The sequence below is a fragment of the Hippoglossus stenolepis genome, chromosome 1, assembly GCF_022539355.2.
Source record: "Hippoglossus stenolepis isolate QCI-W04-F060 chromosome 1, HSTE1.2, whole genome shotgun sequence".
Lineage (NCBI taxonomy): Eukaryota > Metazoa > Chordata > Actinopteri > Pleuronectiformes > Pleuronectidae > Hippoglossus > Hippoglossus stenolepis.
Genome location: NC_061483.1, coordinates 23,455,156 through 23,527,244, shown reverse-complemented (window position 1 = coordinate 23,527,244; position 72,089 = coordinate 23,455,156). Strand labels below are relative to the sequence as shown.

At 40.7% G+C, this 72,089-nt stretch overlaps 1 protein-coding gene across 1 annotated transcript; it reads right to left on the bottom strand.

The window, feature by feature from the left end:
* Positions 1-15,522: 15,522 nt before the first annotated feature.
* tox3 (TOX high mobility group box family member 3) lies at positions 15,523-56,573 on the bottom strand. Its single transcript, XM_035164802.2, has 7 exons — positions 56,341-56,573; positions 32,793-32,858; positions 25,575-25,826; positions 18,749-19,012; positions 18,438-18,668; positions 18,187-18,267; positions 15,523-17,943 (listed from the first exon to the last, which is right to left on the bottom strand). Exons 1-7 carry the CDS (start codon positions 56,440-56,442, stop codon positions 17,113-17,115), a joined length of 1,827 nt encoding a protein of 608 aa, XP_035020693.1. The 5' UTR covers positions 56,443-56,573; the 3' UTR covers positions 15,523-17,112.
* Between the last annotated feature and the right edge of the window lie 15,516 nt (positions 56,574-72,089).

The following is a 72,089-nucleotide window of genomic DNA, read 5'->3' as shown; positions in this document are numbered from 1 at the left end:
TGTTTTCCTCATTCGATGTCAAGTGCCAGAGTTGTGTCCATTATCATGGTGAACTGACCGTCCCCTGTAGCCTCCCAGCCCAGGTCCCTGTAACCGGAGAGCCAGGTGTAATTGGTTATGTGACTGGCGTAGTTTATCTGTGGTCGGACTGTGATGGATGCAACAGTGAAAGATGAGGCATAAAATTACACAGTGTATACTCAGGCAGCCAGCCAGCTCTGGGTTTCGTACAAAAGGTTGGAAAATGTCATGAGCTGCGTCTTGGTGTAGCAATAACAGGCAGTAGCATAGCACAAACAGAAGCATGAATAATGTATTTACATGTGCACACCACCCCCGCCCTGCACAAGCACACACGTGCATGCGCACACAAACACGCACGCAAAACAAATCACGTCAAATAAATGCTTGATTATAATGTATGAAATGTTTCTGATCAGTCAGCTGAAAAACTAATTTCATTTTCTCATTAGAGGTCTCTGCCTGAGGCTCATTCTCATGTCAGTGTTTATTACTCTGAAAACAGAAAATTAAAATCATCAGCTTGGTCAGAATCAGCGCCGTGAATCACTATTTACGACTGAGAGGGAGAAAGAGGGAGAGACAGAGAGACAGAGAGAGGGAGAAAAAAAATATTAAAGACTGGACAACAATTGAAGGAATATATCTCATTTTACTGCGGTGGGGGATTTATAGCCCACATGACCTTTCCCTCTCCAGAGATTTGTTGCTATGCAGTCATCCATCATGTTTCTAATTTGGCATAAGGTACAGTAGGTTAGTGAACAGTTTCCATTAGGTTAGTGAGTAGGTTTTGGCAGGTTAATGAATGGGTTTCAGTGGAGAAGTGATCATATAATATGGAGGATCAGAGTTTTCATTTTATGGCTTGAAATGATGTTGAAAATGTAATTAAATATGTTTAAATCTGTTCATTATAACATAATAATCATAATACATACAGAGTTTAACTTCAGTCATTGCCAATGTAACCAAACCATCTCTGTGTCAGTGTAACATGTTGCTGTTATCATACCATTTCAAATATTCTATATTTATCACAAAGTAAGAGCAACACACACTAGATGCATATAAACAAATATTTTACTTACTAATTTTATTAAATCACATAATCAGTGAGAATTCAATTTGTGTGTTGTATAAGATTTACATATATATATAGCTACTCCAATCAATCTATTGATTTTAATACTGTAACAAAGGATTACATGTTAAGTAACAGACAAACCAACATATGGCAGCCGGGCACACATCCACCCACAGTCCCTTAAATTCAGTAAAGCTGCACTACACATGTCACACTCTCGTATCAGCTCCCTAAATGTGCCTGATCCTATTTATCAAGAATCACTTATTATTTTTATGGAAAAACTGGGAAAATATTGAAAAAACGCTCCAAAGAGGGGGGTGAAAACTTAATCTTGTTTAAGGACGTAATTATCACCTGACTCTGCACCTCTCAGCTCGATGTTGCGTTTTAGCATTGTTCAGCTCAATGATTTGGTTTTGTAGCCAACAACTCTGGTTCAATTTCACTGCTGAGCTGTTTCCAGCAAGATAGATCCAGATATTTCCTGAGGGAAACACAGTTGTGAGTTGGTTGAGTCCGAACAGAGCTAAAAGAAGAGAGAGTATTGAATTTAGATTTGCCAGGTGGATGGAAACACGACTTCAGATCAATGCTAATGTTGGTCCATGCTTGATGGATACGTTATATCCCCATAGCATAGAGTATGTCAGTGTTGTGATTACAACTTGTTGTACCGCCTCCAATGGGCAAAAAGTAATCAAGTAATGCAGGTTTAAATTAGCTGCTATACTTTATATTATGCAGTTAATCACTGTGTAAAAATGGTCACTATTCCAGATTTATTCACAGATTCACCGAAGCTAACAAACCTTGGCTGGTGTTTTCCTTCCTTCACTACTACTGGAGCTCACATTTCTCTTTGTGCCTCACAGTGTGCCACAGTGATGCACACTGCTCAAAAAAATTAAGGGAACACTTTATCACAATAAAACACCAAGTCAGTTAAACGTCAGGGATATCAATCTGTCCATTTAGGGAGCACAAGTATTTGTGAATCAATTTCACCTGCTTTGGTGCAAATGAAAGTGACAACAGGTGCAATGGAGAGAGACAACCTCCAAAAATGGAACGGTTTTGCTTCTGGTGGCCCCAGACAATTTCTCTCTCCTTATCTGTCCTGACTGATTCTCCTCTAGTCTTGTGTTCTGCTACTGTCCTTGTCACTACTGGTAACATGAGACAGTACCTGCAGCCTAATCAGGTTGCACAGGTAGTCCAGGTTCTCCAGGATGGCACATCCATACGTGCGGTCACAAGAAGGTTTGCTGTGTCTCCCAGGACAGTGTGGTAGAGTAACCAAGAGGCCGGTTGTTACAGAAGGAGATTTGGAGAGGGCCATAGACGGGCATCAACCCAGCAGCAGGACCGGTATCTGCTCCTTTGTGTGAGGAGGAACAGGAGGAGCACTGCCAGAGCCCTACAAAATGACCTCCAGCAGGTTACTGGTGTGCATGTTTCTGACCAAACTGTCAGAAACAGACTCCATGAGGGTGGCATGAGGGCCCGACGTCATCTAGTGGGACCTGTGCTCACAGCCCGGCACCGTGCAGCTCGATTGGCATTTGCCGGAGAACTGTAGAATTGACAGGTCCGCCATTGGCGCCCTGTTCTCTTCAAAATGAGAGCAGGTTCACACTGAGCACATGTGACAGGCGTGAAAGAGTCTGGAGAAGCTGTGGTGAACGTTATGCTGCTTGTAACATCAACCAGCATGACCGGTTTGGTGGTGGGTCAGTGATGGTTAACACAGACCTCCATGTCATAGCCAACAGTACCTTGACTGCTGTTAGGTACCGGGATGAAATTGCCAGACCTTACACTGCAGTGGGCCCCGGGTTCCTCCTGGTGCAGGACAATGCCCAGGACAAAGGAGTGTGTAGGCAGATCCTTGATGATGAAGGCATTGATGCCATTTAATGGCCCTCTCGTTCCCCTGACCTAAATCCAATGGAGCACCTATGGGACGTTATCTATCGGTGCATCCGACGCTGCCAAGTACCGCCACACAGACTGCAGGAGCTCTCTGATGCTCTGATCCAGGTCTGAGAGGAGATCCCCCAGGACACCACCGACTCATCAGGAGCATGCCCAGATTTTGTTGGGAGAGCATACAGGCACACGGAGGCCATACACACGTGATGAAATTCATGCAAGTTGGATCAGTCTGTGATTTTATTTTTTTACTTGGATTTTCGGTGTGGTTTTGAATCCAGCCTTCAATGGGTTGATGATTTTAGATTCCATTGACCGTTGTTACGTCATTTTGTTCGCAACAAATTATCAGTAAAGATTTTCAACTTGAAAAATGTATCCATCAAGATCTGATGTGTGATTTAAGTGTTATCTTAATTTCTTTAGCAGTGTACATAACAGCAACAGTTACAACATAGACCCACATCTGACAGGCACATGGCTCCTTCTTTCTGGATCTTTTTTTGTACAGTTAATGCAAATCCCCTTCAGTGAGAAATGGTTTCTGATATGATTAAATAAAGATCAAACCGTTTGCTTCTCTCTTGAGGGTTAGGCCATACTCACTATTTGTTTTTAATAAGGTTCACCTGACCTCACACACCTAAGGCACACAGCTTACCTGTGTATCATGACTATTTTATAGTCTAGGATGAAAATATTTTGCTGCATTATCATTTGGTGAGAAACTGAATATTATGGAGCTAATACTGTGTTAGAGAATTTAAGAAATACACCAGCACATTTAAACAACACTGTTATTTATTTTGCTCTGTGGTGATTTAGCCTTGACTGCCAGGCTGCAAAATTGACATTTATAAATAAATGAATCAAATGAGCCGCTTCTAAATCAGTTGAGTTTGAATCTAAAAGAATCCTGCTTCTCTGTACTGAGGGATGCATCTGCACTGTGCTACCCAGAATACACTGGGGGCCTGATGTACAATCATTACTGATAGCTTGGTTTCTTTATGTGAATTCAGAAAATCAAACTCATTGCTGTCTAACACTTCTGCTGAACGTATGTTGAACAGTGCTCGAGATAATGGTGTTATTATTGGAAAAATATAATTATAAAATATTTCACGTGAGAACACGTTACATATGAAATAAACTATTAATCAAATTTATACTGTATATGTCTGGATTTTAACATGTGGTAGAAAAAGAAACAAATTCCTTTAATTGTACGATTTGTACCTTTAGCCACTAGGGGTCTCCCAATCAAAACAATAACATAAGGCCTAGTTTGTTGACGTTGTGAAGCAGCGTGGGATCATGGGAGTTGTTGTCTTCTGTAAATCTAACGCGACTCAGGTGCAAATCATGATCAAGTATTAATGTTTCATTCATATTATGCAGCAAACGGCAATGAACCATCATGATTCATTACGAGCGACCAAAACAAACAGTAGAAGGAAAAAAAACAAGCGACTGGCTAACTGGCTAGCAGTGTGTTTTTACTTCGTCATGCATTGTTTGTCCCGTAAGGTAAAGCAGAGACAGACAAAACCACAGGTAAAGAGGATATGACGCAATTAAAAGGCGACCAAAATTAAATGTCCTGCTACCTTGAATAAAAGTGGGGATTTCTCTGGGTTTGAGGATTGTCGGAAACATTTTGGATAATGTAAGTACATAAGTCAACACAATATATAACATAGGTCATGTTGTTTTCAGCCATTTTAAGGACGAATTATTACATATTTATTTAACGTGATCTTAGCATCTCTTTATTTCACTGCCTCATAACTTGGTGAGTTTTGCAGCCTCCTCTACAAAGACACAATCTTCATTGCCACATTACGTTCCCTCTTTATAGCAGCAGAGTTCAACTCTGATTAGGCCAACATCTGGTCGGAGCACATCTGCTCTAACTGTTGTCTGCAGGGATACATCCAAAAAAATGTCCTCATCTCATAAACTAAAAAAACTAATGGGAAGGGAAATTTAAACACTCACAGGTATAAACAAGTGCAATGTCACAGTCTTCCTGCCAACGCTGATTATTATGAATCCATTGATGTTGGTAAAATAAAGACAAGACTTAAAATACCTCTCTTATGCAAGTCAAGGGTTTTAGCTTTAACTTGTCAACCACAGGATGTTTTACAAATTCCTCCGACGTGATCATTACAACACACGCAGAAAGTATTTCACTGAGACTCAATAAGCCTGTGATTTGTAAGGGGCTTTTTGTATGGAGGTGCAGTCAGCCAGACCTGGCTATAAACAGACTTTATTCCACATCACAGAAACATGTGTCCTGACCTTTCCGCCAAGACCTTTCATTTATTTTCTAATACACTTCCCCTTGTGAGTTACTCTGTTCTCATAGTCATAGAAAAGGTCAAAGCAAGAACTCATGTCTGATGTCTGCCTGCTGAATTAGCTGTGTCACCTTTAATTTCTCCAGAATCAGATCTCACCACATTGCCAAACCTCATTTGATTGTACTATGTGTTCAGTGGCCATGTTGTATTAGGTATAGTGATTGTGCTGTATATATGAATATGAAATTAGGAGGGTAATAATAAATGTGCATTCATTTTCTATTTACAGGTCTCCATATCTTGTAAATGCAACTGTAGGATTCTCCTGTATAAGTGGTATTTTATTTTGAGCATTAAGAGTGTTCACCGTGATAAATTAGTAAAACCTCACAAATATTATTAATATAATGTATGATATTTAATAGACTTTATAGCTGTATCATTGCAATAAGAAGGCACTAAAAATTGTGTGTGTATCAGTCTCCATGTCTTTCAGTGTGTAAAACACAAAAGAACTGCCGAGTGGTGCATCTTTCCTGCAGACCCCATTCATCCAAACACACAGACGTTCCTTTAATAACCAAAAAAGAATGAGGGGACGTGATTACCCATTAATCAACAGTGTCACAGCACCCTCGTTTATATTGTTACGGAGTGAAATTCTGAATTTAGGACATTGTGAAGAAATGACCCCCTTATGCATGTGAGCAGCCTCTGAGAGGGGAGGCGGTGGGCGGAGCACGTCACGGCGATGTTGATCGATGATGCTGCCTTGGATTATGAACACAGAATTAGCACATTAGTACTTGTATGATGAATAGACCAACCTCCGGCCAGTCCCCAAATCACCTCAAAGAGCGGTGAGACAAATTGACTGAACCCACAAGCTTAAGCTAAATTTCAGCTGGCCGGCGATGTGTGTGCTCAGCTCGTCCTGGTTACCCAACCGTCCACAGCGTCTAGTTAAGCAGTAACAGGGCCTAAACGTGAGGATTGATCTAACTACATACAACAGCAGTTAAATCAGCAACTAAAACAATTCATTTTGCCCTAAATGGATTGGGTCATGAAAAGTAAATTCACACAATTTTTTTCCATGTCTGGTTCAACTTTGGTAAAATGTGACCTATCATTTCACTGTTGACCAACAAGTCACCTTGAGATCTTAAGGAATGGATTTAAAATGTTTGAAGCTTCCACAGCTTATTAGCTGCATGTGTTGCAATGGTCACTTTTGTTAAACCCCCTCCCTAATGCAGAATAAACAGCTCTACTGAAGAGAACTGGCTTGTGAAAGTTTGTGTGCGTCTGTTAGTGTGGTGTGGGAGGATTAATAAGTAAGTTCTCACCAGGAAAAACTCTCGTCAGAACAACAACTTAGGGAATTGTCATAAATGTTGGTCCACAACTTGCCAAGTTGCCCACGTCATCTTTACATCTTTTACAATCAGCTCTAAATTGTAGCTTTTAATGTCAATTTGTCAAATGTTTCACTTCCTCATCTCTCAAAGGCAGCTAAGGATATCTTACGTTGGCATTTTCCCAATGGGAGTTCTGCATTGTATGCTAAGTGCTAGGTTAGCGCTACAAAGACTGATAGTGTGCTATTAAATTTCAACCAGTGGTACTCACCGCTGAGTGTAGCAACTCCGAACCAGTATCAGGAAACGTAGAGTGAAGGAGAACATGGAGTGCTCTGCTCCACACCAACTAGCCAGAGAGAAGAAAGAGGAAGTGCCCTGCTTGACCCGGATGTTTATACTGTGATGGTGATCAGGGATTGGATAGAAAATGATCACTATCAGTATCTGTTGTATTAGCTTCTCACCTTTGTTATAGGGCCTACACTTATGTAGATGTGCTGTAAACAAAAACATGTGATTTCCGCAGCTGAATTTACACAATATGATTTACCCAGGCACCACTCACCTGAACGCTGCTGACTATTTCTTGTTGTGAATGTCTCACCGTGAAAAAGGGGAACTGTAAAAATGTAGATAAGGACATGATGCGTCCTCTGTGGTCGCTCCACAGAGGATGTTTTATTTTCAGAAAAGGTTCCTTCAAGACTGTAAAATTGTAAAAATGTAAAATTTCAGATCTAGTTCCCTTCTGTGAATATCCTATTTCCCACTCTTTTTTAAACAGGTAGAGTCAAAAAATTTACATTTCAAAACAAATATGAATTGTAAATAACTAAGATATTGTATTAAAACTTTGTCTCTTCACATTACCTGTTATCATGAGCTGAAATGAACACATATATGCATTAATAACTTATCACACACAAACATAGTAAAAGTATAATACCTTATGTGTGTATGTGTGTCTCTTACTGGGATAAACAGATCAAAATACACACACGTGTTGCAGTCATGGTAACCTCATGTCGTTCTGTACTAGCCGCTGAGTTTTAGCAAGCTAGCTAGCTAACAATATACCAATCAACATATTACAAAGCAAAATACTGCTTCAAAACTCACTCAACATCCAGTCAGTGTATTAACAAAACACAGATAAAAGGACAAAATGAACATTTTCAAAAGTTCAAGAGCTGACATGCTCTTAACGTAGCGCCCCCTTCTGGACTCTGCAGACATCACTGATCAATCACGAGCAAAGGCTGAACAAATAAATCACATATTATACGTGATTATAGGGAACAGGTATTGTTTTTTTTCTATTTTTTATTTTAACCCTGATAATCCATTTCTAACAATTTGGCATTGTATCATTTTTATAAGAGATTTTACTTTCACATAATTCATCACCTGTTTATGATGAATTGCATTTCCTCCCAATGACTGTTTCTAATAACTGTTAACAATAAAATCAATCTGTCTCACGGACATTTTTTTATCCAGACAATCTCCAGCTGCGTTCTTCACATGTGAAAGGCAAACTCTGTCCAGACCCAATTTTCCAGGGTTCATGTCTGAAACCAGCTTTAGTCTGAAACCTGACTGCAATAGACGATGTAGGATGATTTATTTACTTTCCAACATTTTACATGTATATTTTATACAGACAGGTGAGTCTATTTTTTTAAACTCCTCCATATTCTTTAGCCAGGGAGAAAAAAAACACAGATAGCTGTTCTTCATTCTCTTACCTGCCTGGACACTCACAGAGTTTATGTATAGAAATATCTGACCTGTAGCGTGTCTATGTTACACAACACTGGTGCACATCATAAACATTTGGCTGTGCTGCCTCTTTAGGACTAAAAGGGCCGTAGGTGAGAATGTGCAGAGGGTAAGTGCAGACCCCTTGCACCCGGCGAGACCCCGGCCCAGCTCCTTCCCTCCCCTTTAGCTGGCCCCTTCACTCTCTGCAGGCGAGCGAACAAAGAGAGGACCCAAACAATGGATCACTCTGAGAACTGAATGGCTTTGCGGGTCAAGCACTAACCCCCCTCACCCCCCAGCTCTTTGACAGAAACACAACCCACACTTGTTCTGCTGAAGAGAGGCTGACCCTCCCGGCTAAGAAATAATGAACGCTGCCTGGGCATTAAACTGATAAAACTACTGGGACTGGAATCAGTTTGGCAGACAAATCACCTATAATGGCGCGAGGCTGGAGCCTGTCTTCTGTCCTGTCTGTCTCTCTACCCCTGCTTCATTACATGTCCACTGTACACTGTCCAGGCATCCACGCCACCGCATTCAGCATCTCAGTGGAGGCCGCAGCTCAGGACGTGACGTAGAGGGAGCAGCTGTCTAGGCAACGCTCATCTATAACTTCAATTTATGTTTGTTTTATGTGCGAGGCTTCTCGAAATCCCGTTGCCAACACAGAGGCCACGGATGAACAGCCAACTGAAAACATGTTGGAGAGTAATTTGTTAGGCAAATTGACTCATCAACTGCCACAGAAGCTTCTGTTTATAAATAAAACCAGTATACACCTCACACAGCATCAGGGTCAGCCCCAAAGATTTGCATGTTTCACAGTCAAATTGCTTTGACAAATCATCTGCATCATTCATTATCCTCCTCATTCCTCTAATGTACCAGCATCTGGAACATCAGATAATGCAACTTATAAGTCACATCATTCAAGAGATGAATGTAATCGGGATTCCTGTAGTTGTCTGAAACTTCTTGTGCTCGTTCGCTCGTTTTACGGCAGAGAAAACACACCCGACCATCTGGCAGTTTGAGGTTAAGGAATTATTTTAATGTTATGAATTATGTGAAAATGCAATTAGATCCAGGTCTGTTTGTAGTCAGCATAAGGAACGATAAGATAAAACTTAATTATCCCCATGGGGACAGTGCAGGGTAAAATCATCATCATTTACTAGTCCCTCCCTCCTCTGCCTCCTCTTCTTCCTCTTCTTTAACTTTGCTCCCTCTCAGGCCGTCGTTTAACCGTCACGTTGTTGTATCAGGTGCGTTCCAGTCAGTTTTGTATATATGGCTGCCGTGACATAGCTCAAACGGTGGTTTTTATGGCTCGCTGTCTGCATGGGCAGCTGAAGTCTGGAGGCATGCAAGCTGTTCGGTCTTTCACCTTCGCTCGCCGACCCTCCCCCAGGTCAGCAGCCATACATTAGATCAAGCTAGGCCTCACGGGGTCGAGGACCGGTGCCAATCACGGCACAATGCAGCATAAAGCAGGGGAGGGTGAAAACGATAAACCCTGCTGACGCAAGAAAACATTTATTCTTTTATCCCTTATATTCCAGTTCATGTTTGTCTGTGTTTTTAAACTGGCTGTAGGTTGGCATAAAGAATTGTGTAGCTGTCGTAACGAGTCCGTTCATTGATGTTTTTAGTCACATTTACTTAAGTAATGTACATAACTACTTGTTTTTTACTTGAACATTTATATTTCTTAATTCTTAATTCTTAATATTACTTAATTTATTTGACTGATACTTTGTAAATCAATATTCTACATTCATAAAACATGGTACTTTTTATTCTTACTTTTCCTAATGTAAATGTTGTGAATGTAAATACATCAATAATAATGCTAAAGTGTCATGTTTGATTATGTTTTGGCAAAACAAGCAATAAGTCATACATTTCTCACTATTTTCTGCATCTGCATGAACAAACGTAAACTTCAAACTTGAAAACTTAATCTAGAAATGAATCCTCAGGTTAATAATGAAAATTCTGATTAGTTACAGCATCAACATAATAATATTTTGATGCCAACAGGTATTTACAGTAACAGTATATAGTCCCTGGATGACCTGTGTGTGTATTACCTGCAGCAGCCAAACACTGTGAACAGACTCTATGGCTCCATTTTTCTGTACAAAGAGTATTTATTCCCTCAGAGTTCACTTTGCTAGTAACATTGTATTATTTCACGAGTTTGTTTGAAGTATGATATTACCAGATGTCCTACTTGAGTAAATGTACTCAGTACTTCTACCTCTGTATGTAAATTAATTTGTTTTGGGTAAAACATGCAATTCCAACAAGTGTGATGGGCATTTTTTCCCCACTCTTTTTCTACACATGACAATCCAGAAATCAATCCTCAGGTTGATAATGATGATACCAACAGGTATTTACAGTATATAGCACAGTACCAGTATATAGTCTGTGGATGACCTGTGTATTACCTGCAGCAGCTGAACAGACTGTATGGCTCATATACTGGTGCCTCTGAGAAGTGACTGTGTAAAAGAATCATCCTCAGCTTGAATCTATTATCACCTGATCCTGCACTAGTTTCTCGTCTGCCAGCCCCACACACCCATCGCCTCACGTTTAACCCTTTCCTCCTCACCTCTAGAGTAAATGTTTTCCTTCGCCCCCACTCAAATGAGTAATTTTCGGTGTGGAACTTGTCTCTAACCTTTTCCTACTCCCTTTTGTTTGGCTTTTGTTTGGCAACAGCTGTTATCATGGATTTCTTTCTTTCTTTCTTTTTTTTTTTTTTGGTCAGCTGTGATTGCTCCGGGCAAAACAGGAGCAGATGGTGTTTTGCTATGCATGAATGGAGCGTTAGAGGAGTTGGACTGAATAGGCCAAGTTTTGAATGGTGTCTACACAGCACCTGCCTCTTGTAGCAGCAGGGACATCCTAGTGGCATGATCTGTCTTGGCTTCGCTGGCATCGTCGGGGATGAAAGAAAGAAACGGAGGGGGGACCTCGTTGGGTTCCGTCCATATTTATTGATTTTCCTGCAAGTCGTGGCATAATGTGGTGTACAGTCAGTTTGAGTTAATTGGATGTGACACAGCGTGCACGTGTAATCTATCACTCTGGTCTCCCGGTACACTTTATCAGTTTTGTTGCCATAGAAACATGTTGGCTCTGTAATAGCCTATATTAACAGGCTAAGTAAGTTGCAATAAAAGACAATTTCGGAGTCGGGATCCTCTGCCGAACACAAAGCCTATAAAATAAATCGGAAAGTGGCGGCGGGGGGGAAGAGCGAGCTGCGGTTTACACTCTCAAACCAAACAAAGTCCTAAATAAAAAGAAACTGCTTTCGTTTCCATGCAACGCAGCGACATCTGTCAACCTCTGGGGCATGATGATCTGTCACAATAAAGAAAGCTTGCACAAATCACTGACAGCTTTTTTCCCTTCAAATCGACTGTATAACTCATCAGAGAGTAAATGCTCCAGATGCATTTGTTCCGCTAAACACTGACAATGCACAATAGCAGACTGAGCTAACCGCAACAATCTGAAACAAACCAGCGCCTCATATGCTCCCTGATGTTATTGTGATGGTGATAAACAGTTTTTCTTTGGGCTTTAGATGTTTATGCCACAACCTTTATGGCGCTGACAGCAGAATTATGGGGGTTTGCTTATTATCCCTCAGTTTAGCCTGTGCTCGACTGTCTTTTACATAATACATTCAAGAAAATCTGTGCTATTAGCATGAATCTAATGATCCATCAAAGTAAGGGTTGGTAAGTTGTTTCTGAAAAGCTTTTTAAATCTTATTTGTTAAACTTAAACACTGGTTTTAGGCATTATTATTTTATATTCTTTTACTTTTAAGGGCTCAGATTTTACTATGTCTTTCGTACTCTACGATGTATTTGGATTGTGTGTGTGTGTGTGTGTGTGTGTGTATTTTCTTCTAGTCCATGTTTGGGTGAGCTCGCCAAGACAAATTCTAATTAACTAGTAATGTTGACAAGACTATAAAGTATTAAGTTAATTTAAGTCAAGTTGAAATCCTCTTCAAGTCCCGATAGCCATTAATAAATAGAGTTTGAAAAGAAAAGAGAAAAGCTGCTGTCTGGGCCCTCGCAGGACTGTAATAAACATCATTGGCTGGCTGAGGCAGAGACGACAGTCAGAAGTTAGAGAGCGAGTCACGGCTTCTAGCAGTTGTCAGTCAGTGCACGTTCATTTTTTTTGTGGGCGTAGCTTTGAGAGGGCTGATGGGAGGGGGTGGGATGTATCGGTTGCAAGTGTAGCCTACTCTTGCTAATTTTTCCAGGATTACCAACCCGAGCTTTAAGCACCTTTAAAATCATTCAAATGCTGGTACCTCAATGTGACATCATCAACTCTGCAGCAGTTTCTTCTGAAGGTGTTGTGAGATTCAAACGTGGATCTTTAACGTGAGGGAACAGCAGATCTTTGTTCGTTTCTATACTGATTATGAGAACATATTATTATTCATTGTCATAAACATCTGCCTGCACCTTTCCGTCTGGCTGTATTTACTACGTGTATGTGGCGAATATATGAGAAGAAGGTTGTATCAGAGTTGATTTAGCCGAGTGGTGCACAGGTCAAAAGACAGACCCGACTCACCATATAACAGCATTCAACAAGAGGGGGATAAGCCAAAGGGCTGAATCAGTGTCACCAAGGCAACCTCACTGGGTATCCAAGGTAAAGGCCAACGAGACGGAGAGGAAACATGTGATTATTTACACTGGAGCTCATCATTTCTGTAGAAAAGCATTATCATTGGTATATTTTCCTGGTAATTCAGCAGCCTCTTTAATTAAGAGCCATTGTAACGTCCCAACTCACAGATTTAGATAAGATTATCAGAGCACGAAAGGGTATAATAATATTTATACTAGTCGCCTGAATGTACCATTGACTTTTGCTCAGAGGCACCGTCTGTGGCACCGCTTTAGTCTGGTGGGTCAAAAGTTCTCTAAACAAGCGTTACCATTGGTCAGGGATGTCAACAGTCCAACCAGCCCTACAGCCCCCAAACAAAGTTCACCATTCATCTCAGAGGTCAATAGTTCCCCCTCATGAAGCTCATCATGGCAAGGTCAGGAATTCCTTAAAAACGCATTTGACTAGAGGCCTGTAAACAAGGCTTGGCATTGGACTTGTAGGTTCAGCTGTCTCTGCCCTGGACCAGGTCTTATCAGAGAAAAAAGGCCTGTTGTGGATTTTTTTTTTCTTTCTCTCTTAAGGGAGACAGAGTTTAGTGTCGGAGCAGAGTGGCAGCTCCTGCATCTGTGAGCTGAGAGTCCAGACTGTGAGATTGGCCGCGGCGTGGGTCTGATGGTCAGATGGTCAGTGTCAGCAGGGCCTTTGTTAGGCTCACATTGTATCTGTGCACCGAACGGGAAAACAACAAAAGAGCCAAATAAATCATTAAAAAAAAAAAAAAAGTAGCGAATCCCCCATAGCCTCCACATCTGACTCCTTAGTCATCGTTGGCACGGCGCCGAGTGACTGACCTCAGTTGGGAGGAGGGAGGACAATTAGGTCACCTCATGATTGCATTACTCAAATGACATATTAATGTCATAGTGCCCTTCATGCATTTCATCAGCACTGCTTAATGATGAGGACAGAGAGAAAGAAAGACGAGCATGGCTCATATTGATTGCTTCATGCCTCTATGATCATATTGCACTGTGGAAAAAAAATATTTATCTTGCAGATACAAGTGTACAGCACCAAGCAGGTGAGATTTATTTACTCACCTATTCAAATTAAACTTCACTCCATTATAGACGCTGCAGTGTATTATCTTAGTAAATTGTGTGTGTGTGTGTACAGCAATGTTTTGAAAATACCCGTAACCTTTTTATTGCGGAGTCCCATAACTCCAACCCTGGCTGTGAGATATTTGTACACACAGTGACCGCAGTACTGAGGGGTTATGGAATAACAAGGAGCTCCATGCATTATTAATGGGCTCTGCTGTGAATCTGTTCAGAATAATAACAGCCATTTCCCAGAGCCTCATTACTGTGTGTTTTTAAAGCATGTGTTTGGTATCCATGGACACCCCGCTCTCACATTCTCCTCTTCTCCCCTCGTATTGAGATTCAGGTCATGCGCGGCACTTGCTGTTTTTAATTTTCATTTCATCATAAGCACTTTAAGACTGTTGCCAGCACTTATTTGCAGTTTTTCCTGCAGACCTCTTCACTCGGGCTACTGACAGGACAGATGCTGCAATTAATCAAGGCAGAGAAATGGGCATGGTTTCCACACTCCGAGCTGATGAGCCAATCGCAGCAGCGGCGTCGGCATCAGGCCTGGGCCCTGAGTTACCAAATGCTTATTTGAAAAATGGACTAATTGAAAACAAACCGAAATTTAAAAATTCTATCAAGCTGCTATCACAGAAGCGCAGGAGCAGATTCTCGCTGCTAATTTGTAACTAACATTAACTCATGTCTCAGCTGCATGGGGAAAAGGGGAAAAGAGAAACTAAGGCCCTTCTTTGGCCAGTGGATTCACAGCCTATTGTGAAGATATGATAATTATTGTTTGCCTGCCTTCCCTCCCCCGCTCACCATATTATTCAAGGGAGCTCAGCAAACCCCTGGGGACGTCTTGGAAATGAAGCGATTTTGAAGGGAGTAAGAAAGAAGCAGAATCCAGTGCACTGGTGTGTGAGAAGGGGACTGTTATTGAGACAAGTACCAGTTACATGCTGACCTTGTCCAGTATCAACACTGTTTCTTTTGCTTACACACAAGTTACAATGGACTTCCATTCAAATCACTGATAAACAGCACACACGAGAATAATGCCAACATTAATGCTCATATGTCCCTGCAAAGTATTTCCTTCTACGCTCGTAGATTTACTCCAATAAAAACATACAAATTTTATTTTGAATATGTCTGAAAGAACTGAGTGCTATGAATATTTATCAGTTTTATTTTCAATAGCTAAACAAGGAGATGTCGAAACCTTTAAAAAAAATATGGCTTAAATAACTTTTGAAATAAACCGATTCCTTCAAATAAATATTTGTGATTGATAGTTTAATTTTGAACAGCGACACAAAGAAATATATACTTCATACAAAATTATGGCTACTATCATATTAGAGATGGAACGTCTCTGGATTCCACTTCATGGCCCAGCAAAAAATAAAAACCCTAAACATTTAGTGAATTTTTCCCCGACGTTAGCGGAAAACAAATTTTCTAGAGCTCTGTACCAATAAGCATTTATTCTATGGACATTTTCCAGAAGCAGTTGGGTTTGTAAGCAAAAGTACAAAGAAAATGAATCGCTGCTATTGTAACTCATAAAAAAGTATAAAAGAGCAGAAATGCACTATGTGATATAGCAATCCACAGGTCGTTTAACAATGTTTTAATTAAAGCCTCACATATTAAAACTTTACAACAGGTGATATGAAAAATGTACAACATTTTCAGTTTTTTTTCAGGGACTTCTGTACAGCTGGCAAAAATACCTCCGATGCCTCTTTAGTTGGCTTTGGCAGTGCAACAAACTGGCTCTGCTAGTTTTTTCTTTTTTAAACAATGACAGTATCAAGGAGCAGAGTAAAAATACATCAATCCCCAAACCATCTTCCTTGATCCAGAAATTTGTATTTACCATAAAATATCCCCTTTGTTACACAAAATAAAAACATAATTTAATTGTTAAACATCTGAAGTAAAAACAAATAGATTAAAGATGTTTTTTTTTTTTTATGGGGGGGTGCCAGTTATATGCTTTTGGGCAAATCACCTGCAGGGTAGATTACTGGATAAAGGAGGTCTCGTCTCTCCCCACTCTACAAAACATGTACAGCAGATTACAGCTACAGTTTGATGATGTGATTACATAAATGATTTATGGCAGTCTCTGACTCAGTCTGTTCAGTCCTTCATATTTTCAGTTCCCCTTTTTCTTCACGACACCGTCTGCGTGTGCGACATGGGTCTGAATGTGTTCAAACACCACCGGGCCTCCGACGCCTGACTATTTTGATGATTTCCTCTATGCTGTTGTTGCTCAGTTACGTCTGCAAGAGTTGATTGTTAAGAGAGGAAGGTTGGAGTGAAGAAAGTGTCATTATATACTGGCCAGTGTGGGAACAAAGACGTGATGTGTGGGTTCACTGGTTTCCACCTGTGAGTCACTAAGTCCAGGCGACAGCTGATAAAAATCCTTTTGTGTAAACGCATGCAAAATGTACTTTTGCTGCGATGAGCTGACGACTCTGGCCTCATAAATAAAGCTTTATTGTTAAATAAAACAGCGAAAGACGCACGTCTTCCAACATATTGTGTGCCCAGTCAGTTTAAATTGACAACTGAAAGACCTCACAAACAAACAAATAAACAATCGCTGGGCGCTCGCCCCAAACAGGCTTCTGTCACAGCTCAGCCTATTTTATAGACAAAACCCCAGCTAACATGTTTTACTTCCTGTACACGCATGTGCATATCCGTCTATAACAATGGACAAGTTCTTTGTATAACATTCTAAATCTTACACACTTCTTAAGTGCAACTTAGAAAAGCAACGTGGAATGATGCTTTTATTTTTATTCCTGTTCTTTGAGATAGGATTTCCATTTGGCTCAGTAAATGCTGACCTGGGACAGGGCCTGAGCATGGGCCTGGATTTGGGAGGGGTGTGGTTGCTGCTGTGGGGCGGGCTGGGGGCTGCCGAGTGACGCAGACCCTGCCACTGAATGTGGTGTGCCAGGGGAATGCTGGGGTGGGGAACACTGGGACTGGTGCTGTTGTTGCTGATGCTGCTGGATATGTTGAATCTGCTGCTGATGCATTTGATGCTGCAACTGCATATGCTGCATCTGCATCTGCTGCTGCTGCTGCTGCTGCTGTTGTTGCTGCTGCTGTTGCTGCTGCTGCTGCTGTTGCTGCTGCTGCTGAATGTGGTGCTGCTGCAGCTGCTGCTGGAGGTGGTGTTGGAAATGCTGATGCTGCATCTGTTGCTGGATTTGCTGGTGATGCATCTGCTGCTGCTGCATCTGATGGTGCTGAAGGTGCTGCTGCATCTGCTGCTGCTGTTGCTGCTGCTGGAGGTGCTGCATCGCATGCTGCTGCACCGGTTGCATGGGTGGGCTCATCTGAGCTGTGGACTGGGCACCCGCCACCATGCCCCCTCCGGCACCCATCTGGCCAAGCAGCTGCGGTGACATCCCGGAGGACATGTTTGGGTGGGAAACTGTTACGGAGGTCACGATCTGACTTCCTCCCAGTCTCATCTGCAGAGGCTTTGGGGCTATGGCCCTTGGAAGTGCTTGTTGGAGGGCCTGGGATACTGCTGACATGGAGGGGTGCTGGTTGAGGGGTGAAGGCATCACCAGGCCTGGAGACAGGCTGGTGGAGGCCAGGGTCTGCTGCACAGAGCGGATCGTCTGAGCCTCCGCTGATTCTGCTGCGGCCTGGATGAAGAAAGAAATATATTTAGACATAGACAATATTTACAAAGTCAAAACTTTCACATCTGAAGAATGCAAATCCATATATACTGTAACGACACACTGCTTTTTGTAGACCTCAGATTGCATCTGTCATTACCAAAGAACTTTCTACAAATGCATATACAATAAAGACTCTTGAAATTCAATTCACTGCACTGTCTAATTTACACATTTTTCAGGGGGAAAAAAGCAGCAGTTTCTCACCTTGGAAACCAGGCTAGCACGATACGCTGCGAGGGCCTTTAAATATTCTTTCTTGGCAGCTTCTGTTTTGCTTTTGTAAACCTGTAATGACAAAAAGATACGTGTGAATAGACAAATACAGGTTCTTGCCTATTTACTAAGACAACATACGTTTCACACAGTATATAGTTATATAGTGTGCATAAACATAAATACACAGTTGTATTTTGTATCACTGTTCAACTGGTCTGAAGAACAAAAATGTATAATACCTGCTTCTGCTCCTCTCCCAGACCGTCCCACATGGACGCCACGATCTTGGAAACTTCTCCGAAGGTGGCGTTGGGATTCTGTCCCTTGATGGCGGCCTGGGTGTCTCTGAAGAACAGGGCATAAGCCGACACCGGCTTCTGAGGCTCATTGGGATCCTTCTTCTTCTTCTTCTTAGGAGTCTTGGGCTTCTTTACGGGATCTATGGGAGCTGGCCGTTTCTCACCAATGACCTGCAATAATAGACATTTTTTAGATAAGAAATCTTTTAAAATCTTGGTTCATTACCATACAGCTAAGTCCTCTTCCTCACCCTGTTGCCGTCGTCCTGGTCATCTTCGTTTATGGAGCTGGAGGGCGACGGCGTGGCAGACTTGCTGGCCGGCGGAGACGGGGAGGTGTGGGTGATGTTGGGTCCCCCCATGTTTAGGCTCAACTGTGCGTTAAGTTGGGATTGGTTGATGGTGGTCAGCTGATTCCGTGATATCATGCCGTTGGTGCTGTTCATGTTGATGATGGACTTCATCACCATGGCTGGGTTCTGCTGGTATTGGCGGAGGTGGCCTGGCCCCATGTTCTGTGATACAAATGCAAAGAGAGAAACTAATCAAATAAGGAACATGCACACAGGTCGGATCAGCCTGTGGTGGTCCTGCCTTAGCAGAGGGTGTCTTGTGATTGAAAAGGCCGAAACACCCGATGATGCAATGGTATACGATGATGATGTGTCCCTTACATCTCCTAGTGGTCGCCAACATATACTGGTATATGCTTTCACACTGCTGCACAAAGATTGCTCTGTGCTCACAATGACAGCCTGCTGCCCTGTGTACCAAGATCATGGAGCTGTATCCCTTTACCAGGGAGGAAATCGGGTCATTGGATTCGTTGGATTGTTATGTGGCAGATCACATGTCACAACGTCCTGGGTCTTAAATGTCTCTATTACAGGCCATGATAAATTATCTTGACACCCGAGGAGCCAGCTTTATAAGCCAGTAATAGATGGCTACACAGCTCAGTTGATTCATTTCAAAACTCGATTGTATGGAAATCTGTGACAGTTTTGACTGGCCGCTCCCTGGAGGGACTCACTTCTCCCTGCACTGTGGTACAAACTTCAAATTCCACTGTACAGTCACCGTTTTGTATGTATGCACCTACATGTCAGTTCAGTTTGAGGTGGCCACAAGCATATATGCTTTGGTGTAATGCAACTTTAAAGTTAGAACTGTGAAAGAGGAACCTTTCATAAATCATGTTTGACCACCTAAGAGTGGAAAAAAATACTTCTATATAATCAAATCCATAAATCAACCAGTTGAAGGTATGAAGCTTTAAGAGCTTTGGACGGGTCCCCTCCCCTCTACTGTCGAGGGTAAAATGTAATAACATTTTCAAAATCTCTTGCACTTTTCTCCTGGTAAAAAAACATTAAGTTCTTGAAAGAGTCTTAGAGAAGGTGTAGGAAACGTGTTTGCATTGATTGTGGCGAGGATGAAATTACGAAGCCTGCCAGCTCCCCAGAGGGAAGACTGATCAGAGAGCCCACAGAGCTGACATGGAACAGAGGAAGGGGACGTGAACACAACAGAAAAGGTGATTTGTTCTCCCTGGATACATCCATCTGGTATTCAGCAGCACAAACTCAATCTCTCCCAACATCAACACATCATAAACCCACGCACCTGGCTTTATTGAAAGAACCTTATGAATGCCCGTCTTCCAAAACAATATTGGAACACTGTTTCAGACAGAAACATATTGGATCTACAATCCATTCTCTCTCATATGCCCTGTCTACTGCTTATCATAAACACAATCTATGAAGTGAGAACAGATTCACATTTCATGTGCGAGGAAGATTCTGCGGAAAAAAGGTGGAATGGAAATCGAAGACATATTGTGATTCTTCAAAAAAAAAAAGAAAAAAGAAGAAAAAAGAAAAGGTTGCTTTCTGTTTTCTCACAAATAAAAGCTGCGATAAACAAGCCTGTGACCAAATGACACATATCTGCAACCCGCCACGTTCCAATTGCTATTGTCATCTTCATTACCGCGAACACGGTGGCTCGCAGTTTGCCCTCTGCTCGCTGTGAACATCAAAGACGCACACACAGCTCATTAGTCGTGGCCATCTGTATAATCACACTTCTGCCCAATCCCAACGATGCAGTTTCGACTTAGAGAAATGGCCCGTGCTGCCATTTTGTTTGGAATATGATGATTTCTGTTAAATGCCCTTTGGATGTTAAAAGAAATATGCACTGATGATCAGAGTTAATCTTAAAAAAACATCACATCAAATCCAACAGCATGCTAAATGTTTTATTTCACCACTTATTACTGCAATAACTGGAGTGGCATCACTTTTTTGCTGCTCATGTTACAGAATAGTTACGTCAGTGAAACGCCAGCATTAGCACGTCTGATTCGAATGAAAAGATAATGGCTAAATCTTAAATAACAGCCTTGATTGTGAATATGAATCCGGCACTAGGATGTTTATTTATGTCCCTCTGCCGTCTCATTTGCATTTTGATTGCAGCATTGTCAGCAGTCACAGCAGACATCCAAGCAGATATTTTGATAGTGATCGTAAATCTGCAAGTAAGTCCTTATCTTGAGTACACAGTGGCCAGATGTGCCCTCCACAGTCAGGATTGTGTGTGTGTGTGTGTCTAGGTGTGTCTTTGTGTTTGCACGTCAAACACTAACAAGCTGAAAACTACTCTGCAATCAATAAAGGTCTCTTTTTGTGCAATATTCCCCATTGTGTTGCTTTTAATGTCAAAGCTGAAATAGCTGGCATCAACATAATGTTGTTAACATTACAAGAAGTAAAAAAGAAGAAGAAATGTGCTTGTTTTGTGCATTATTGTCGGCTTCCAAACACTCCACATGTTTTGAAAAGATGAGAAAAGACGACTGACAATGTGTGAAACCTTTTCCACCATAAAACGCAGTTCAATAAACACAGCGGCTGGACTCCGAATGCAGCATTATGCATCCACCGAGTGATACAAATCTCAACACCGTTAGAAACCAGTCTGTTCTTTAAGATATTGGAAATCAGAATTTTTGGGGGGCGAATTTATGAACAGTGGCACTATGTACTAAGCTGTAACAGGCTGAAAAGAATGTTAACAAGTTCAATTTCCATTCAATCAATGCTCGGGCTCTTGGAAATGTTCCATGGCAGGAGAGGGGTAAAATCATCTATATGGTAATTATAAGGATGAATCCCCCAGTAACTTTCGCCAGCATGAAAGGTCAGTCCTATTAAAGATAGTTTATCAGCACTCTGCACATATTCCTTTACTCGGTTCTAAACGGGTACATCATTTTATTTTTTTTTCCTCCCTCCATTTTCTGCAACCTGCTGAAGTCTGTGCTTAAGCCAAATGAGAAAAATGGAATTGTGAATGCCGGTAAAGGCTATAATAGCATGAAGATAAATTGTTTTTCTTTCCCCTGCCCCTGTCTCAGTCAAACACACTTCTCTCTCTTTCTCTCTCTGTGGCGTGCAAACTCAGTACATCTATCTCGCCAACCTCTAACCCCCCACTTATAAACAAATCTCTCTCCCGTTCTCCCCCACCCCTCAGAATGTGAGGCCACGAGGTTCCCTCCCCTCGGTCCACTGCAGCCGCTGACCCACACCTCTCTAAACCATTTCTCCTGATGCATTATGGGTATTTAAAACTTGTCCAACATGACATCATTTCATTTTCGGAGCTGCCCGAGAAAAGTAAATTACAGAATCAATCATGCAGAAGGTCAAGCTGAGTCTTCATTACAAGCATTGCATGCCTGCATGAATATCTTTCATTTCTGACTGACCCAATATGTCACAATGGTTGTCAGTCCAGGGAGAAAAGAAGAAAGAAACGAAGCGAGAGAAAAAAAATCCACTCTCTTAAATTGATGTACAACTCATGTCAGTGCTTCTTGGCTTGGAAGGGAGATAAGAGGGAAGTGAAGAAAAAACATGCTTTCTGCAACAGTGCTCACATTTTCCATTTGATTCAGGATATAGTGGTTTGTGACCAGTCAAAACCGAGGGCATTATACTCACTGGTAATCTCCACTATATCAAAGCATATCAAATCATGTGAACAACAAACTGCAAATGGCTTTTTCAGCCTCACTTTCATCTCATTGCATGGTGCATGCTGCCCAAACGCTGTTCTGTGTTAGACATTAGCATATCTTTGCTGTTGTAAAGCTAATGACATGTGAAGCTGCCATGTTTGTAATGAAAAATATATAATGTGTCACCTCATTTCGGTAAACCTAATAAGACAGCAGGGCTCGTATCTCCTAAATATTGATTTCAACGTGTAATACAACTGGTTGACGACTGCAGGTTTCGAATCCAATCACGGAGGACACGGAGCTCAGTGCATCCTTACATGTGTCGAGAAAAAAACCCTAAAAAGTGGCGAAGGCACCAGGTGTTTTTGGAAATAGAAGCTAGAGACCCTCGCTGTGCAGCGCGGAGAAAATCGAGGAGAGATTGTGAATAAAGCAATACTGGCAGCTCTAACTCCAGTACTATTTGGCACTATTGAGACTCAATCACAGATCAGGAGGACACATGCTGGGAGACAAAAATGAGAGTCAGAAGCTTGTTAGGAGAGCAGATTAAATAAATAATGACTTCAGATTCAGGGCTTGCCAGGCACGTTGCAGTTGAGAAAATGTACTTCTCTTTGTAGGAGCCCAGCATCTGTGGCCAATTTGCCAGACATACGCTGAACGTTATAGGGGGACAGGAATTAGCAGAACACTTGGCAGCGCAATGACATGGAAGAAGCTTTTGAAAATAGCCCAGGTATATTCACTGGTTGGGTTTCTCATTAAGTTCTGATAAGAAGACAGGCGTTCACACACGCTAAATGTTCTCCAACAGCAGACGCGCGCACAGAGAAAGAAAACCAGGACAAGTGTATGGGAAATATGAGCATGGTGGCTTGATGAAAAATGTAATTGCAATAGTGCACGGTTTATTTGTTTGCCCCTGCAGCCATAACAAATAACACAGAATGTAATCATGTATATAAGGTTGTCATCCCTTTATCAGTGCGCTGACAAAATGACAAAACACCCCTCTTAGGGCCTCCGTAAATCATTGTCTCTGTCTATAGAATGTGCTGCAAAAAATGCACTGTTACTTATCTCGTTTAAAAAGTTGCGTTCTCTTTTCAAGATAAACCTGCAGATGAATAGAATTTCTAGAGGCATTGTCGCAAGACTTTTGGGGATCAATCCCATTTACGGGAAAAATGAAGGGCCACCACGAGCCTTCCCGCGGTACAATGTGCGATGACTGATAACGAGTGAGTGGTGTGCCAACGACAATGCCACAAGGCAAGGAGCAGAAACCCATATTCTCTCCCTCAGTTTTTAATAGAGTCTCTGCACAATCAGAGACATGAGCCATGCAAATGGTGTTAAAGAGGAATAATGTTTGAGAATCAAATCTAATCCTCCAGCAAGTCGTGAGAAAAGTCGGGAATGTAATTGTGTCAAGGTTCTGTTTCTTCCAGATGTAGAAAGCTTAACTGACCATGAAATGAAAATTCTTTAGGCAAAAGCCTTGTGGGGCTCACTTACTGTATGCGGCAGAGATATTTTAAAAGCTGCAATTATTTTACATGCCAGGAGCATGGGAGCAGGCAAAAGAGCCGTAAAATTTTTATAGCCTCTTCCCATATGGAATGTAAATAAATATCTCTAATATCAGTGTGATTCAACAAATGTGTTAAAGAGAAGAGAGAGGAACATAGTTTGAACATAGTTCATTTATTCACACAGTTATAATGATCACCTCTTCTGAGCTTCGTGGTTCACCAAGCAAATTCAACATCACTATCATCATCTCTCCGCTCATACCTTTGTCCTTTTCGTTTCTTTTCTCCTAAATGAATCTTCCGTTTTTCTAATAGCTCTGTAAGACAACTAGTCAGCCAGTGACATTTCCATTTTTCCTCTTCAATGCCTCCATGATTGTGGCATTTGAAAATGCCTTTCCAACCCCGAGACAACAATCTCACAATCTATGGCACATAACAGTATCAACATAAAGAGAGTGATTACTTTGTCTACTGCTCGGTGTTTGACCGTCTGTGCCAGTGAAAACGAGGATTAAGCCAACAACGCAAATGTCCTGTCAATTCTAAAGTGGATTTTTTTGCAAATCAAACTTTTCCCGATGCGTTTGGGCTTCTCGTACACACCCAAACTGCGTTTTAAGTCATGAAAACCTCTTTCAAAGTGTAAATTTGCTTTGTGTTTCTATAGCACTTTGGGCCATGCACCAGAAAGGTCTTAGAAACAGATATCAAATAAATACAGGCAAAGATATAAGTAAAAAATTGATGAGCTACCCATCGGTGTAGTCGACTTCATTGCTACCTACTGGCCAGACATCCTTGTTTAAGTGTTTGTTGACATACAAATACAAATACAAGGCGAATCCTGAACTCCACAAAAAGCATGTATCTTTTCTGAAGGCCTCATGAGACATTGGACAGAACCATGCATCAGCATCTACAGCACCAAAACAAAAAACTTCCTCGGGCATCATGAATTAAATATGAGCATGTGAAACGGGGGCACTTTTGGGTCCCATTTTCACTGTCCTTCTGCGGCTGAATGTGCTTTGTGCTCCAACACCTGTGATCTATTCACATCTGCTCACCTTACAGAGGAGGATCAGCCATGCTATGTGTGCTTTTTGCTTAAAAAAAAGATACTCCCAGTAAGTAACATAATATCATGACATTTACTCAATGTGATCATATACCTTCTGTGTAGTAAACAAGGCCAGATGCTGTGCCAGATGCACTGACAACAGGCGGCGTACACAAACTGTGAAGGTGACATCATGGTTCAGTAAAAGGGCTCATTTAAGGACTTAATGCTTCTGGCATCATGGGTCTCGAGTAGTATATACTTATATATCATATCTTTGAGTTTGGTTCCCACATCTGGAGCTGCAGCTACGAGTAGGACCCATGCTGGTGCTGTGCAAGTGCAGGATCTTGTGTGTTGACAAATGAGGATTTCTCTAGTCGCAGGGAATAGATAGACTTCTTGATTTATTAGTTGTATAAATGCATGGGACTGCTCACCACAGGTTGCCCGGTATTGACAGACATGCCTTCCTGGTCCATCATGTTGCGTGAGATGGTAATGGAGGGCAGGTCCAGGCTCTGAGGGGGGAACTGGGGGATTAATGGACCCCTGTGTGGACCTGGGGGCTCCGGCATCGCTGGGAAAGGTGAGTCCACATCCGATAGACCCAGACTAGACTCAGTCTCTGGTGGAGGTGTAATGGGAGGAATTTCAAACTCCTCGTCCCCCAAACTGGGCGTATGGAAAGTCTGAAAAGAAGGAAGGAAAAGGAAAGTCATGAAATCCACAAACACAGTGCATTCACTGAGGTGGGCCTTATGCAACATGCCGGAAGGAAACCTTTGGGGATTAAATCAGGCAACTTTGTTTAAGAGAGGGAATGTTTTAGTGGAGTGGTAATAGACTGTGTGGAAGTGCACTAAGATGTAACATTTACTAAACCTATTAAAGTCCACTTTGAGTAAAAAGAAGGAAAAAAAGGCAAGAGGAAGAGGACGTCAAAAGCAAAAATATCAAGCAGCAATCACAGGAGAGGGAGGATACATGATAAAAGCCCTTAATCTTGGGGATGGAAGATGTTGGGTTGAAGTGCAGTGAAAATACACGTCACAGGGAGATGGGTTTAAAGAACATTTTCAAAGATTATTACGCTTGGCCAGAAGTGTTTCTTTTTGTTCCCCTTGCTTGCACCCTTAAATCTGCTCATCAAACAGCCTAATCCTTCTGCCTTTCGAATTAAAGCTTTTGGTCACACTTAATTTGCTTATGTGCCTTCTTGGAGATGGGACTGTTCACCTACTTGGGTCTTGTCATCAGTACATTGCATTAAGCCAGACTCTGGAAAGCCAATACATTCATATCTTCACAATGACCACACTGCAGGTCCATGTAAAATGCAGTCCAACACAGGGCCAAGCAGCGGGCGATCCGGGGCGCCGGGCTTGGCTGCTGCTGCTAAGTCACTGAAAACCTCTTCAAAGCACATAGGTCTCTTACTAAATGTGATATGGTTTGAACTGCTAGCACAGCTTGGCATTCTGCTTGAAAGCATAGTGGTATAGTGCTAAAGAAAATCATACTAAACACCCAGTGCTGTTGAAAATCCTGTTAGAAGCAGGGACAGAACGCAGCTTTGCTTCGGGACTGTTTCAGGTTGATGACAAACAATGCTTCCTTGTCTTCATATCACTTTTACAGCAGTGTTTAAGACCTGCCTCTGGCGACCTCATCAGCAGTTTCTCACTCTTAACAAAATCTGACAACATTACAGCACATGCAAAGCAGCATAGTCCGGCTTGTCACGTACGAATCAAACTCCTTCCCCAGCAGAGGTGAGGATCTACAAGTCTCAAAGGAAACTACACTCAACAACAGAGCTAACCAGGCCTGTCTCCTTCAGCTCTGTCTCTCTGTCTCCGCTAGTGGGTTGAATAACAGAAGGGAGACAACGGAGGGAATATGCCAACACAGCCCTTGATTAGGGAGTATTAATGTTCTTCTTGCTTGCTTTAGCACACAGACACTTGAAACTAATTCATTGCCTAGTCAGGGCAGCTGTCTTGACAAGCGCTGATGAATTCCTGTGGCAGAGGCGGCTAATAGAGTTTTCATTCCTCCCTCTTCCTTCTCTCTTCCGGCTGCCTACCACTGTCTCACTTTTCAGTGCTTGTTTCGCAGCTAGAGAATCAGTTCTCCTTTCAGAAGGAGCTACGGTCATATTCATCACCCCTGGCCTCTGGCTCGCAGAGTGCAGAATAAATCACGAGAACCCTCAGTAGGAACGATTTGCTCCGAGTCCTCTGTTGTCATATTGTGCGACTCAAAAGCCTCTGGAACTTAGCTGACAATGATGCCTGTACAACAGCATGTGAATAAAAACCAAAGATTCTAATGTTAAGTTAACAAAACCAATCTGTCATGGATATAGAGATCAGGTAGCACATGAAAAGGATGAGGGCTCGTCCATCATCTCGGTCTTCATTCATCTTTTTTTAAACTTCTCCTGTGGAGCAGGGTCAATCCCCACACCAGCCTTGAGCTCTACCATTCAGTCTCCAACAGTACCAGCCATTCCTCAGTCTCCTCTTGTTTATTGCAGTCAGACAAACAGCAATTGACCACATTTCCCACATGAGCCTATGCAGGGGTGCTTCTGAAGAGAAAAATATCACCATGGATACTATTTGCTGAAGTAGGTTTCCTGTAGTGTCGCTCTGTCTACGGTAAATCAGGTCAGAACCACTGTATATAGGCCACTGGATCCTATAGGCTGGTCCACCAAGGCCTGAATTATAGAGCCAACCCAGAGATTTGAGATAAACGTCAAAGAAGAAGAAGGTTGGATGAAATAAGCTCCACTTTTGTAGGAGAGAATCAAAAGCATTAGTGTGACCTTTAAGTGAAACACAGACATGTGCTTGGAGCCGAGGAATGCTGGTTCAGGGGCCGATAAACAGTAGGCTACAGAAAGAGGAGGATAGAGGAAGAAAAACATTGAATCATCCGATCACTATCAAGGATTGTGCTTGTATGCTTTGCCTCTCTTTGTTAAAAACGATACAAATTAACAATCTGCACCAGGGCCACTGATAAAGGAGACATGGCGTTTGTGTCTCATTTGGGGGCACAGCATATGTCAGCAGTCAGCGAAGAAAAGGCCCTCTCCCCGGGGAAGAGGTGCCAGATTTTACTGGAACCCACAGAGTGTTACATTGTTGCACACTGTCTGGTGTCATTTCACATAAAGCCAGTCTAATTCTGCACCAGGAGCAGCTTAGGGGGCTCTGATCGGAGATTAAGAGATGCACAATCCACTTTCTTTGCATCAGCAGCCTGATTATCCATTTAAATTGTTCTGAAAAGCTCAGCAGAGCCAAGTGCCAAGCCAGATGCTGGATTGGGATGTGCAGACATGTACAGAGAGAGAGAGAGAGAGAGTAGTATGTATGGGTATTTCCATTGGCAGCCACAGGGTTCAGTGGTATGAGGGCAAAGCAGAGGTGTAGCTGAGGTGTGACGTACCCATCATGAGTGGTCTGAGCAGGTGTGTCCTCACTGCCTATTGGAGGTGGTAAACCTGGACTTTAGTGTGCTGAAATTAATCATGTCTTCAGAACGTGAGGTTACCAGTTAAAAACTGTCTCAGACTATAAATTGTCAGTTGCATGAAAAAGATTATTCTTTATAAGACTAGGATAAGGCTAATACTAACATGGTGGCATGTAGCAGGTACATTTTGCAGGCTAAATATCCAGATGAGTTGGCGACAGCTACAGCCAATCCAAGTGCAAGTTACATATGTTTGCACCAAATTTCATGACATTCCATCCAATAGTCTATCCAAAACTATAAATATGAATCTTAATTCCAAATGCAACAAGACCCATTCCTAGTAAGGATACAAATGATCCAGAAAAGCACAACTTTTGTGCAAAAGGTCTTTACCAGGTCTTCTTGTAAACAGTACAAGTTGACTTATATAGAGTATGTAAACATTGTTTTAACTCTATATACATAACACCTTCAAACAATGTTGACAATAATACAAAAAACACAAGGGGATATAAATTCCCCCTGACATTCTATCCCTTTCCTGCCATGATTCAATATGAGGACAAAGAGCATGAAAAGGCTTTTCAGGCAAGGTTCCCAGTCCTTCAATAAATGTAGTAATGCAATTCACAGATGCAATGACCAAGACTTGTTAAAGGCAGCAGTATGCAATTACTGCATATAATAGGCTTCGGAATCAATCGAGACAGGATTGAGGATCCAGTTTCAAATATCTAGACAGGCAGAGTGCAGCTTCTCAAATGACAACATCAACCATGGCACCCCTAATCAACATTATTTCAAATTTGGATCATTTGTAGTCCATTTCTACATATTTATAGTTCATTACACGTCTCTAATTTGATTGGGCAAGTAAAGTGATACATCTGAGTGGAACACTATCTCACCATACAGTATCCTTTTCCCTGAGGGAAGCAGTCAAGCTTTCCCTGCTAGGATGTATGCTTTACCAGGCACTCCAAGGTCATCTTATCTCATCCTCTAAGTGCATAAGGTAAATGATACACTGGCCATCTAAACAGCAAATACAGGTCTGCTGTGTGGATGTGGAAAAATTCTACCTGGAGCAAAAGCACATTTTAAATGTACATTACTGTTCAGTACTGTTCTGAGGAATATGAAAGTCAATTTATATTACTTTGTAATTTGTATGGTTTTAAGGCATTAAATGATAGCAAAAATAGTGAACATCCATCTACTTTGTCAAAGCCCTGAAGACAACCAAGGTAAAAAAAATATTTTTATAAAAGACAACAAAGTGTAAGTGAAACTCTTGACTAAACAAATACAACATCCTTCCTCTTCCAAAAGAGGAGTTTAATTAATAAGCAATAAAACACACCCTTGGTCAATACAACATTCTGCTGATCAGGCTACATCCACACTAACGTCTAGTCTATGCTTGCCATTCCTGTCCTTGCGAGCAGGGCTGCGGGGCAGAAATTACGTAATTTCCGCAGGCACATGGCGTCGTTTCAACTGGTCCTGCCACTCCCAACTTTTCGACTTGGCGCATGCTGCACGTGAAGTGCAACATGGATTGAGCTGGAGGCAAGAGTCTGTAAACATGTTTGTCTCTACAGACATCTACATACACCTTATTAATGTAATCACAAAAGGCAAAGATAAATAAAAGGAAACAGAATGGTCATTAATGGTAAATAATGAACCCTCATTACTGTCATTAATGAGGGTGCATAGAGATTCTCAGATGGCTCCTGGAGGAAGACAACAGATACTGTTGGTAAAGACGAGACATTCTGCAGGAAACCAAAAAGCTTGCACAAGCCCGAAGTGGTGATCCTGGAGGCAGAAAGCTGTTCTGTTTGTGTTTTCTCCTCTTCTTGCCTTTTTCCAGTGCCTCGAGTGCAAGTATAAAAGGGAAAGGCGTTGTGTTAGCGTCACAGTTGGTGCGCACGGACCAATCCATCAAGTATAACTGCAGCTTAATACTTTTTCGTTTTACTTTTTGCCACAACGATGCTGGGTGTCCATGTTACTCCAAAGTTTCCAAACCCCTGAGACTTTTGGAAACGCTGCTGGTACCATTTTAGTTCATCGTATGTACGGGAGAGGATATGCACATTGCAAGTCTTTTACTAAGAACAACAGGTGAATAAAAAAAGAAAAGGCAGCAGAGCTGTTGACTGTTGTTTTTGTTCATACCGGTCAAATTCTACCTGGTTGGATGTAGAACACTAAGAAACTGAAATACTGTTATAGGATGAACATGGAGGTTCAAATATTGTTGTGGTCTCACAGGTAAACCTGAAACACTTAGGTGACAGGGAAAATGCTGGTAAGCATTGTAGCTTGGCTAAAAATTGTACCATGTGGGCTCAAACTCCAATCCAATTAAATCTCAAAACTAATGATATTTTTCGACACACAAAATAAGAATGGGGTGTATCAACACAAAACATAAGAGTGTATCATCATAAACAGCACAAAGTACTTCTAACCCACTGGTTGTATTTGAAAACAATAGCTAACCAAATGTGGTGGCGTAAATTTAACCCTGCTGTCAAACCTAGCTTTTCATCATGGAGCCCTCATAAAGAAGACTTCCTTTCCCTTTGTACCCTCAGCCCAATGCAGTCACATGAAGTAGATCAATATAGCATTGCAGTGGAGATGGTGTGAAACTTCACAACTCAAAGAGGAAGCCACTTTAATCTTACTTTAGCTCAGGTTGCACCAAACAACACTTTGGACACTCCATCACATGAAAATCTGAATCCACGCTCTAGACTTCTTCTCCTTCTAAGCACAATACCATCTGTGCCTTAACACTGGACACAGTTGTTCCTTTTGATAAAATGCAAATGAGCTGGGCTGTTTTTATCAAGGAGTCTCCCCCTCACCCATACACCCCCTCACCCATCCCCCCTTTCCCTGACTGCCACAGTGGGCCCTCACAGCTGGGGGCTGAATGCTCTCCAAGCAGCTTGTGTCAGCGTGGTCCCCGCTGCAGTGGGCCTCAGCAGCCCGTGGACACAGAGGATGCGTCCACTCAGCGTAAATGTGGGGGAAAATTAAACTCCTTCCGTAACACTATGTGGCTTTGTGAAGCGGCCACTTTATGAACATGAGGTCAGACACACTCTCAACACTACTGAGCTTGAACATCACTGTTGCAATGCCGACTGGCATGAATGAAAAAACAATGAAGTTAACAATGACATCTAGCATAGAAGTTTGGAGCGGTGCAGTGATGCTTTTGCTGTGGGTTTTGAAACCACATTAATCTCCTCTGCTAAACTGGATGAGTTTGAACCACAGAGGATGATGGGTATTTTTGGTGCACTTGTCTCTAATGACAGGGCTGCAGAGTGGGTGGAAGAGGAAATAAAACAAGTAAATTTAGCAAACTGTTAGGACTACTATGGCTCGCAGAGGCGGATATTTACCTCCAGCGAAACAACTATTCCCTTCTTTTATTTTAATGCAACAGTAGAGTACAGAGTTATTACAGCAGCTCCGCAGCCAAAGATTGTTGGTGACATTTCATTTTGTGTAAGTGCCAGCATACAGAGGGGCTCAGAGAGTGACAGAACCACAGAATCTCTTAAGGCTCCTTCATTATGTCTTTAAAAAAAAAAAACAGGATGAAAACAGATGTTTATATCCTCGGCTTCCTGAAATATCACTTTATCTCGTAGAGCACAGTCGAGACAGTCAGGTCACATCAGCATCAGCTCTCAGAAGTTACTATGAGACAATATAGGGTGAGCGTATAGCTCATCTTTTTGTAAGCTGAGAGCTTTGTGTGGGTTTCAGGACGAGTTGCATTTCAACAGGCAGCATTTCAGGTAATAAAAATAATGTTGCTGATAATAAAAGTGGAGGAATTTCAATCAGAATTTCATTATGTCTATTTCTGAGGGCTTTATAGTGTGAAACAAAGGGATTACACTTCATGATATTGGTTTTTCCATTCAAATGTAAATTTTCTTAAACAGTCTATCACCAACAACACAAATAAAAGTGCAAGTAATTTATATACACAAGTCTAACTAAATGAAAAATGGGCCATATGTATTACTATACATGCAAATGAGACACTGTACTTGGCTATATTTATATTGCAAAGGGAATGAGAATGAGAATTTTATTATGGGAAAAAAGTGAAGTATACTCACATCACCAGCAGCGAGCAGCGCACCGTTTGCCTCCGCCATGTTCATGTAGTTGTTGTTATTCTGGAACTGCAAATGAGAAAAAGAAAAACACACAATCAGCCACTGGTGTCCAGATAACATCCTTTGCAACTGAAGCCCTTTCATAATAGACACCTGTCACTCAAACAGATACTGTCATACTTGGCTCGGAATGTTTACACACCGCGTTAACACCTTTTCTCTCAGTGCACCGCCACTCTGCCATTATTGGGGCATGTGAGAGGCCCCGGCCAATTCGAACCGGCGTAATGAGAATCTGGTCTGGCTATTCAGCCCTTATGGGATGGCAATTAAGGACATGTTTGCATCACAAAGCCAAGTATCAAGATGCAGTGGCAGGTTATTAACTTCAAATAACCTATGGGAGTGGAGTGATACTGAGGGGAAATAAGGAGGTGGAGTGTTTTTTATTGTGGGTGGAGTTGGGATTAAGAATTAGTGTAACTTTTTTTTACAATTATCCACGATTCCGAGGGATCCGATTGTGTTTTAGGTTCATACTGTTTAGTACAACAATGAAGTGAAAGTATTTACCTGTTAATATCAGAATTGATATAAGAGTAATAACGGTGTAAAACATAAAGGGTAGCTGAGAAATAGTGAGTGTCACACTGTAAGACAGGTGATAAGCTATTAAAACCCTGTACTTTGATAAGAAATAACATGTTTTCACAACATCTCTCCCCGCCCCCCTCAACCCACACATAGCCTGCTGGCAAAATGGCAGCCACTTCCTTTCTTCGGAGACACAGCCACGCTGACAGGTAGGAACAATGGGACATAGAATGAAGAATTATGGGCTAGCAGCTGGGCCCAGGAGCACAATGCACCTCTCTGTGAGTGAGGAGTGCAAAAACCCAGCCTACACGGCTCAGAGGAGAAAGAATCGCGGCACATTCGTGTCTTCGTGAGGTTCCACTGAGAACGCTCCTTGTTTTCAACAAAGCTTTGCGGTAATCTCTTTTCTGTGTTTATTACAAAGTCACTCTCTTAAAACATTATGAGCGATGAGGAACGCCAATAAGACAGAGAGGAGGGGGAGAAAAAACTGCTTCTTATCTGAGCAGAGGCTAAACAATAGTGGAAACAAATTAAGATCAGAGTGAACTGAGAAGTACATTAATATATTTTCTAGCCCTTTGTGGGTTTTTTCCCTTTTCTCCTTTTCTTCTGAGTGGTTAGTATGCGAATGTAATTACCGAAAGAGCTGCTGCTAATCAACCGCGAATGGTATCCATTAATTAGTCTATGCCCTGGAGAGAGAGTGGGAGAATCAGCAGCAATGTTAACAGTGTTACGCACCAATGAGAAGGGGAGCCACAAGCTCTGCTAGCAGTTGCTGAAGCAGGTGGTTTGTGCTGTCTAGGCCTCTGGTGCCATCTTACCTGGAGCTGCCCCACTAAACTATATCTGACTCGGCGCTGGGGTTTACATGTTTGCACAAAACACTCACACAAATGTATAAAGACAAGCACACACACAGGGACTCACAGGCGTCAAGTGAGAAACATCTGTCAATAGCTAGTCCTCCTTCACTTCCCAGCTGTGTGTAACTTTGAGACATGACATGGCTGGGTTACATCAGCCACTCGGCTGGTAATTAACCTTATGCCAGGCTTATCTTGGAAGTGTTACCCCCCCTTCTTTTAGATAACAAATTGAAGTCTCGGAGATATCCCTCTCTATTCAAGCACTAGGAACATTGTTCTGATGGTGGGGGGAGATAGGGCTTCATGCAGTGCTGTCTCTGTTTCTTCTACCCCCGTCGCTCTCTGGATGAGAATAAAGATTTTAAATAGAGCGCTTCATTGTAAATCCAAAAAAGATGCCTAAAGTATGAATAAATAAATAAAGTGTCCCCTATCAGTAATAGGTCAGACACCAACTTGTATTGCAACTTGCACGATATGAAAGAAGAAATAAGAAATGAGCAACTTCACCCAGGTGTCATGTTACCTGGGTGAAGTCAATACAAAACCTGTATCTACTGCAGAGTCATTTGACCGAGGAGTGAATGCCGATTAAATCCATTCCCATTGCAAAAGCCAGAAGTTAGAGTTAGTTGAAAATGGGCTTTAGAAAGGTTTCTGAGCTGATTAGCTTTGTCTCAAACTTCTTGCTCGCAGTAATAGTCACACATTTTCAACTCAATTACTCGCCATGTTTACGCATCACTGGTTAAAGTGGATGACAAGTTCAGGAGCAGGCAAGTGTTTATATATCAGGAAGCGATGTGTCATTAAAACAAAACCCCACATTAAGAGGTATAGCTGAATTACATACTGTAAACACGGAGACTGATCCGAATCACATTAGCTTCATTAGAGAAAACACAATCGAGTTAAGTCCAAGTGCTAATTAGTAGTGTGAAACTCCCTGGGCTCGGTCTCTGTGAGTCATGTTTTATTGCGTTTCCAGGGCCCTTTAAGAGCAGCTCCAAATCTCCTCTGAGAGCTGTGACTAACATCCTAAGCAATGTCCCCAGCCACTGGTATCAATCTTCACCATTAGAAGCTGTACCATGTTGTGGCGCAGCCCGGGCTGGAGGCCTCGGTGGACATCCAGGGCAGGGAGAGGAGACTGTTATTGTTATTCCCCAATTCATTTTTTTGGGGAGGGGGGGGAGAAAGGCATTTGCACTCATGTTGGTGGCAGTGCCGATTGAGTCAAATGCCAGATGAAATTAAGAATGATTGGAGGGACCACGCAGCTGACAGTAAAGAACCACACTGAAATGGGTCAGCGCAGACAATGAAGGCTCTGTAATTAAAATGATGTGACTAGCAAGAGAAGAGCTGTGTGAGGGGCCAAACAACCGCGTGTACGTGGAGACGCATTTTTGATACAGATTTAGGAAAAATTGTGGAAATCTTAGGACTGGAAACCACATGATTTATGAAAGATAAAAGGTCCTGAAACACATTAAAGTAGTATTAAATGTCTTATACAGCAATGTAGCAGTATCCCAGGCAGCAATGTTACAGTCAGGAAACTGGCATCTCACTTCTTCACATTTCCAAAAAACTACCATACACTTCTAGAGGGGAAATCAATGGGGAACCATAGAAAATTTCAGCTTTAAATTGCTTTAGGAGGCTTTTATTAACAGAGTGTTCACAGTTTAAGGTGCTCTGTAATACGAGTCGCAATAAGAGCCAGACGTGTCTACATGGCAGAGCAAACAGTGGGCACTCTGTGTTTTTATTTCTCTTTCTGCACCACCAGCACATTTCTTCAATAACTGTTTAACAGGAGAGAATTAAGAGCTTACATGGACGCTGATCCTGAAGTGAAAAGACTCCACTGTCTGTGTAATCGCAGGCAAGCAGAAAACCAAGCAACCTTGCATGTGAATGGGCATGAATATGAATTTCTGCGTTTTTCTGTAAAATGCACAGCCCTGCCTTTTCTGAGTCGAGGGTACCCTTACGATCACAACTTAAACAACAAGCATCAGCATACACTGCCCATTTTTTTTATTTTCCACCTGACGCAAATGTAATTTTGATGCTTTATTTTTTTTTTCTTCCCCTCACATTTTAAATCCCATCTCAGGAATATTTGTATGAAAGAATGTCCAGCGGGAAATAAGGTGTTTTACAGCTATTATAGCAAACAAAATTATTTCAACCTCAGGGCGAACACAATATTGCACCAACATGACCCCATCCCACCCCGAGTATGATGGAGTTACCGCACCGATCCTATCAGTAAACATGAACTGGACAACCAAGATCCACAGGATACATGCTGCCATCCCTGCATGCATACAAATAGGAAAACATGCACTGGTTTATTATTTTTCATCTAAATATTGAATACTGCTTTGTCAATGTTCATTAAATGGATATTACGCACAGAATGACTGTATTTAAATTAAAAAAAGGCGATTCAAAGAGATTTGTTAATGTGTGTTAAATTCTGTTTCAACGGACTGCTCTTTGGTTTTACAGTGCAGTCAAAAAGTCACAATACCAGTGCTGTCTGTCAGCAGGTAACCAAATTGGACACATTCTTTCACCCCACTGAAAGCCACCAAACTAATTCAATCAAGCGCCCAAGCTTTTCCAGAAACATATCAACTGCTGACAAGCGATTTTACAGTTCAGCTTGAGCTCGGTAATCACAGCCTAGCATGTGTTCTCTGGAACATGACACTTGTGCTAATATGGTCTCCAGTGCTCTCCATAAAACACAGCAAAAACACCACAGTCAAAACTCAACCTGCAATCCTGAGCAAACCCACAGTAATTTGCTATGTATTATTTTATGCAATTTCCTTTAAAGCTTGGCCCACCTCCAAGTTTGAGCCTCGCTCCTTTGCGAGGGAGATTGGAGACTCAAAAGACCAGCAACGTTTTTCTTTTCCGGCAATTGTGGTCGGCCCTGTTAAAGCCTCTGGAAAAGTTATCTTTCTGACTCCTGAGGTCCTCCTCATCAAATACATGCTCACTTACAACCCAATTCAGCATAAACACTCTGTAGCTGCCTCTCTGGTGATCACAAGGCCTATTCGCACCCAGCAGGCCGCTGTGCATGCAGCGCAGAGCTGACATATATAGATATATTCCCTCCTATGTGTGCAGTAGTCAATTTGTAAAGCGACTCTACAACACAGCATGTCCGCACAGTCGGCTCACAAGCTGTGTTCTGATCTGTAGGCCAAATCGATTGGTAATTCAGTTTAAAGCTGAAATCATTACTCCCCCAGCCCAGCACTGTCTTCCACCATTAGGACTGCTAGTCCTCAACTACACAAGGTAGCATTGAGGGGGAAGTTTATTGCAAGCATCTCACTCTTCCTTTGCCTCTCAGTGTGAGTACCTTCACAGTCGTGCAGAGCATCCAGCTTTAGGAAAAGTGCAAGTCTTATCTGGGATCTGAATCAAGCTGATGACAGTTTTGTTCAGGCTGTGTGCTGATGTATCTCTTCTCTCACACCACACTGACCACTGTGGTCCGAGCTGTTGTCATCACAGCTTGCTTTGCTTTAGTAAATATAAACCTGAAGGAACAGTTTAAACCCTTGTGGATCACTCATCCAGGTATGTGTTACACGCTGCACTTTAACACCTGCCTTGTTTGGTCTGTACCATCTGACTTTTCAGTTTAATCTAAGATCAAATAACAGGTGTAAAAGGTGCCTAAGACCACGGTCTAGACCAACAGACCAAAATTTGGTTGGCCCCAAAGATTTGGCCTTGGTCCCAATCACACTCAACTAGTTTTTTTTGTCTGCAGTGTGAGAACACTTTTTTGAACACTTCAGACTTTCAGAACAATTGCAGGAAATTGAGACATCATTAAACAATAAAAGTAAGCGGCTCGCAGGATTGCTGGTAGTCTTCAACATCAACGATGATGTTAATTGTTGGTAGCACTGCTAAAATGATATTCACGAAATATCACGAAATGAACCAGTTAATTTATTTTTTCAGAACAGAATGCACAAAAAACTCTGCAAAAACATTAGCAAATACAATAGCCAAGCTGACAACACGCCAACATCTTACTTGAGAAGATGTCCTCACTAAAGGACTAATTGAGGGCAGGGCGTTACAGAGAGAGGTTGTCATGAGCAAACCGTAAAGCAGAGCCTCTTTTCTTCAAATTACACTACAGCACACAGGAATATTACAACACCCTCAGTATGAAACTAACTCTGCATATCCAACCAAAATGACAAGCTTAACTATCAAAATAAAGGAAAAACCTTAAGCGATTTCACAGTTCAGCAAATATATATTGTGGGTTTTTTTTAAGTCTCCCAGTCATTATAGCAGTGTTGAAAGACAGTAAAAGGGCACCAAGCACTCAGCATATTCCTCTGGGCTAAATTTGCATTCAGCACTGACACAGTGCTTAAGAAAGATAACATGGAGACGAAAATAGACCAGGATGAAACAACATTTGTAAAACCTTTCTTTTAAAAGTGTTTGCAAATAAGATTAGTTGAGTTCACTGCATTAGTCCATACATAGAAAAGCTGCCAATCACATGATGTGAATTTTGAAAACACTCTCTCCCTCATGTTTGACAATGTGTCTCTTCAATTGAATGTCTGTTTAGGCATTTAAGATGAAATATTAGCCAAAAATTCCAAATTGGAACCTCATGATAGCACCACATGAAAGACTGTCCGAATTTCATGGCAATTCTCCCAATAGTTGTTCTGCTATTCCAGTTTGCAGGACCACACTGCTATCATGGCTACAAATTAAACCACTCTTATTTGAACTGTACTTTCCCCATTTTTTTATTTCTTCATTACCATCAAGATTATTTTTTTAACGCAAACATCTGTGTCATCGTGTTTTAATGCGTAAATGTTGATTTGAGAGCCAACTTCATGACAATACAGTATCACATTAACACTATAATTCCGTAGCATCCAACGCCAGCATGTTACACAATGGACCATAAATACACTGAGGTTCGCCATAGCTACTGTTTTCTCTGAGGCCTAAGTCTTACAAATGCTGCCAAAACAAAGATGGTCTCAGCATTTGTCATAATGGACCCATAGTCTGAGCCCAGTAGTCTCAATAATATGCAGGTCAAGTTTGCTCTGTACTCTCAAGAGCAAATCCTAAAAGAATGCACAAGCTAAATGGGGTGCCATCTTTGATCTGGCGGGGTGCAAAGCCATTGGCCCAGAGCCACAAAGGGGCTTAGAAGATGGAGAGGGCCTCAGAACCACAGTTGAGTTTTCTCACAATGGCTGCTATTGCACGGACACACAGTTCTAGAGGAAACAACATGAGAAAGGCTCGGCTTGGTGGTATAGTCTTGCTTTTGCTGCTAAGCCATGTCTCAAGACTTTTTACTCGTAGCAGCTTTGAAGCAACTCCTACTCAAGATGGTATCAGAGGTGAGGATTTGAACCAAGCTTCCTCTGCTTTGCTTGCCACTCTGCTACAACAGAGCACGAGGCTGCTGTGGGGTTGAGGAGGCTAGTAACTAAAAATGACAAGGTGTCCAACAGAAGAGGAACAACTTTCTGTCACAAGGAATGGGTTTGTTTTTCGGTGGCACTAATGTTCATGGTTGTAGTGCTTCTCTTGGTTTGTCGGGCGCCTATGAGCTCTGGGACTTGGAATCACATAAAGCTCTGTTGAAAGCTGCTGGGAGTAGAGTCCTCTCTTATTGCTTTAGCAGCAGAGATGCATTTTTCTATTCCCTGTGTGCCGTTACTGGCTAATACAGTCATTATAACCAGCTTTAAAAATGTGCACAGTCAAGAGCTTTTTAGTGATGGACTCAACACGGTCCTCTATTTCTTATCAAGTAATGGCAGGAGAGGGTGATTTTGTAAATAAAAAACAACGTTATGTGACGCATTTATAGAGCAGGAAGAAAAGCCCAAAGTACTGAGACCTAAAACATCATGTATTCAGTCCAGTAAAGCCTTAAAAAAGACATTGCTACCTTAATTCAATGGTACTTGATATTGATTAACATTATTAGAAATCCACTGCTTGTAAAATGGTCTGTGCCATTAAAAGAATAATGTACTTAATAAAACCTAGATTTCTTTTTATAGTGTACCTTAAAACGTTTACAGCCATTTGAAGCATTTTGCCGTTTCAATCCACTAATAGATTTTAAAACCTTCCTGCATGCGCTGTCACAGTACTTCCCAGGTTTGTGTGCAACCTGTGTCTTTTCTGTTATTCTTACCTTAAGTCCACAGTAAGCACAAACTGACCAGTTGTTCAATCTCTATAAATCTGAAAAACACAAACTGCTGAGCGGTGACTCATATATCAGTCTATTATATACTACAGGGCTGACTGTATTAAACAAATGGCTGGGCCTGCAGCTGGAAAAGAGAGGCAATATAGAGAGAGCAGAGGTTATTGTCTAATTTAAATCTTGGCTTCTTTCCCAGAGCTGTACCACATTCCAATTTGTGGCTGTGTTGCTTGGCGCTACTGACAGAGGTCCGGCTGCAAATACTCTCGGGCTCCTCTCCAGAATTGTGTCTCCAAACTGACAATCAACAAGTTGGCAGAGATTAACGGAATGACTGGGGCAAATTAGGTGAAATAATGAAAATGCACAGATATGGATATAGGGCTTTGTGCTGTTTCTGCACATGCCTTTTTTTAATCTCCCACTGTGGCTGCAATAATGCATCCATAATCATTATGACTTGATGTGCAACAACACAGACTCATCAAGAACTGAGGCAAACTGTTTCTGTAATGTCTTTGAGTTCCATAATGAAAAAGCAGCTGGAAAAGACATCTGTGAAAACATAGTAGTTACCTAATGGTTGAGCGGGCTCTTAGAAGCAATTAGCTATTTCAAGCATCTCCTTGGCATACTATTGTCCGTTCATCTGCTAGACTGACAGCACACCAGGACATCATTAGCAAACCTGACGGCTGTCGAGTCGCAGACATTGTTTTTCTCGTGACAGCCGCCATCAGGCTAAGTGCTCCGCTAATGTTTTTAACAGTAGTTAAACTCAAAATGTCACTTTAACATTTCCTACTTCAAAAGCACTGTGAGATTAAGACACCAGCTTTGAATAATTACAAACACTAAGCTTCAACTCTGATTCCATATCATTGCGCTGACATTTAAAGAGATTGGGAACAAAGACACGCTACACATCTTTTAGTCATAATGCAAAAATCATTCCTTCCGTCTGCGTGGAAACGACAGGTTGCAGATCAAATGCATGTAGGAACCTGGAGGTCTGCCGTGTGTTCAAGTGGTGCTTTTAAAAGAACAAGGTAAGTTAGCAAAGTGTTCACACGCTGGAAGATAAAACTGTAAAGAGCTCGATGCAAGAATCTTTTCTGCTGATGACACTTTTACTCAAGACTGGAACTTCACATTATCACTATAAGGCAAAACCAGTGAAATTCCATTTGTCTTACAAATCTTGCATGTGCAATATACGCACAGTATCAACGCAGTAATAAAACAAAAGAGTGTCAATCAAAGGCAGAATGGCACTCAGAGCGCATACCTCCACCAAGGACAAACAAACCTACACACGTCAGTCTAGCTGTTACAGTAGAAAATAAAAGGAAATAGTCTGATAACATAAATTACGTATTTGCTATTTTCAAACTGCTCTTGTTATTATGCAGTTTTATTATTTCCATGTTTAATATAAGCATTTCTAAATGCTGCTGATGCTGTATGCACAGTTTCTTTCTATTAATAAAATGTGCATGTAGTGTAATAAGTGTGTAATGTAGGTACGTTTTTCTTCACCAGATCACCAGAAATAGGTCTGTTTTTTAACAACAAGATCCACACTTTGTTTCATGAGACATGGATGAAATGTTCTAAGAATGCGTTATATGCTAAAATATGTTAAAACAATAATTCCCGGATCTGACCCTTTAACCTGATCCAAAATTTAATTGGTTCTTCGTCCCCCCCACCCCACCCCCCTCCGAGTGTGGTACAAATCGGTTCAGTAGTTTTTGCATAATCCTGCTGACAAACAAACAAGACATGGGTGAAAAAAAATCACCTCCTTGGCAGAGGTAATAATTCGTAAAATGTACAAAGTGGCTCGTCTTTTGAGTTTTGACAGGTTCCTCCAATGTTACTGCAGATGAAAGAGTGTACAAACAAATAACCCTGAATCTGTCTCTCCTCACAATTGAAAATAATTGTGTATGTTGGATTTGTACAACCCTCCTTTACAGCTGTATTGATTGCCTTCTTTTGACCACAGCTCCCTCTAAAACACTTCTATCCCATCTCTCTAGTGCGCGCAGCTAAAAAAAAAAAAAGGGGTCACTGACATTTTCTGTATTTGAGCCTTGACCTCTATTTTTAGGATCATGCTGTGAGCTTCCCCACTAAAATAAATGAGAGCAGGGCACAGTCTGCTCTGCACTCACACCTTCCCGTGTACATGTTTTCCCATCACTCTTCATTTGTCTTCATTAAGCTCATTCTTGACCCGTCTGTCTGACTCTCTGCCAATACCTACAATTTGCAGAGCATCAGATAGTGTAGCACGAATCTCCAGGCATCTTGTTGTGTATATGTGCAAAGGTGATTGATAACTAAATGAAAATAATTGTAATCAACACGTAAACCTTATACAGCCTAAAATACATATACATATAAATAAAAACTATATATATATAGTGTATAAATATATAAGGTGCATTCAGTCAAGAAACCCTGAGAGACAAATGTCACTAATCCAATTAATCAATATGTAAACAAAGCATGTGATGAGAAAATCGGTGACTTCAACAGGGGGCACCGTGCTGTAAAAACTGACTCGTGTCAGAGTGAGAAACAGAATTCCCACTGTCAACTTGTCATCAGCTAATTTACCTGCAGCCAGTGGGGAAGATTCACCGGACTCATGGGGAGAGTTAATCTTTTCATTCAACTTCGCTAAAGAGATCGACCCAATTAGCTCGCCACATTGACTGACAGCCCCTTGTGTTTGCTTTGCCGAACTCAAATTTCTCCCCATCTTCTCAAATCCGGAGTCATGCAGTTTATGCTGGCTCCAGCTAAAGGCTGCAGAAGTTATTGGAGGGTACTGTACAATACTGAAATAATCATGATGTCTTTATTCAAATCTGTTGAGTTTGAAATATTCACCACTGCAATTTGCTGTGACTGATTAGCCAGTGGAAGGGTTGCTTGGGGATAGCTCTCCAGAGCTCTGTAATTGAGCGGATTTGACTTGAGAGAGGTTTTTTTTCTGCTGATAACTACACACATTCCCTTTTTAATGTACTTTTCTTTTTTTAGCCTCTCCAAAGAGTCAGTGCACATCAGAATTATGACGCTTGCTGAAACAGCTGTATATAGTGCTGCATGTAGGACAGTTTATATTTCAATTGCTGTCCCTGAAATGTGCTTCGGCATCGTGTTTCCTCCAATGATTTACCACAATGTCTCTGGCTTTAGCCCAGAGAACATTCTATGTTGGTTTGCACTGGTCACTGCAGAACTGTCAGATCTAGAAGCTCAAAGATCAGGGAGAACAATGGCCCAGAAGACTGCCACCGTGGCCTCTGACATCCCACAATACAAACAGCATACAGCAAGTTGATGCAAATAGTAATTTTGAATTACAGGATGTTAAGTCTTAAAAATGCTATAGAGGCATTTTGCAAAACTATTACATGGATTTCATCATTTGGCATCTTTTAGATCTCAGTGGTGGGGAGAGTTATTTTGAAAATCAAAGCAAGGTTTTGCTGGAACAGCCTTCGTCAATCTGGTATGAGCAGTAGCTTGTGGTGGTTAATTTAAAATACAGCAGGACGATTTGGCCAAACAATATATCAAAATAAAAATGACATTAGTCAAAATAAATAATTATCACGATAAATGTCACAATATTGTTTACTATAAGTTCAAAGACTTATTTTTGCTTCTAAGTAAAAGTTGTGGTTTTAAACTATTCTTCATGAGACAAACACTTGACAGCAAAACATTTGACAAATCTGAGATAGATCAATTATGTGGGATACCTCCTCACGGTGCATTGTTATATTGCTATTGATGGAAATGATGTCGTAATGATGCAAAGATTTACGGTAGATATTGTTTGATTTTGTTATTTTTACATTTATTTTAACATCTAGCATAATTTTATATATACTGTGTACTGGTAGGTTTTGACCTGTGACAATTTCACTTAAGTATGGAGAGATGCTGTAGCTGGCACATAAATGTGAGGGATTACAAGGCTTAAAGGGGATGATAAACAATACACTTAAAAGGCTAAGCCATCAAATTGTCTTTAATAATGAGCTGTTTCATTATTACCATGTGCGGATAATTATGAGATTAATACATCAATCCTGGTTTTGGCAGGTTCTGCAGCCAGGAGAGGCTGAATTCACCACAGTCCCTGTGCCACAACGCACTGAGAACAGTTTTTTCTTCTCTCACATTAAACCTCATTTTATTTGGTACAGAAAACAAAGTCAGATTCTGTTATTATTCTCCAAAACACAACACGAATGCTCTGGGGCATGATTTGTCATTGTTATTCAGTGCTCACTCACCTACACTTAAAACATGATCCTTCTGGATTTTAATTAAGCACCAAGGTACCTCCCAGGGGGTTCTGGCTTGGCAAAGGAAACTTCTTTGATTTATGTACTACTTTGTTGTCCCTGCTTGAAGCTTGCCTGTTATGGGAGACTGTGCTGATGATGGATTTAAGAACAGGGCAATCATTCTTATTTGTTAATTAGTTTCTGTTAGGGATGTATCCCTCTGAAAATATGAATACCAACCAATAGTAAAGCTGAGGATAGAGCTGTCATCTCTCGAGCTCGCGACAACCCAACAAAAACCAGTGAGTATGTTATAGGACTGGGTAAACTGGGATGCATGTTCATACCCGTCCAGCTAAATACGGTGACAATTCACTGCTGCATCACTGAAAGCTGATAAGAGTGTGAATGCAAGCAGCATAATTCGTTGATTTGGATGCACCCCCACCCCCCTGTTGCCACCACCCATGCAGCAGAAAATCCCACAAATCAGCAAAATACTTTTTGAAGGACACTACTACACTTTGGCATTTCGACAGCGAATGTATTCAAACACAATAGATTGGCTGCTAAATTACAGCAAACATTATTGTAACTCCAAATCCATCAGCAGAAGTGTGCATATTTGCCAATTATCAATCTGCCTCTGAGAAAGAAAATGTGATGTTATTACAACAGAATATTGCATATCAATGCCCAAGGCGAAAAAAGATGAACAACATATAGAAAATAACATGGGCGGTTGTTGCTCAGTAGTTGGAGTGGGTTGTACACTAACTAAAAGATTGGTGGGTCGATCCCCCGGCTCCTCCAGTCTGCATTCCGACATGTCCTTGGGCAACATACTGAACTCCTAAATGCGCTTGAGGGCTGTGCCGACAGTGCATTAATGGTATATGATAGAAAAAAACGTATGGAAGCGCAGTATGAATGTGTGAAGCGTTATAAGTGGTTGGTGCAGTACATTTACCATTCATAATCTAAAAGTACACATACAAGAATGTGTAGCAAGAGCTGTTTACAGATCGATGAACATGCTGTGATCGTTATACTTGTTTACCAGAGCTAATATTGTGGCTTCTCTTTCTAAATGCGTATTACTTACTCAGTAATTGTATACCGTGGATAGCAGCCAGTTTTCAATATAAAATGTAAAGTACCAGCAAGAGTATAATCCAGACTACCCAGGTGTACAATATACTGCTGTTTTTAATAACAGGCTGCATGCACTGCAATAAAAGATGACAAATACTCACTTGTGATGTGATAATGTGCTAAGACTATTTTCTTTCTTTGTAAAACCTGGTTATAAAAGGCCCTATAGCTGTTGATATGGTGTCAATCTAAGGACTGACGTTTCTTCCACTTGTTATTCATTAATGACAACATAAAAAGATCTAAATCATTCTTCTCACTTAGCTTCTTCATCATGGCCTGCTATGCAAAATATCCACATCAACGAAGTCAAGAGCAGCAATGGGAGACACATCCCATGAAAAGAGTTCTAAGTGATGGTCAGCCACAGTTGACACAGGAACGGTTTCAGAGGCGGACCTTGTACGTGGGCTGCTCTCCTAGATGCATATCAGAAGCTAATGGAGTCTCGGAACTACAGGGGTGCTGCGGGATCGCTACGATTAGCTCGTGGAACTGCTGAAGGTCACCACTGCTGAGCTGAGCAGCCACAAGCCTTCATAAAACCATGCAGCGTATCATTATTTTCAAAGTGTTTCATTATGGACGGTTAACCTTGGCTAACTCCGACCTAACACTTTAATCAGCTGCCTGTAATGCCTTTGAAACAGTGTAATCATTCAGCTTCTCGTCTTGTTTATCAGCGGGAGACACACAAACGTAAGGTAGACTATTAAATAAAAAGAGGAGTCTTTCTCAAGGCCGCTCAGGTATGTGAAAAGTTACACCATGAGTCAGAATCGCCGCAGATGAGGAAGTGGATCAGTTTCCTTGAAAGGAATGTCATTTGAAAAAATCATCAGGGGCTGTCCAGCCAGGGAAACCCTGCCAGTGCTCACAGACCTTGATCTTACATCTACTGCTGCCATCCCGCACTATGACCTCAAGTGAAAAACCACAAGCCAGAAAGAAACACACACACACATCACAATACAACTGTGCTGTGAACGATCCTTGAATTACACTCGTGAAAATATCAGAGGTTGCCTCAAATATTTCATGGACCTCATTCACAATAGAGCTGATGTTTCATGGACTGAACATTTATTATGTGGAGCTTTTACTGAGGTCTTGTCAATTGTTCCTTTTTAATCACATGACTTTACAAAAACTAGAGAGATAAATAAAAACCGTGAAATGTAACGGAAAATCTGAGAATAGGGATAGTGAGGTCACTTTCAAATTCAAATAAAGGCAACAGTTGGGTAATTATTAGGGCTAGATATTGGATTTGGTATATCAGGGTGCTATTGTGTAAAAAGCACTAAACTACAAGAAGAGAGGTTATTTTTTTTTTATTGCTAAAGCAAATTGGAATTTCAAATATAACATATTAACTGCACATGCCATGTTGGAACCAGTGCCTGATTGGGACTGGATTTTGGTTCCTTGTTGTAGTAATTATGGCCAAACGACTGTTATAAGACTGATCTAATGAGTTAACAGTGTTTAAAATTGTTTCTTCTCCAAAGCATCTTTCCTCAACAGTGTCCAGTCCTGACAACTGAAGTGTGAGCTGTGTTGTTATGGTTTTGTTTAGACAAGTCAGAGTTGTTGGTCAGGAGATAATGATAATAATCCTCTCAGATCAATACTGAAACAGGCCAGTGTCTCCTGCCTCATGCTTGCAAAAGTCATGCATGCTCAAGTTTGCAGTCGACACAAATACAGAAGTACTTCAAGGTGAGAAACTGTATTGGTGACTTTGCAGAGAAAGGCAGTAAATTACAGAACAGAATTAATAAAGAAAACATACATCCTATGACATAGGTTTCTAATGAGATACACGTTTCCCCAGGGACTTAGCACTACAGTCTGACAATCCTCCATCAGTTGTTTTAAGATCTTGATATCATTCAAACTGAGCATAAACTATAACAAAAAACAAACTATTCATGCCAGAGAATATTCCTTTTGTCTAACGCATTTATTTCAAAGATTAATTCAAACTGTGGCAGGGTTAGATGGCTATGAAGCTCAACAGCGTTCATTTTCATTATATTATCAGCCATAATGTTGAAACCATACCAAGTAGACTTACCACAAGCTACAAAATTGTGAAACAATCTAACATGCAATGTTAAACGACACCAAATCCAACTAGACTACCCATGATCCTCAGGTGAAAGAGCTGTGTCTCGGATTGGTGCAGCTCCCCATTACCATGGAAATGTTTACATCAATCTATTCGAGAAAAACTGTAACTTAATGAAAGGCCTCCATGTTTTATTGTGTGAAAAAGGGTTATAATGAAAGTTAGTCTTCCTGGAACCCTGCAACAGGTTTCTCCAACATGCCGCCTACTTCACCATTCAAATGAGAGTTATTTACCACCCATTTTTTTTTAGCTCTTTGTCCCTGAGGTCTGAGGGATATTTGCACACCTGCTACTATTGTCAGGTCCTTTTAGCACAACCTGGTAACAAGCTGCATTATGGGAATGTGTGATGTAGGCGGGGACCGGTGAAAAGGGGAATTACTCATAGTGTAACATAAAACACTACACACGCACACACTAACATATACAGCCCATAATGAGATAGTGAAACAGAAATTCAGATTCAAACTGATACATGAACAATGGCTGGAACAGTGACTAATATTTGTATGAATCATATATCAAACCATAAAACCATAAAATGAAACCTAAACCCGAAAACCGTTCTAGTTTGGTTGACAGGACTAATTTATGTGTGACAGGAATAATAACTTCATTCTGCATTTACCCAATTGGAAGCCGACTTAAACGAAAATGACAAACTGCTGGAGGAAGAAGTCTGATATAAAACGAGAGAAGCAGTGAATTCAACTAGTCCGCTCCAGGAAATATCACCCTTAACTGTGTGAGAGAAGGAGGAACATTCGTCAGTGGCCCGTGCTCCTTGAAAAGAGCCAAGGGCTTAATTCAAGTTAAAAGGAAAACAGCAGAATGTTTTGATACAGCTCCGTGAGCCCATTAAGAGAATTGGACATTAGATCTATGAAACATGGAATGGGTGCCTCTCTGGAAAGCTTTAAAAATGAATGTGCCTTAACAGCGAGGCTAACCACTAAAGGGACACAACACTTATTGAATCAGCCAACCAGAAGTGATTGACTGGTCCTTTTGAAAACTGCTTAATTCACGGTAAAAGCGGCTTTCTGGGGCACAGGGAGTTTTTTTTTTTCTCCCCCTGCCTTTTAATAAGTCAGCAAGGGTGAGGCTGTCAAAGATGTACTGAGCCAAAACCAGATTAAAACAGTTTATCATGGTGGAAATAAAAAATATCTTGTTCGATTCAAAGGAGCACAGTATTCACACAGAAAATAAGACTCCATCTTTCTCAGAGAGGAGTTCAGTCTCTGTGTGACTTATGGTTTTGTTCCTCTACTCACAGGAAAACACATTTGTTTATATGTTTGAATACGACATTGCAGCTGATGCCAATGTGGAAAGCTCTTTTATGCTATAATATACACGGTTTAATCACCAAAATAAAGGTAACATCGAAATTGTAAGTGTGTCATGTCTCATTTTCACTGAAGCATCTAATCACATATTTTGGAGAAAAGTAGCAACAATGCAGAGAGTAATTTGGATTTATTGACGACAGATTGTATTGTACTACACATCCCAACTCCACTGTTAATCTTATGATCTGAAAATGGCTATAAAAAAAAGAAACCATGAAGACAAACCAATGATCAGTTACAGTGCAGTTAAATAGCCGTTCAACTCCTTCCCGGACTACACCTGGAAAAATAATGTATGACTTTGGATGTCAAAACAAACTGTTTTTCCTCAGGCAGTTACATGGTGTGACGGATGGTGTAGCGACATTGTGTACATGATCAAAATCCTATAACAAATGTGTCTCTCTTGTGCATTCATCCTCTTTGCATCACTGAAAGAGATGTTTTCTCAAACAACCAAGTAGCTGCACATTTTCCAGCAAGAGAAGGCTGCTTTAGTTCAGTGGGGACCAACGCAGTACAGGGTTAAAAAAAAAAAGCCCAACACACATGGTGGGCCCTCTGTACAAAGACATCCAACATGTAGGCATTGGATTCTTCTACTGGTTTTACTGTACTCTATATTTGGGCCCTAATTTGTCCCCGGTCATGAGATCAGAACCTAAGGCATAGGACCGACTTGTTCTTTGTCTGCTGCCATGTCAGATGGACATGTGACGCCCAGTGTTTCCTCAAAACACACCGGTTGTGAAACAATTTTAGAGTGTGTGGTCTGCCCTAAACGAACCACGCTGAGTAAGGCACAAGAAGTAATGAAGAAGATTTATGAGCAGCGATGGCAGGATTACAGAGGGTCTTTACGAGTGCTGATCTGGGTAATGGACTATGTCTGCATAAGATTTCAGAGCCTCATTGTCATATCCATCTCATAAACAAAGCAGACAAACTGGTCTTGTGTTTCTCACAGGTTCAGACTGTGGATTCACATCATCAGATTATACTAGTAAAACAAGCCCAATTGAACTCATACAAATCATGGTGCTTGTGCACATGCATAAATGACATATGTCAACACCTTAACAGGCTCAGCAAAGTGATGAATGACAGCTGTGATAGCGTGGTGCCTCAGGAATCGGAAAGAATGCAGCGTTCACATCAAACTCGAAGTGAATGTTCACCTTGCGTTACCCGCACAAGTTTGGCTGCTGGATCATTTGCTTATTGGCATTGCAACTCGCAAGTAAACCCACTCTCTCCCTCAAAAGTGGAGGACTACTGGCTGAAGTGAATACAGTTGCTAAATATACCTGTTGTGGAAAAGCCAGAGAAACCAGTGTCATTGTATGTGGGTCCACAAGACCATCCGGAATTGGACACAACTCTGAGAATTTCACCCTCTTCTCCAATAGCTGCGTCTGGCTGAGAGCAGTTTCCAGCACTACCAGCATATCAAACTCACTCGAACAAAGCTGTTCCAGGTCTAGTTTGGGTCTCCTCTTCCGAAACTGAAATCACTGTGAAGCCCTAAAAAGCCACTTTTCAACTATTATGCCTCTGTCACTGATCTGTGTAAAATCATAACAACCATCATTAACTATGTTCACAGGAAATCCATGTTAAGACACAGTACAGGAAGTGCAGAGCTGTGCATTACAACAAGGTAAGCATCTGCTCTGTAGAGAGATAAAGACAGAGCCGTGATTCTTAGTTGCAGGAAAACTCAGAGTTACAGTGTGAGCATGTGTGTGTGTTCTAGTGAGTGAACTAAAAATAACACACTCTAATCTGGGTGGGAAAATTAGGTGTTTAACAAATCTCCTGACAGGCTACAACTAAAAACACTCAGCAAAACACGTCAGCTATTCACTTTTTGGACATTTGAACATTTAACATGCACCTTGGAGTCACATCCATCAACTGATGAGTTTGACAAAGCAGGCAGCCTCTGAGGTTAAACACACACACACACGCGCGTTCAGTTGTGTTTGGATATGTTTAGAATGTGTGTGATGAAATGGCACCAGCTGTGTACACTGGAGAGATGCACAAGGCCCCCTGGTTGAGCAGAGGGTTAACCCCTTCCCTCCCAATGGAGCAGGAGGGACAGCAGGGAGAAAAGAAGCTTGGCCCACGATATTTTGGACACAACCGTTTGCTGCTGTAGAAGTACGGCAACTCACTAAGATCAATGCCTCAGTTCCTTAAAACGTTTTTGGTTTCCGTACATATACATGGGTCAGTTAGAGCCACATGAACCATGAGCAGGCTACTGTTACACCTACACATTTTACAGGCTCCATAAAGTCGTCTGATAATTGCTGCTGCAGTCCTACATCATCGTGTCAAGTCTTAGTCTGGACAACTTCCTAATCATTGTGTTCAAAGCGCAGTTAGTCTTTCATATCATGGGTGAGCGGACAATAAAAGACATAGCAGATAGAACAGCATCTCAATTCTCCGGAGTGCTTTGTCTGAGTTCAGGACTCAAAGCAAAAGAAGAGGAATATGTACAGCAATAAATAATGTGTTTTACTATAAAACTGCATTTATTAAGCTTTTAGCAGCGGTTGCTGCTCACGACAGCACAAAAGTGTGTAGTTTAGTACAACCACAAACGCACAATGAGCAGCTTAAACAGAGGTGCAACTGGAGTTTCCGTTTACAATGCAACTAACCAAACTGTTGAATGTTGCTCGAACAAAAGAATTCAGTCAACAGTGATTAAAAAGCTCAATCAGATGTCATGATGAATGCAACATGAGTAGTTTTTCACAGCAGCATGTTCAAGTAGGTTACCTTGCTGAGAGAGTCTGCTAATAAAACAAAGATCATTACCTCCACCAAGGAAGTTGTGTTTTCACCCATGTCTGTTTTTTGGCCGGTTGGTTTGTTTGTAAGCAAGATTATGCAGACTCTACTGGATGGATTAGCACCGAATTTGGTGCAAGGCTGTGGTGTGGGTCAGGGAATTACCGAATACATTTTGGTGCAGATCCAGGAATTTGTCACTTTCTTTAATGTTGATGGATAGGTCATTTTTTTCCATTTCCATGGGAGTAATTCAAGGTATCGATGAAAAGAAATCAGACATCTTTACAGGGACTGATTTCTACGAGCGTGTGCAATTTGGTGCAGTTTGACTGAATTTAAGGGGACTGTTGTAAAGTATGCATTCTACTTAATGCCCTCCTACTTGAAAATGAGTTTTGATTTCATGAACATTTTAAGGATTATAGCTTTAAGTCTGAAGAGGCTGTTGTTGATTAGAAATGTGGTAACCTGTCTTTGATTGTTTAAATCCTTTATGAAGCACAACAGCAGTACATCCTCTCACAGTCCTCAACATCAGCATTGACCCAGCAGCTAATGCTACATATTTTTAGCAACTTTTCATCTTCAATGTGCTGTGCAGCCACTTGTCCACATGCCTCTGCTAAAGTGCCATTAATAAGCTGTGATGTTTGGTCGATTCCCAGCTACAAAGACTTATGATGACTAGATGATGCTGGGGCAAGTTTAGCAAATAAACCTGAAGTGCTTGCACCAGCGCAGGAGAAGAGTTTGTATTAACATCTGTTGGTGATTCCAGTCTCTCTTTGACTGGAGGTAATGAAAGCCCACACTAAATGGATACTGTATCTGAAACATTATTAAACCTGAAGAAAAGACCAGATGGCCATAAATATGGGAATAACACAGGGTCTCTTTCATGAAACCATTAAAGTCAATCAAATGTGACTTCAACAAATCCAGAAACCAATCAAATCCAAACAACTCCCTGTCTTTAGTTAATGCTGTGTCTGACTGAAGAGCTCATAACCAGAAAAAACATGGCATCACCAAAATAATACATTGCACAAATGACAGCTGCATGAACAAAAGCACACCGTTATATACACGGCATGGTTTTTATGCACGCAGCTCGAATTTGTCCAGTTCGTTATTTTGACATATATGCATGTATGTCACTTTAAGTTACCAATAACAGCCAGTAAAAGTAGGGTCCTTAAGTGTAACTGATCCGTGCTCAACCTTAAGTCAAGATAGTTTAAGAGAGCTCTGGACCCTGCTGTGACGGCCCCGTCACCCACCTGAACACTCCTGCATTTAATGTTTAAAGATCACAGACATAAACCTTAATGTTTGCTTTAAGCAGAGTCGATAAAAAGAGCAGAGATTAATTCTGTCAGATTTCAGCAGAGCAGTGACTTCTTGCCGAACATCAGTCATCTGTGTGAAATTTGTGGCATGTTTCTCTTCAGGACCCCCCCCTCCAACTCGGTGCCAAAAAACAGGCGGCTTCATTAGTCACGACTGCAGCACCTAATTAAGTTTGTGCCACTCGTTTGGATTTTCTGTAAATTTAAAAGAATCTCTGATGTTTTCAAAGTGCCTCTGGGCCCTTCTGTCTCTGTTGTCATTAAAATTGAACATTTCCTGTGCCAGCGTTTTTTTTCAGGTTTTCAAATCAAAACTGTGAATCTAGTGGAAATTGTTTTTTTTTCAAAAAGGTGCAGTGACAGCTTATAAATAGACGTAAGAAGTGAGGCTTTAGTTCCGTGGGACTTGTAAACATGCCACATCTTTTGGATGACTAACGGCTCCGCATTGTGCTACCTTTCAGCAAGTTGATTCAAATTAACTGGAGGCTTATTTGAAAGATGCATGCAAAACAACCTATTTGTTCACCATGGAAAGGCTTTGTCATTTGCATGAAACACATCCTTTATATTCTCCTGTCTCCCCAACATAACTGCTAAGAGATACTGGATAAGCACCTTCTTCGCCACCCTTCCTCTCGCTCTCTGCCTCCTTTTTGCATTGTGGCCAATTACTGTTGCAGATGGAAAAATTTCGCTTGACCCGGGGAATTTATGAGCGGGAATAAAATCGCACTCTTACACCGATTCAAAGCAACGTAGTTAAAATTTCTCAGGGCTGATGAAGACATGATGAAATTGGGCACATATGACAAGTTGGCCACATGACAAAGAGCTGATGAAATAGTGAGAAACCTGGTAACTGTTTTGAACAGCATCAGATTGCAAGGGGCTGAATAATTTGGGAGGGGGTGGTGTGTGTGTCTAGGTGTGTGTGTGTGAGGGAGAGAGGGAGAAGGGGTGGGGGATGTAGGGGTACCATTGTTTAGACTTTTTTTTTTTCAAATCAGCATGTCGCTGTTGTGTGATTTTTGCTTGTCATAGTGATGTTCTCTCTCACCGGGGCACATGGGAGTCAAGCTGCTGATGGATCACTGGCCAATAGTTCGAGTGTTACATCACTTACAAAACATCACAAGCCATCAAATGTGTTTTACATAACCTCTGCCTCACAATTGAGACTTCCAAAAAACTTGCCGCACCTCACAACTAGAAACTCAGAAAGAGCAGCGCTTGTATTCAGTCGTAACAAAGTGGATACACTAATACTTGCACTATGAATGCAGAAAGTATCGGCTCTGCAGCAACATTGTGTTGGGTGCATCATGTGGCCGTTTCTCTTGGTTTGACAGGCTGAGGGTTTACTGATTCCATGTTTAAGATTAAATGCACAACACAGCACAATGCTGACAATGAATGCATTCATAACAGAGCAGATAGAGTCTGTTTCTCTTTGACTGCGAGTGTGTGTGTGTGTGTGTAGCTGTGAAGTTGAGAACTGATAATCAGAGAAAGCAGTGTCTACAACACTGAAACACAGCAGCCCTGACTTACTAAAACTGGCTAAATACTTAAAATAATAAAGTTGCATCTAATATGTGAGAATGACTTGGACATTATTTTCTGCTATTACAGAAGTCTGCATGCAAAGAGCAATCACATGTGTCTGTAACACACTGTTTAACCACAATCATGTTGAGGGTCATGAAACTGGATCACAGCCGTGCAGAGCGGTTTGAGTTTATTTGACACCAGATCCTCTGCATCAGACTTCCATCACATTTTAATGCTTGTTCAAAGCAGGCTACTGATGCAATGATCCAGCAGCGTGTTGAACTGTGCAATCCAGCATCGGCTCCTGTGCATGACTTGTACTCTTCCTCATACTGAACCAGTTTACGTGTGTACATACTCTCATGGTGTATACTTTTAGAGGTGTTGCTCATTAGGTGTTATAATACTGCATATTCTCCCTGTTTCTTTCCACATGCTATTGCACTGTGCAGTCAAGCCCTTCCACCAGTATGCTTTTAGTATTTTTCTGCCATTTACCAACTCAAATTTTTTCTAGATTGATAATATTCCGGTCACACTCGGATTTAGGTCCCTTAGAACAATGTGACAGAGCCTATTATTTTTTAACACTTCTACTTGGGATAGAATAACATAAGAGAAATGTCCAAGAAATATACTCAGTATGTATTCAAATATTTTCTCCAAGTCGACACAGATATGATGATCATTTTAATGGATGAATCTGGAAACTTTTCACAGACCCCCAGACGTCCTCGGACCCACCACTTGATAACCACTGCTTTAACTTATCTGTTCTTCGTATTGTTGTTACTGTCCTCATCCCTATAGCTGTAGATCTACGCCTATGTAAGTGCACTACACTCAAGCTGGCTGTGTGACAGTGGATCACATCAGTCGGGCCACTGCACTAGCATTGTGTTGTGCTTTTCCTTTATTACACAGCAACAACAAAGTTTGTGGCAAAGCAGGGACACGTCCATTAACTTCAGCATCGGCGATCAGTCAACATGAGGCAGTGGTCGGAAATCAGCATCTCGCTTGTTTTGGGATTCATGTCCAGCGGTAAAGTGTTGGATGAGGGAGCCGAGGAGCACGATGGTCTCGCACGCAAACACGCAAGCACACAAACAAGAGGAGGCTTCCCGAACTCACCTTGTTGAAGTTGTAGTAGCCCAAACAGTGGGCAAAATCCATGTTGGCCGGCTCTCCGGGGATAGAGTTCCCAGCAGCGGTCGGATAAAACCTTACATCCATGGTGAGTGTGCGAGCGTCGGAGCAGCTGGAGCCGGAGCCCGGTGACTTTCTGCCCGTTTACAATCCAAGCGCACGGAGGAGAGACGGGGGAAGAGGCGGCGAGGCTGACCCCGGCTTCTGCTCTCTTTGGGGGAAGGTAAACGAGACGAGCCGGAGGTCAAAGTTTGGATATTCCTCCTCTTCACGCCTGGTTCATGTCTGAGGGAGTCCACATGTACGGTGGACTGTGCCCAGCGCGCTGTCTGTCAGGGAGCTGCCGTGTATACAAAGGAGCCACGAGACCGGCGACTGCGCGTGGGTCCACCTCCTTTTTTTTTACCTCCCTCCTTCACATACAGGAAGAATAAAGAGAAATAAAACTACTTGTGAGAGCGAGTGAGACGAAACCTCACGCGGGTACCGTCCGTATCCTCCGCGGTTCTCACAACTTCATCCCTCCAACTTAGTTCACTAGTTAACAAACTGTCAGTCCGCACGAGCCCATCTGTTCAATGCCGCGTCTGTAGTTTCTGAACAAGCACAACAACAGTCCACAGATGGCGTGATGAGATACTGTGGTACACACGCTGGTGTCCCTGTGCAGCCCTTAGCTCTGCCTGTCTGTACCATAGGTCTGTACCACAGGTCTGTACTGGTCTGTACTGATGAACAGCCAGGAATGTGTGGACAAGCCAGCCACGCCCCAAACACACCAAGCCCCGCCCACGAAAACACTGCATTTAAATCCATGTGACAGGTTGGGGTAGGATCGTTAATTATAACCACAGCAGTCTGCGGTGCATGTGTAAGTGCATATTTTGTTGTTTTAAAAATATCCAATCAGTCCTTTGTGTATTTTGTTGTTGGGTTGTGTTTTGCTTTGGAGACAGAGGCACACAAATGTATGCTAGCTAATACAGAAAGTCTATCCATCTTCCGCCCTAAACTAAAAACACACCTCTTCCGACTATACCTTGAATAAAAGTTTAACCTAACAATTTAGTAGCACTTAAATGGCACTTACTTATAGCACTTAGTAGTTTGGCTTTCTTGAAGAAATAGTACTTTCTTGATTCTTGTTGTTCTGGGTTTGTACCCTCATGGTTGAATGCACTTATTGTCAGTCGCTTTGGATAAAAGCGTCAGCTAAATGAAATGTAATGTAATCTAATGTAATACACAAGGGGCTCAAACTCAGAATTTCCAACCCCTGGAATCAAAGGTTGCAACTGTAACACCCCCTCAAGTCAGAATTTCAACTCGAAAGGTCGGGGGAACCTCACCACCCCCGACTTCGAAATCCAAGATAGCCCCTCCATATACCACTAGTAGTAAAAGCTGTAGTTTTTACTGTTTATTCGCACTTCTGTTTTTAAATGTGTCGTACACATTAGTAATGTCCAATTACTGCCTGTGGATGTTTTACTACAGTGTTAAAATGCGTGAAATGTAGTGTAATGCATTATTATGAATTGTTTTTGCTAACAATGGCTAGCTGGCTAACGTAAACATGTTCCAACTGTTCCATTACACCTTGAAGCTCGGCCGTTCTCGATTTCAGAGTTGGCTTAGGCTATTTTACTGCTATCAACAAGCCATGGCTAAGCTATGTATGCTAGCGTAATACAAGCATATTTGGTGAGGTAACAAGTGAATACTATCACAGTCGTGTATAAGAGTTAAGCTATTTGACTGCTTCAACCATAGACTGAATAAATAAAGATGGACGACACCTCCCACTATCCGTAAATGAAGCCAAAATATCTCATATACGAGTGCTGCCTTCTTACGCATTTTGAGCCTGAGTCTGCTCAGTAGCAATCTGGGGATGAAACCATGGTAGTGAAAACTGAAAAAAGTAAAAATGTGAGTCAAACCCCAGTGTCCTTCCCTTTGCATATATTTGGTTTAAAGGCTCTGGGTGCACATATCCCTGTTGCCAATACACTACTATCGTTGCTATCAGTCATGATTTTTTTTTTTGTGATGTGGATGCTGGGCTAGTTTGCTAATTGCTTGCTGGTGTTGTTATGTTCAAAGATTAATGGAAAGCATCACCTGGGGTCCAGATCTCCATTTGACCTCATTATTCACACACATATAACTTTGATGTGAGCAACACTGTTTTCTTTCTGTTTACACTTTCTGCACCTTTACTTGATTTTTGTACTTAATATATCCAGTTGCACTACCCTTTCATGTATAGTCACACAATGTAATCATCCAGATGCACTATAGTCAGTTCTTAATTTGTAAAATGATATGTTGTGGTGAGTTACCGTTCTAGATTGAAGGGCTTTTTAATGTAACATCTCTCTCCACAAACCTGACATCAGCCCTGGCAACACCCCTGTTTGAGAACCCGAACAAAAATAATGGTCAGATGCAATAATAGGCTATTTATGTGGAGGTGGTGGTGACCCTGAGAAAACAAAACACCCTGTTCTTGTTATGCGAGCTGTACTTTTTGAAATGTGAACTTCCTTGATATGAATACACATGTGTGTTTTAAACAAGTCATATTGTGGTGATGATTCAACCAGACGGGATTCATACAATACCACTTGTGCATCCCTGGCCGCATGACACAACCCTGTGCACTTCACCACTTGACTATAAATGCCCACGGTGTATATGCAGTGTGCGTACAATGCAGTTCTCCCAATGCACGTCTCAGACAAGTTTGTGCAAGTGTTACTTCTAGGTGGCTGCTGGAGACTGTTATTTCCAGACTATCAGATCAGAGATATTATTTTTCTGTTGAAGTACTTCACAGCATTGCAGGAGAATATGTGCACACCAGGGATCTATAGAAGCCCACCTACTTTAAGACCGTCTCATCAGGTTTACAGGAAGCTGTACTGTATGTATGAAGAAAAGAAGTAAAAATAGTTTATTGTTTACTGGTTGAAAGGTTGGTGTAATAAGAAATTCATAAAGGAATAGAAAGCATGGCTTTGAAAGTAAAAGTGTGTTCATTAAAAAAATATTGACAGTGTTAAAGGGCATATTTATGATTTGTGTAGAGATTTCAGAAACAGGAAATTTTTCATTCAAGATAAAATATGTAACAATTCTTCATTAAAATGTCTAAAAACGATCAGACCTTTGTTATATCTGGGTCGCGTCAGGTAGGTTTGGTGGTGAAGACAACAACTCCCATGATCCCACGCTGCTTCACGAGGTCTTATCATTTCGATTGAGGGACCCCTAAGGGACGAAGTTCCATATTTAGTGTTGAATGGAAATCATGCTAAAATTAAAAAAAACAAATGTTTGTATTGTAATGAAAGACAATGAAGACATTTTCTATATAATGTGACTAATAGACAGGATGAAGGGTTCATTAGTTGAACTTCAAAGAGACAATCCACCCAGAGTCTATACATAGCATAACCCCTTTCACTGCAGACATTTTGATTTGGCATAGTGGGAAAACTACAGGTGTAATTAATAACATTAATAATGGCCTTGTCATATTAAAGTGTCCCGGTAAGACAGCATGCACAATACCAATACATGGGAACATGCACACCCGAAATGGAACACAGCCATAATTAATGCCATTAATTACACGTGTGCTTTCCCGCCAAGACATGTCAAAGGTGTAATAAAGAAACAGGTTATTATTTCCATGTACATTGTGAATCTCTATCACGAATACAAAAAGAGGCACAACTAGAGAAGTGGTGCATTTACTGCTCACAACAGTCCTGTTTGTGCAGTGAGCACACAAAAACAGATTTTTCATTCACCTGTCACATTCAGCTCTCCAGAGTGGAAGGAAGAGGTCAGAATAAACATGAAAATCAATGCTACCGGCCATGAGGATACATCAGCAAAGCTTTGCTGTTGTATCATATTTGTCCATAAATTGTCTGATTTGTTTTTTATTTACCATTAAATCTCTGCTTTGAAATATGTCAAAATGTGTTCTGTGTATTCTGTTGAATGGTGTGTTCGGTTTTAATGAACATCAACGACTATGTAATATGAACCGTTCTCCCTTTTACATGCTCCAGCTTCAGCAGTGTCACATCTTATTCAGAGTCCGTGGGGAGAACCGAGCTCTGTAGTATAAAATAATAACCTAATAGGATGCACTCAGATGTAATCCCAATGCATTTACTTGTCAAACTGTAACCAGAGATTGAGGGTCATTTATTTATAATGTTATGATATATTGAATGTTAAGGTGTTAGACTAGTTTACCCTATGAATTAAATATTTGTATACTGATAAGATTTAACAAAAATTACTCTTAGATCTAGGGTTTAAAATTACAACACTTTTAGCTAAAATACTTTGTGCCCGGACGACCTTTTCCTTTATTCAATATAAATAAATCTCAAACACAACTTCTACTTCTTGTTTTGTCCCTTTGCAGTTGGTGAGTTGGAGGTCATATAGCTCCTGTCCTCCAACTATGGGGATTATTACCGAAAATCCTCAGATATATAATAGAAAATGGGTCACATGTGCCCTAATGATTATTTATTTATTTTAACCTCTGAATTCAGCTTTGTAAGATAATTCTACTTTACACACTGACTAATATATAACATATATACTAGAAATAACACGAGGAAGCTATATCCGTTTTATTTAGAAAAAATATACAGTATTTCTATACATATTCAGACAGTATATATGTTTATGTTTCCTTCTGCATTATGGTGATTTTAAAAACTGACACTACGCAAGTGGGATGTGTGTTGGCATGTAATATACGCAAGCTTAATCAATGACATACAGTGCTAAACTGTGCTATGCTGTGCTGGAGGAGATAATCCTCATTTGAACACTCTCCAGTGCTCGCTTAGAGATGGTCAACAATCCATGATAGTGGCCAAGAAATCTACTTTGTAATTATGGACACATTGATGCATATGCAAAACATTTTTCGTCATGTTCCTGTTTGATAGTGGCTCTTGCATGCATAACTAAGCAATGCCTTCACATACTACACACACTGATACGCCCACCCAATCAAACCTCATTCACTCTTGCACATGCAGACACATAAAAAACCCCACGCACTCTCCCACACAACACATATCAGATATGCAGGCTCCACTACATCCCCAATCCAGCCCAGTTATTGCATGCTTGGATTTCAACACGACAAGAGTGCCGTGGTGTGTAGTTTGGTCGGTGTTGTTATTTATTCCTGTTTTTAATGTTGTTTGGCTGTGCAGCAAGGGAGCGGAATTAATTTCCTTTCTGATGGTTGCGTATCAGTGTCTCAGCCAGATGAATTATGCTTTCCGACCATATGTCATTTCCTCTCAGCCTGGCAGCTCTGGAACCATTTGGTAACGTGAAAACAAATTATCTTCTGCTGGCTCCTACTCACATTCAATTAAAGTGGTACAGAGTAATTATATGCATGTACAAATGAGTAATAAATGCAAAATAATTAATTAACAAAATAATCTTTATTTACTGTACAACCCATCCTCGTTTTAAGTGTGCGATGCTGTCATTGTTACGACACCTGCACAAATAATTGTTGTCTGATGTTCGTCACTGATGAAGTTCTGCCAAAGACAATTTTGCATAACAAAAGCCTGATTTACAATCACATATTTAGTTGTTTTAAATCAAATTTAAAGACAGACAAAGGTACCTGTCATGTTCAGCGTTTCTATTATTGCTGTCACCATCACCTGAAATAAGAAAAGTGGCGTTTTATTTACAAGCATCAAATATAGTTTTGTTATCTTTAAATTGCATAATGAGAATAAATCAACACCAAACATATAGGAAGTGATTGCTACACAAACAGTTGGTGACTGTATAATAAATGTGTTGTTAGCATAATAATGAAAATACTGAAGTTGAAGTGAGAAATGCCACTAGTAAAAGAAGTTGAAATAGTAGTAAAATGGAAGAACTAAAAGAAGTTTGAGAAGTAGCCGAAGTTTCAGTTTGATTGTAACTACCGAATAAAGTTGACATGTAAACTGAGTTAACTGTGAGTAAAGCTGAAGTATCAGTTAAAGTATTGCAAGGAAAAGAAGATTCAGATAAACACTAAGGCCATAAATCTCTTCATTCTTAACACTAAAACTATCTCTGGCCACACAAGCGTTCTGACCTCGCATCAGTTCTAATCCCCGTCCATACTAACATGCCTGAAAACACACATCATGCAACTACTCACGAACACTGGGCATGTGTGTGTGTTGGTGTAAACAGGAAGATATGCTGGAGAAAGAAATTGCTCGTAAATAACCTTGTGTCCTATGCATGTTAGCAGTTGCAATCATTGTAAAATGCAGAATGTAATAGCACAACAGCTGTTAGCAAAGACAACAGGGTCAGTAATGTTGGTAATTTATTTTCCATTTTGCACTCTACACTATTAGCAGAGGCTAATGCTGGGTGTTTTCTTCCATAAGGAAGGGGGACATGTGATAGGAGCCTTACGAATCAGCAAAGGCTGCTTCGTGACCGAAAAGACCCAATCAGCAAGCAGTGTCCACATCATTGTTTCCAAACATCTTAGTTTCTGCCCCTCCAGACTAAAACACAGCCCAGGAGTTTTCAAACTAAAATGTGGCCAGCAGTGTTTCCAAACTTCTCAGTTTTAGAGGCCCTTAAATTCCAGAGTAGTGTGGACACAAGGCGTATCAGAGTTGATGCGTTTTCATACGAAAACTTAGTAGCGTGGATGTAGCCTAAGTTCAAGAAAGTACACTGTTTACAGTCAGACTAGTTTCTTTTATCACGAGTCCAGACAATATTTTGGTTAATCCCTAATAACAGCTATTTAGATATGCATGCAGATAAATTAAAAAGCCAACAGCTGATGCATTTCAGTAAATGTGCTCCACCTCTTTTGTTCTCCACACGGACTGTTTACCTAACGACATTGGTCAAACTAGAAAAGGAAGCCGTAGGATTCCAGCCCTCAAATCTTGCCCCTCGCCTACAGATTCTACATATTCACATGGAGAATATGTTCACCGAGATCAGCTGAAGTGTAGCCACTGAAAGCAATGAACTCTTGAAATCAGAGATGAAAGCAGTTGAAGTGTCGGCTGAATGTCACTGGAGCTAGTTGAAGCCAAGTGACTGGTCACGTACATGAGAAAATTCTTGGTTGGTGAAAATGCTTAACTTGTTCAGCCTTTTAATATGCTGCTCGTGAATTAATGATAAATACTCTGACCTGGGATAGCTCAACATCTGTTTCACTTGCAACCATTTTTAAGTTGCCGTTTGAAATCTGATCTGTGCTGACAGCATTAGTACTAACTTTACCTTGACGTGCATTGGCCTTGGAAATTCCCTTACCGTTGTAAAAAAAATAAATGAACATCATCTACAATGAGGCGTTTTGTTTCATAGAAAAACATGATTCCTATGTATTCCTTGTAAAGGGTGTTAATAATATAATTTATCAAGCGATAAAATGGCCAGCTTGTCCGACAAGAAGCATGACACAACCAAGGTGGAGCAAAATGTTATTGAATTCAGAGTGTGAAGCGTTCTCTGCTCAGACAAACATCATACATGCCATTAGAGGAGGAAAATGAGCATAGTTGAAAGACTTCAGGGTCGTTTCTGTTGGAGTGTTAAAGAACTGCCACTCTACTGAGACTTAAAACACACACACACACACATACACTCATCACTGACAAATTTTAGTCTGACACCCACTCAGAGATAGACAGTGGCCTGCAGCTAGACACTGAAAACATGAGGGGATAACACACTCTAAACCTCACAGCAAATCATTATGCAACTCACTTACAACTTCTATCATTGTTCTGAAGACATGCCCCATATAAAATATGATAATAATTGTGGAGCTCAGTTAATATCCACATTTAATTTTAAAGAAATTAAAAGGCTGGACAAATAATACCTAATCAATGCTGTTACTACAGTGATAATCAGTTTAGTAGGTCAGAGAACATGTCTCTCTATAGAGAATGAATTTTTGGCCTTGAGTCAACTACACATCAGCTTTATCCTTCCGTCGCCCTTGTGGAAGATACACTCTTACTCAAACAAGTTTTTATGGTTGAACGAAGTCATTTACAAAAGGGCAACATTTTGGGTAGCGGCAAGTTGAATTATATTCTTTATTAGTTCACAGAAATGACATAAAAGTGCAGTGATCAATCAAATCCTGCCAGTTGTTTTGGACGAAGCACCCCAAGGCTTTGGAGCATGCAAACACACAGTCTAATGCAATTCAATACAACTGCTCTGGCATAAACTCTACTTTTATGATGCCTACAGGAATATGTAATTGATTTTTACACATTTCTGACAATGTCACCACTGAACATAATGAGCTTTTTAAAGATAGATGGTATGATGGTACAGTTGTATTGTATTGCATACGATTGTGTATATAAACTGAAAATGAGTGTATATATATATATATAATTTGCACGTGTGTGTGTGGGTTTGTGTGTGTGTGAGTGTGCAGTGGTTTTGAATGGAATTTAGACCCCTTCACATTTTGAACACTTTATTTTGTTGTAGATTTAATTTTAAAAGTCATTCCTATTAATCTACTCTCAATAACATGTTTTTTTTGCAAAATAATATATCTCATTATTTCAGATGTTCAACTCAGTACTTTTTCAAAAAACCCTCTTTGCAGCAATCAAGCTTGCACACTTGGATTTGGACAGTTTAACCCATTCTACCTGACATCCTCTCGAGTACCATTAGAATGAATGGGAATCATCTGTGAACTGCCATCTTTAAATGCCTATATAGATGTTCTTGTCTGATCAGACCAGACAATCTTCGTCCATGTGCAAAAGAGTCCTTAAAATACTGTTGATAAACTTCAAGTGGGCTGTCATAAGGGGCTTCCATGTAGCCACTCTACCATGAGGGCCAGATTGATTGAGTTTGCTGTGATGATCATGTTTCCAACAGGTTTTCCCATCTCTGCAGAGGACTTTTGAAGCTGTGCTTGAAAGAGACTGTTCATTTCTTGGCCACTTCCCTGATCAAGGCCCTTCTTTGGCCGGGTGACAGAGTTTGGCCAAAAAGCTTAACTTACTCCAGGACGAGTCCTGCTGGTTCAAACATTTCCCTTATTGACGCTGCAGAATTTTATCACAGAGGTCGACAAAAACAAACATCCCTTGGACACATGGTACCTTATAAATACGTGTGTGTGTGTGTGTGTGTGATTGAACAAGTGTTGCTCATGGTTATGAACCCAAACAGAATTATCCCCCAACACTGAACTTCAGCTACTTCAACTACATCCACAACTCACCTGTTTCTATTCACTGGGATCAACCTACTTTTCAACCAAAGCATATATTTTCCCTCAGGGATTGGTGGAAACTGTAAACAGAGTCAAAAACCAAAACACAACTCTGTGATTTAGCAATTGTTTGCTCACATGATACTTAAAGAACTAAAGAAAGTCACTGTTGTGTCTACAGCTCAATCTGGACCAAAACGAGCCATATACGGATAAATATAGCTTTAAAAGGAAAAAAAGAACAGTCCAGTCTGACTGCTGTGCTGCTGCAGTGCTTCCACAGAACGTACTGATGCTGTCTTGTTGGGAGCTAGCTTGCAATAAAAGTTGAAACATTTCACTTCCTATTTCAAGACCAAGACAAATAGACTCTAACTGATAAAATGCAGGGTCATAATACTGACCCATCATATCAGGAATCTGTTTGCTTCATCACAGATCCCTGCAACCAAACCGAGACACTACTGGATGTGAGTCTGCTGCATGCTACAAACAGCATCTTGTAATATCTCAACCTGCCATGGCTTTCGCCCCCACCGCCCACGCTCACCCTTATTACCTCCCTCCAACCAATGTGTTTGTGTTTTATGCTGAGCTCTTGGGGCCCATTACCTGCAGTATATTACACTTATCAGCAATGATAAGGGAGGTTAGACATTAAAGGTAAACTAGTTTCCTTTTACTACTGAATCACATGTTTTAATATCATGGACATGTGAAAATATTCAGAGCCTGTTGGTACCAAATAGTATCTGCAAAACATGAGTAGATTTAATGTTTTGATTTCTAACTTCCTACTTGATATTCATTTTGTGTAAGCACGCCAATTTGCAAAGACGATTCAATCAGGAAATAAATTTGGTTATCCTCTTCATGAGTTGCACAGATAATTAAATGATTTGCTTCTGTCCCAAATGAACCAAGAATAAATAACACCTTTGCATTAAGAGGGAGAGAAAAGAACCTTTTTGTAGCTGGATTGACCGCTGGCCTTTATTACAAGTCTTGCACCTTTGTGGACCAATAAGAAACGAGGACTACATACTGACAAATCTGCAGGACACTTCATTATATTATTCTCAATTAAAACCTGTCCTCAGCTGCATTAGTCATCTTAGCACTCGTCATTCATACTAATTAGCGGTTGCCTTCCGCGCCTCATGCTGCAAGAGGATATTTCAATATCCCATTAAGTGATTCCAAGATATGTCCTTGATTGACGTTCCTGCAAACCCACATAGTAATTACATTATATGCCTCAATTCTTGTCTTATAAATACAAATTTTCCTTTAATTTGTGTTAAATTTATCTACATCAGTACAGTGTAAGGCAAAAAAGAGCAACATAAAGAAATGGCAGGTTATTAAATTAATGAGTAAAGCTTTTAAACATACTGTACATGTATATACATAAACAGAAAGTAAGTAAATGCTTCAAAATAACAAATCATACATTCTTCTATGAGGCTACATGACCTGCAAAATACAACCTAATTAAAAAGCAGCCATCAAAGGTACACAGTGAACACACTAACAGGGAATCGCAACAGTCCACTTTTTTTCCCCACTTACTACAATTCCCAGTTCACTACAGTTACTTCATGTCTATATTTTGTTTGGCACATTTGCAGAGAGAGAATGAGGTCTGTGCTTCACTTCAATTACGGACTTGCTGATTTAAAGCCACATTAAGGCATAAATGGCTCTTCATGCTGGGCAGCGGCTACAACGCACAGATGAGTGTCCTGACTTTGCGTCCACCTCATGGTCAGCAGATTTTATTAGGAACAATTTTCTAGAGAAGAGATGGGGAAGTGTGATTTTTAAAGGCTGCCAGCAACAAGAGTTTCCCTCTCCACCTATTGCACTGGGGTAGCAGATATCAAAGATCTTAAGTTTTGGTAAATAAAATGAAATGCCACTAGGAGTAATAGGAGGAATTATAAGCACATGTGGTATTTTTTGTTATCCCAAAAAAAAAATGCAGTACTTAAATTCACGTCATTATTCTGTTGATTGTAATGTAACAAATATCATTCCATACATTTCGGTCTCAATTAGGTTTTTATTTGACTGAATGGTAGAATAATCATGGTAAAATAATCAGAACCATAAATTTCATGGCTTCTCCTTTAAAAACAGAGAGAATGCCAAAAACATATTAATTACTGTGTGGTTTGGCAGAACATCTGTTACTTTAGAAAGCTTTGCTCGTAAAAAATATAATAAATGTGTCCCACACAAATTCTAAATGGTCCAGTGTAATGAGTTTTTCTTTTATAATGAACGTCTTATGCGTTATGATTAATAGTTGCGGGCTCTTATTTGTAGAATGCAATCTGTTATTCTATTACATGTCAGAGTAAACTTATTTTTGTTTGCCATAGACGAAGCAGCTCTTTGTTTTGCTTCACATGTAAATTACAGTGTTCACAAGGTAACTATCAAGTTATCGCACAAAGAAAAGGGAAGTTGTCACCTGTCTCACAGATTATTACCTATTCTCAGCACAGTGTAAGCGTCAAACCACCAGGAAGGTTTAGAAAATTAATCATAGTATTTTTTTCTTCATCGGAATCAATCAAGGCACATTATTGTGGGTTTGCATATCATTTGCATTTTAGCAGTTTGTTAGTCTTCTCACTGACTGTGGTTGTTTTTAGCTGCTTATCAATCTTACTTTATTATTTAGGTATAAAATAAGGTATCATTTAAACTAAATCTCAATATTCTGTATCTTAGTGTACACATGTTTCTACATGAGCTGTATGTGCTGCACTACCATTATAGAGAGTTTAGACTCAACTGGGGACATCAAAAGCATCAAAGATCTTTTTCTGCTGTGCTGCAGCAAAATGCTTTGTAATATAAGACAGATTTCTTCCATTGCAGGAAGTTATTTTTGCAGAGTGACATTTGGTGTCTTCCAGTTATTTTTTATGGCTTCGAAAGTGGACAGTGGAAAGACAGAATCAAGTAAGCTGTAAGAGAGAGGAGTGATGACATATAACAAAGATCATAAAAGTCATTACATTCATTGCACTGCTGTGTCTTATAAAGCTAGCAAAACTACTTTTGAGCTCTAGCTTCAGTCTACCATATTTTTAACAGTTCCTATTGTAGATACTGGCTGGCCCTATCAGCAGAGAGCAAAACCCTGAATGGTAAGGGAAGCAATTTGGGAATGACTGTTGATATTCAAAATCGAAACCAAAACATATACACCTCGCCCTTCCTGGTCCTTCAGAAGCTCGACTCTCCAACATTCATGCTAAATGATTTTAGGCATAACTTTGTGTGAGATAGTTGTAGTAGCAAAAACGCATTTCCAGTGGCTAATAGTAGTTGTTACGTCCTGAAACAGTAATGGTGGTAAAGACGATATTCCGGCCGTTCTCCCATCCCTTGACAGTAGAAGGCAAAGGAATGATTACATTGTTTGATTCTAGATTTAACAGGTAATGTGTCCACGTTCTATTTATGAATTGCTTCAAGAAAGAAAATAAGTGCACTGTTAGCATATATATTACATATAGATTTACTATCGCCATGGAAATTGCTATTTCCGGGTGTTTGTTTCCCAAATACAGGGTGAGGGCTTTGTTTTTAAATGAGAGTTTTTTTCAACGTACACACACAGAATGAACAGCTAGTGGACTGTGAGAAAATATTAGTTGCATTTGAAAAAAGTGTAGTGGATTAAAATCACTTACCCCACATTTAAATATTGGTCAAACTCACACATATCAGGCCTCATTCTACACTTGTATACTGCCATTATATATTAATTATATACCAATATTATATATTAATTATATACTGTATAATTCTAAACTAAAATAATATTTGGACTTTAGTTACCTTATCAATCCTGTTCAGTCTTTTTCATGGTGTGACTGATTTGACAGATGCCCTGGATGCTCACTTCCTATGGAGTACAAGCAGGCACAATAGTATGAGCAACAGGATGCTAACTGTAGTTCACAGTGGTACATACATAGAACCATTAAAGATCATTTCCCTACAGATATTCATGATCCCCAGAGGATGAATTGTTCTGACTTTGTGATCCCTTGCATTTAACTCGAGCACCACCGGCAGGTTGACATTTTAAGCTTTTAGTTTATTGTCTTGACCACTGTTGGATGGATTGCCATACAGTACAGATATTCAAGGTTCCCAGGGGATGAATCCTTACGACTTTGATCATCAGGACTTTTCCTCTTGTGCAGTGGTGGGGGAAACTTTTTCCCGATCAAGGGCCATTTCAGTTTTTACTACATCCTTTGAGGGCCATGCTAAATTATTGAACACATAAATCTGTAACTGCTTCTTCTCGGAAAGGTTTCTAAAGTCACAACTGATAATGATGCTACTCACAGTTGGTTTTCAAGGTTCGGTTCAGTCAGTTTTAAGAGAATTGAGTCTTTACGAGGGTCAGTTTTGAAAAGAGCAGCTCACAGCAGTAGGTTGTTCTTAACAGAGATGCAACTTTAGTACTTCTCTGAAAAGAAGAATCCTCAGGAAACACATTCAGTTCCTAGAAGTCAAGCAGAGGGAGGTTGTTGTACATAGGTCATTTTTGCTAACATATAAATGTTTTTGTGTTGTAGAAAAAGTCACAGTGTTTGTACACAATGCATTTACTTTGTCCGTCTTTTATTTCAACAACAAAGTATTTTTTTGTAGATTTCTGTTGGAGAGGACAACATTTGGCATCTAGTAGTTTTTTCCTGACAGTCACCATGATGCATGTCAGCAATGACACGTATCGGCTACGATTGTACTTCTTCCAGACCTTGACCTGACGGGTATACAAACAGAAGGGAACACCCTAAAGAACATGCTACTATTTTCTGTTTTCATTACTATTATGTTTATTATTATTATGGGGGGTTGGTATATCTGAACTGTGTGGCAGGCCTTATACAGTCTAGTAGTCCGAGGTTCTTCACCATTGCTCTATAGCACCATAACTAAATTGACTTACATGGTTTTAAATTAAACTAATCTTGGTGAATTTGTACTTTTGTTCATCATTAGGTCATATTTTTTACTTTTCAATGTTTTGGTTAACAAACTAATATTTGCAAAGTTCTACTTGTGTGCGTTTTGATAACTAGAAAAAGTTAGTATGCTAACAATATAAACTAAACATGATAAATATAGCTGCGCCATAAGCTTTACTTAAATAGAATAAAGGAAGTTATGGGAATTGTGGCCTTCATAAAAAATTTTAAAAAACTCAACATTCATGAACTTAACATAGGTTCTACAAGCTAAGTTGCCCTTGATATTGTCCCAGGATGTCAGGTCAATATTGGTGTTGTGTTACCAAACACATCTCTAATCATCCCGAACATTTATACTCTACTTTGTTTATGCCAAAACTGATTCTCTAAGAAGAGTCACAGAGGGAGAGATGTATTAAAAATATATGTCCTTTAATCACAGTAATAATGCTGATACCTCTGAAGCATCAAAGACAGGTTATTCTGCTTGATCCAATGTGACCATTCTCTAATGCCTGTCACTGGCCATATTCTTATGTTTATATCATGGGTTTGTAAGAATCCTCATGAATATTTATGCCCCAGTGCAACTGAATGCTCAGCATGAAATGAAATACTGCGCTGCTTGAGGGTTGTTTGCCTTCAGACACAAATCTAAGTCTACATATTGCCCATTGCATACAAATAGAAGTGCTACAGGCCTGAACCTGCAGGCTACTTCAATCTACTAGTCTGGTCAAATTGAGGACACTAGTTCATTTGGGTATGTGCACAGATTGTATCTAAGAAACCTAAGAAACAGTTTTTATGTCTTCAAGATTTATAATTTGAATAATATTTAAGGAAACTGTTAATCAGAGTACTTGTATAACTCCAAAACTATTTTTGGAGATTCATGTCTGTTGCCTGACAATCACATCATGCTCTGAGCACCAAGATGGACACAGTGAATGGGCACTATGAGCACAGCATCATTTTCCAGCTACATTAAAATAACTGCATTTTCTCTTCCATGGTCCAATAACTGAAGAAAGGATCTTGATTTGTTTTCCCCTATGGCTGCAAATCTCATTTTTATAGCACAAGATATTATGTGCAAACCAATTCCAAATCCACTTTTCCAGTCTACTTTTCCATTATCACAATAAAATCGGGGCTCGATTTTATGATGGCTGAATGCTGAAATACATTAAAATGGGCCTGAGAATAGCCTTGCCCTCTTGGCCGTTGTCTTATGAATTAAATGTCAACACAGGTGTAAAACAAAATGTAACCTCATATTCTGCTGAATATAAATGTGCCATTTGCTGATATAGATGAGTCTGGAAGAGAAAGAGGCTCATCTCAGCGCTCATAAATTAACTAGGGGCTGTCCGCGCTTGAGTGACACATCTTTGATTTGTAGC

What these genes read in the sequence shown, in the direction of transcription:
- tox3 (XM_035164802.2), bottom strand. Translation starts at nt 56,442, where the DNA reads ATGGATGTAAGGTTTTATCCGACCGCTGCTGGGAACTCTATCCCCGGA. An exon ending in ACCAGGACGACGGCAACAGG is followed by an intron (nt 18,669 to 18,748) that starts GTGAGGAAGAGG and finishes CTATTATTGCAG; the next exon opens with GTCATTGGTGAGAAACGGCC. An exon ending in TGGGAGAGGAGCAGAAGCAG is followed by an intron (nt 18,268 to 18,437) that starts GTATTATACATT and finishes TTGTCATTACAG; the next exon opens with GTTTACAAAAGCAAAACAGA.